The 72,089-nt window shown below is 34.9% G+C and overlaps 1 protein-coding gene across 1 annotated transcript; it reads right to left on the reverse strand.

Annotated features, from left to right (window-relative positions):
• Positions 1-33,692: 33,692 nt before the first annotated feature.
• Positions 33,693-34,466, reverse strand: LOC120090211 (14 kDa proline-rich protein DC2.15-like). Its single transcript, XM_039047754.1, has one exon. It carries the CDS (start codon positions 34,380-34,382, stop codon positions 33,825-33,827), a length of 558 nt encoding a protein of 185 aa, XP_038903682.1. The 5' UTR covers positions 34,383-34,466; the 3' UTR covers positions 33,693-33,824.
• Positions 34,467-72,089: the final 37,623 nt, after the last annotated feature.

Consider the following 72,089-nt stretch of genomic DNA (forward strand, 5'->3'; position numbering starts at 1 on the left):
GCCCTGGGAGAATCTCCTTTGGATGGTGTTTGCATGAGTCAATAACAAGGTGGACGAAGAGAGTGTTTATAGTAAGTGGGTGAAGGGTGTGTGTCAACACGTCCTATGGTCTCCTTCATTGGTTCGCACCGTGAGATCATTCTTGCACTCCCTTGTGGCACTCTGGGAGTGTCCCCCTTCGGATGGGTTTTGTGTATTTGGTCAATATCAAGGTGAACTCCAGAAATGGATAGGGTCACTTTAGTTTTTGCCCCAATTAGAATTTTTCCCTTTAGGTTGGCAACTTGGGGCGAAACTCTAGGGCCTAAAATGGCGGGTAACACTTACGGGAAATTGTTAAATAAGTTAATGATTTCTTGACCAAATCAATGATGGCTAGTCGTTATAGGAGCAAAAGTTTTTCTGGTATTAATAACTGGTTGAGAATGTCTCAAATCAGAGGAGGGATAATTTGACCACCCTTCGGCGGCTTTTGTCCTAAACCATTAGAGCATCATTCTGAAACTAGATGCCACACAGGGTTCATGTTAATTTTGCTAAACTGTATTGGATGTTGTATGTTTTTCAACGAGTATTTGCTTAAAACCTAACGTAGGTCAATGTGTTTTTTTTTTCAGCAACATGTTTGATTTTTCATTAAATTCTCTAGTTTGACCGATTTCATATAGTGGAAAGAGTCCTGTAAAATGTATTTCGTGGATGACCTCCAGTTTGTCTGGTTAAGGAGTGTCCTCAAGTCCCGACCCTTCATGCACTGTAAAGTTTTTGTAATGCATATAAGGTGTGTATGAATGCTAATTCATTGGCTTGATTTCACATTTTGGCTAGCATACCTGATGTTTTGGCCAAAAGGGTTGAGAACATGGTCATTGGACATGAGATCATGGACTCGTTACAAGAATTTTTTGAACGTCAGTTCTTACTTTTTGAGCACAAAGGAATGGATGACAAAACCTGTAGTATCAGTTCTTAGGTTAAACTCCAAGAAGAGAAAGCAAGTGTTGCTCACTCTATTAAAGTTCATAGAAGAGAAGTGTTCTTTGAAATGGAACTTAGAGCTTATTTAGGTTCTAATACTGATCCCACTACTCTCCAAAAGAGAAGGATGTCTAAAGATAGTAAATATGATTTATTTGTCTTGGAGACTGATGATAGGAAATTAGATGTCAATTTACTCGACAATTAAAATCCCTTGGACGCAATATGCGCTGCATGTTCTTAAGGTATGCGTTGATAGTCATGCGTCGATGGTCATGCGTTGGAGTGACTATGCATCAACAAATGTATGCAATGACTATGCGTCCTGTCACAAGTTTTCTTGTACTCACGCCAAGTATAACGCGAACACAAGTTTCTCGGGTGATCTGAGGTCAAACTTAGGGACTTGTAGCAAAATGAATGTGGTAATGTGCATGCAGCGGTTTGAATAAAAGAATGATTGAGGGGTTTCTACACTAACACTACTTCTACTCTTAGCTAATAGACAACGCAATGAGAATATGAATGAGAGGTAGAGACATAACAACTCTTGACATGAAACAAATGGATGGGAAAAATAGATAAAATGCAGAGATGTTTTCATTGAAATACTTAAGCGTGACCGCAAGGGCAACCGTAGTCAACGCAAGCCATGCTGTCATGCCACACACACTTAAGCCTAACTATAGTACGTATGCGGTGGGGATGCATAAGTGTCGAGATGACCGCATACACCCACCATATCCTACTTCCTGGACGCATGTAATATCCTATCCGTAGGGTGCATACGCTGTGTGATAGCAAACAGAGCTTATCTCTAAGTTTCCTATTCTTGTCTATGCGTTCCAATCCGCTCTCTCGAGTCTTAGATTTGGATTTTAGACTACTCTCTCAAGTATGCCTAAATGATGAATGATGCGCTTATAGGACAAGGTAACCGCATGAACTTTGCTGACATAAGATTATTTCTATCTCTAGTGAACAATGACTTACATTGCTTAATGCGACCAACCACTTACCCTCCCAGGCAGTTGGTTGTTGCTGACTTTACTCATAGACAAGCAATGCATTAGCCTATAGACAGGTGTTGCCACAACTTTACACTAAGCAAATAAGGTTTTCTCACATACTCACACAACGCACAACTCTCGGTGGTTTGCTACATGCTTCATATTCTTGATCCACATGACTAAGTATGCGATACTCAAACAATCTCACTAAATGATGCAATGAAAGTTAGAGATGCTAAGTAGAGAAGATGGAAATGGAATCGAAGGAAACATAGAAATGTATTGAAAACAAAATGTATTAATTCCTTAATCATAAAATGTCATACAATACAATATAAGAAAAGATAGGAAAATAAAATGACCAACTAGAAGCAAAAACTTACTTCCAGCGGATGTGCGTCAAGGCTACCGGTGGTGCCATGGATGGGCAGTGGAGCTGACTTTCTCGAGATCTAGCTCCGGTCGAAGGCTCCGGTCGTGACTCGGAATGGAGGAAAAAGGTGAAAAACTCTCAAGGGTCTTCTCACGCATTTGTATGGATCACAAGGATCTGCCCTAGGCGAACCTCAGGGAAAACCTTAGATTCAACCTTGGGCGAAAACCCTGGATAACATGAATTTTCGCTAAACGACTTCTCTATATAGAGCCTGGATCACCAACAGCATTAATGGACTGCTCTGATTTTGACATTCGACACGTTTAGTCCTTTCTGAACCTCTGCTGCCAACGACGTGGTAGGTGAAATGTCAACATCATCTTTTGATTTTCTCGAGGTAGATGCGTTGACGTGTTTATTCCACCAACCTTTCATTGATCCTTTTACCATGCGTTATCGTGTAGTCGCAATCATGTAGTGATCGCATTCACTTAATACCGCAACTCTACACGATGACCGCAATCGATTGGCGAGCGCAACTCCCATGTGATGGACGTATGCGGCTGACTACCGCAACATCCATGCGTTGATCGAATGCGTTCGACTTTGCGATGGAGAGTTTCTCCACATGCGAACGTCTATGCTGTGGTCTGGTTTCTGCGTTTGTGTCCACTTCCTGCGTTAGCTACAAAAATAGAACATTGAACACATAATAACACATAATATTGGGTTAGCCGAGATTCTTAATGCTAAACAACGCAAACTCATTTTCTCATGAATTCCCAACATAATTGCTGCATATTTGTCTTATCAGCCCTCATAATTCTAAGTAAAAGGCCTAAGATGACATGCATTTCTGCATGTCATTAGAGACGTATTTGGTAAAGAATGATGATTCTGCCTGGATCTTTAATTCGGGTGCTACTAATCACGTTAGTTCCTTTTACCAAGGATTTGGCAAACATTGCCACAGGGAGAGATGACTTTTCGAGTCGGTACTAGTGAGGTTGTTTCAGTTTTTGTTGTAGGCAAACTGATGTTATTTTTGGACAAGAAGCTTTATTTGTTATTGGATCATGTTTTCGTAGTTCATCATATCAAGAGGAATTTAATTTCGGTTTCTTGTCTTATTGAACAAGGTTAGACTGTCTCCTTTTTTTAGAGTAAAATGTTTATTTTCAAGAATGGGATGGAGATTGGTTTTGGTTCAATGGAAAGTAACTAATATTTACTTAGGTCGTTAGTCATAAAAGCCTTGTTTAACACTAAAATGTTTAGTATGGCGACAACAGCTAAAAGACCAAAGGTTTCTCCTAACTAAAACGCCCATATTTGGCATCTAAGGTTAGGTCACAGCAACCTCAATGGAATTGAACAGTTGGTGAAATGTGGACTTCTAAAGAGTTTAGAAGAAAACTTCTTGCCGGTGTGTGAATCATGCCTCGAAGGCAAGATGACCAAACGACCTTTTACTGTAAAAGGTTACAGAGCCAAGGAAGCCTTGGAGCTTGTACATTATGACCTGTGTGGTCTGATGAGTGTTAGAGCTCAAGGTGGGTATAAATATTGAATCTCTTTCGTAGATGATTATTCAAGGTACGGGTATCTATACCTAATGCAACGTAAGTCTGAAGCCCTTATCAAGTTCAAGGAGTTGAAGGCTGAAGTTAAAAACTTGTTAGAAAAGAAGATAAAAACACTACGATCTGATCATGGTAGAGAGTATATGGATCTCCAATTCCATAACTAGATGATAGAACATGGAATTACTTCCCAACTCTCAGCCCTAGGTACACCTGAGCAGAATGGTGTATCAGAAAGGAGAAACAGAACCTAGTTGGACATGGTTCGGTCTATGATGACTATGCTCATCTTCCAGACTCGTTTTGGGGTTTTACAGTGAAGATTGCATATTATATTTTGAACAACGTTCCCTCAAAAAGTGTTTCTAAAACACCTTTTGAGCTTTGGAGAGACCGTAAAGGTAGTTTACGCCACTTTAGGATTTGGGGATGTCCAGCCCATGTGCTTGTCACTAACCCAAAGAAGTTGGAATCGCGTTTGAAAGTTTTCCTCTTTGTAGGCTACCCTAGAGAAACGAGGGGTGGACACTTTTATGATCTTAGTGAGAACAAAGTGTTTGTTTCTACAAATGCTATCTACTTGGAAGAAGACCACATCAGGGATCATAACCACGAAGTAAGCTTGTTTTACGTGAGATTTCTATTGAGACTAAGACTACTGAAGGTTCAACAAGAGTTGTTAAACATACTGACAGATCAATAAGAGTTGCTGAGGTCAGTACATCTAGTCAACCATCTTAAGAGTTGAGATTGTTTCGATGAAGTGGAAGGGTTATGAACCCACCGGATCACTATATGGGTTGGACTGAAGTCTAGAACGTCATTTCTAATGATGGGGTCGAGGGTCCATTGTCTTTTAAGCAAGAAATGGAGGATGTTGACAAAGATGAGTGGATTAAGACCATGAACCATGAGATGGGGTCTATGTACTTCAATCAAGTTTGGGAGCTTGTGGATCAGCCTGATGGGGTAAAACTATAGGATGTAAGTGGATCTATAAGCAAAAACGAGGTGTAGATGGAAAGGTGCAAACCTTTAAGGCTAGACTCGTGGCAAAATATTATACCCAGGTCGAGGGAGTGGACTATGAGGAAACTTTCTTACTTGTTGTCATGTTAAAGTCTATCAGGATACTCTTGTCCATAGCCACATTTTATGATTATGAAATATGAAAAATGGACGTCAAGACTGCCTTACTTAATGGTAAACTTGAGGAGACCATCTACATGGCTCAACCAGAGGGGTTCGTAGTTCCAGATCAAGAACAAAGAGTTTGCAAGCTTAATAAGTCCATTTATGGGCTGAAACAAGCGCTTAGATCATAGAACATTAGATTTGACAGTGCGATCAAATCGTTTGGCTTTAATCAGAATGTTGATGATCTTTGTGTCTACAAGAAGATCATCAACATCTCAATAGCGTTCCTTGTATTGTATGTGGATGATATTCTACTCATTGGGAATGGTGTAGGATTTCTGACTGATATTAAAAAGTCGCTAGCCGCCCAGTTTCAAATGAAAGATTTGGGTGAGGCACAGTATGTTCTAGGGATCCAGATCATTCGAGATTGTAATAACAAGAGGTTAACCTTGTCTTAGGCATCGTACATTGATCTTGATGAGGTATAGGATGCGGGATTCCAAGAGGGGTTTATTACCCTTCAGGCATGGAATCGTCTTGTCTAAGGATCAATGTCCTAGGACACCTCAAGAAGTTGAGGAGATGAGATGGATTCCCTATGCTTCAGCTGTTTGGAGCATAATGTAAGCAATGTTGGGTACCAGACCAACATTTGCTATGCAGTAGGGATTGCCAGTCGTTATCAGTCCAATCTAGAATTAGGTCATTGAATGGCGGTCAAGACGATCCTCAACTATCTTCGAAGAACGAGGGACTACATGCTTGTGTATGGAGATAAGGATTTGATCCTTACAGGATACACAAACTCTGACTTTCAGACTAATAGAGATTCTTGTAAATTGACATCGGGGTCAGTGTCACTTTGAATGGAGGGGCTGTAGTATGGCAAAACATCAAGCAAGGATACATCACAGTCTCCACTATGGAAGCTGAGTATGTAGCCGCTTGTGAAACAACTAAGAAAGCTGTTTGGCTGAGGAAATTCCTTACAGATTTGGAAGTTCTTTCAAATATGGATATGTCGATCACTCTTTATTGTGATAACAGCGGGGCTGTAGCAAATTCAAAGAAACCTTGGAGTCATCATCGAGGCAAGCATATAAAACGAAAATATCACCTGATCAGGGAGATTGTGCATCACAGTGATATGATAGTCACGAAGATCGCGTCAGAACACAACATTGCTAATCTGTTTACAAAAGCTCTGATGGCTAAAGTGTTCGAAGGTCATCTGGAGAGTCTGGATCTATGGAACATGCGACATCTTGTCTAGAGCAAGTGGGAGATGATACTGGGGTATAGAGTATGCCCAGTTTATTGTATATTTTACTTGTATTTATCATGTATTGTACATTAATATCCCGAGGTATTAGAACCAGTGGAAGATTGTTGGGATTGGTGTTCTAATTCTCCTGGAGTCTCATAGTTTGTAAACTGTACACATTGTTATGAATAAAATAAGAGTTATTTTATATGACATTTACTCAGATCCAATAAATAAAGGTCCGTGGTTATTGTATGTAAACTTAAACATGTATATGAGATATACAAGTGGATCATGCCTTATGTGATAACCTAAAAAGGTCTGTAATATAAGGATTACGGAGGGATACCTGATCCTGGTGACACTATGGATACGACTCGCTTTGTAGAGGATTGCAAGTATTGTGAACTACTATAGATGGTATATCCTAACCATTCATGTGTAGACATGCGAGCGGGGGTGTCCTATACAAAGAGTTTGTATAAGACCGGACCACGAGATGGTTCGTCTCTTTATATAACGCCGTTGATACTTGAGACTTACATCTTACCTAAACGACCATAGGTGACATGACCTCAATCCTGAGTGTTTTGGGAACTCCTGCCTTTGAGGGTGGTCCTTTGATTAGTACGGGTAAGAGTGGCTAGATTGCCAACTCAACATGCCTACCTTTTTAGGGATTTTTCTGATTTGGGAGCTGGGAACTCAGTTACACAAGATGGAATTCACTCCTTCCCCAAAGTAGAGGTAAGTAGATAGATTGCTCCCTTAAAGACTGACTCCGGGTCTTGAACATAGTGGCCACAACTTCTCTTTGGAAGAGAGGACTCAGTCATAGTAGGACTATGAATTATGTTCATAAGAGGGATCAATGGTACTTAATGAGTTAGATGTAACTACGAGGGCATAATGATTATTGGCCCAGCTATACTTATGAGCGATCTGTGAAGGGTTATCGTGCTGTTGATTGGTTGATATGAACACAAAATATATCTGTAGTAAAAAGCGGTCAATTGCTGGTCTATAATGGAGTGCCTGACAGTTAACGGATGGTGGATCCTGTGACTAATGAGTTTAGTTAGTTATTCACGTACTGTTGGAGCTTAAAACTACAGGTCTATAAGGTCCCCTTGGTAGCTTAATGGATTCAAGTTGAGAATCAATTCTTGGTGTTGATTTTAAATGTTGAAATTGATAAGAGGAAATTCGATTATATATGATATAATCGGTGTGATGTATTAAATACATCAAGTGGAGGATTAATGTAAATGAGATTTACATTAAGTACCATAGAAAAAGGGATATGGTTTATATGTTTCATGAGATGAAATATTAAAACTATAGGCTACAAATATAATATGGTAAGTTGGTTATCATATATATTTATAATAATATTAATTATTAGATAATTATATCTTTTTCTCTAATAACCAGTTGAGTGGATTGTTATTCTTGGAAAGAAACTCACAGTTTGCTGTCATACGAATTGGATTCATTAAACGATAGCTGAAAGAGAGACTAGATGATTGTGGAGTGACACTATACGATAGTTCACTCAGCTGGTCGTAGCTAAACGATCGCATGGCATTTGCTATATGATAGTTTGCCTTCTTGTACACGATTGAGCATTCGTCTATATGATATACTATTCTCATCTCCCACTTGCTCAATTGTTTACATGATTATTATTCTTCTAGTCTCTTCCTCTGACCAAGTCCACACAGAGCCCACACGTCTGGATTCTCACATGAGAATACCAAGGTAGCCATTGTGGTGGTGTCCTCACTCAACTCGACTGAGTTCGAGGTTTTGGAGGTCGTTCATTGGGTTCATGATCTTGAAGATCGTTGAGTTCGTGTCCGCTGTGATTGTGCTGTTTTGCAGTCATTGTGTTTGAGCGTTTGTGTGTTGTTGTCTTGGAGATTGAACGAGCATTCGTGATCGAGGGAGTTTGAAGCATAAGTCTTCAAAGGTATGATATTCTTATCCTTTGATCTTATTGTAAAGCATGCTATAATTTCATATTGTGCATGACCTGTAAGTTTTTGTTTCTTGACTGTAATTGTTAGTGTTCAATTTCGAATGGAATTTGGAACAATCATTCCGCTACTCATGGAAATCCTCATGTTTGATTTCCTTCAGGTGAGTATAGTTCGAATGAGTTCAAGTATTATTGTTCACAACATGGAATTAGACATGAGAAGACATAGCCTGACACACCACAACACAATGGGATTGTTGAGAGGGTGAATAGAACCATTGTGGAGAAGGTGAGAAGTATGCTTAAAATGTCTAATCTTCCTAAGAAATTTTGGGGTGAAGTAATGCAATATGTCGTGTATTTGATTAATTGATCTCATCAATTCCTCTTGGTTTAGACATTCCAGAGAGAGCATAGAAGGAACATGATTCCACTTATTTGCATCTCAAAGTTTTTGGCAGCAAGGCATACATGCATATGCTTAAAGAAAAAAGGTCAAAGCTTGATTTTAAGACTAATCAATATATTTTTGTTGGATATGGAGATGAAGAGTATGGTTATAAGCTCTACGATCCAGAAAAGAAAAAGGTAGTGAGAAGCAGAGATGTAGTATTCTTTGAGCACGAGAAAGGTGCATATATTCTTAGTATAGGGTACACTTCTACTTCAAAGTTGTGTTTTGATACTACTAATGATTCTACTACTCCTCCTTCTATTATTCAGCCGACAAATGAGAATGTTGATGATGTAACATTGGTGAGTTATAATACGGTGGTAATGTACCAGATCATGTTGATGATGATGATCTTGACGAGTTTTCATCTGATGAAGAAATTCATGAGGAAGATGCATATAAGGAAATGATTCATGGAGAAGTTCATAAGGGGAGGGAGTAATCTATTCCCCAAGTGAAAGATACTCAGGCTTGAAAGTCCACCAGAGTGCGTAAACCTTCAACAAGGCAAGCTTAGAGTTCATTCTAATTAGTGAAGATGTAGAGCTAGAAAACTATCAAGAGGTTTTGTCTCATGATGAAAAAGACCAGTGGCTCAATGAAATGAAGAAGGAGATAAATTCCCTAGAAAAGAACCTATGAGCTAATGAAGCCTCCAAAGGGCAACAAAGTATTGAAAAACAGATGGGTTTCAAGTACAAGAAGGATAGTGAGAAGATAGTGAGGTACAAAGCTAGATTAGTGGTTAAGGAATACAAAAAAAAAAGGACATTAACTTTAATGAGATCTTCTCTCTAGTGGTCAAAATGACATCTATCAGAACAGTGTTGGGATTAGCAGCTATTCTTGATCTTGAGATAAAGAAACTTGATGTAAAAACCACTTTTTTACATGGTGACTTGCATAAAGAGATCTACATGGAGCAAATTGAAGGGAAGAAAAAGGGAAAGATAAACTTATTTGCAAGTTGAAGAAGAGTCTTTATGGGCTTAGACAGGCACCAAGGCAGTGGTACAAGAAATTTGATTCGTTTATGATAAGCAATGATTATAAATGAACTACAACTGATTCTTGTGTGTATTTTAAAAAGTTCCATGTAAGCAACTTCATCATTCTTCTTTTATATGTAGATGATATGTTATAGTTGGACAAGATATAGATATGATTCAAAATTTGAAGAAAGATTTCTTAAGACATTTGACATGAAAAATTTGAGTCCTACAAAGCAAATCTTAGGTATAAAGATTGCTCGTGACAGGAAAGTTGGGAAATTGTAGTTATCTCAAGAGAAGTATATTGAATGGGTGTTGGGAGGATTCAATATGAAGCATGCTAAGCCTATCAGTACACCGCCAACAACTCATTTTAAGCTAAGTAAGAGAGCTTGCCCTACGGTAGAGAAAGAGGAAGAAGTTATGTCATCCATTCCTTACTCTTCTGTTGTTGGTTATTTGATGTATATTATGGTGTGTACTAGACCTGGTATTACACATGCAGTTAGTCTAATGAATCGTTTTCTAACTAATCTAGGTATAACTCACTAGGAAGTAGTGAAGTGGATCTTCAGATACTTGCATGGCACCTCCAAATTGAGTTTGTGTTTTGGAGGTGGCAAACCTATGCTTGGAGGTTATACTGATACAGACATGGCAGGTGATCTTGATAACAGAAAGTCTACCTCAAGTTATGATTTACATTTTTAGGGGGAGCCATCTCATAGCAATCCAAACTAAAAAAATGCATAGCATTGACCATAACTGAGGCATATTATATTGCAGTAGTGGAAGCAAGCAAGGAGATGTTATAGCTTAAAATGTTCCTTCAAGAGTTGGGTTGAAGCAAGGTGAGTATGTAATATTTTGTGATAGTTAGAGTGTTATGGATTTGAGCAAGAATCCAATGTATCATTCTCGTACTAACCACATTTATATTAGATATCATTGGCTACGAGATGTAATTGAAGAGAAGAGATTGAATCTTAAGAAAGTTCACACTGATAAGAATAGTGCAGATATATTAACTAAGACAGTTCCTAGAAGCAAGATTAAGCTTTGTACTAAGCTTTCCGGGATGAGGTTCAAGTGATCATGGATGTAATTGAGTCTGCCCCATGTTGGGTTGGAAGGGGAGATTGTTGTAGGCATCCAGCCCACTTGTTGCACAAGTAAGACTTTATTTTAAATCTGTGTTTTGTGAGTCCAATTGGTACTTGCCCCATCTTGAAAGCCCTAGGCTTTCTTTTATGTGATATGAGGATGACATAAGGGAAAAAAGAGTGAAAATGAGGCAGAAAATTGAAGAGAAAGATAGCAGTTCAATTTTTCAATGGCAACCTCCACAAAGTTGTCAATTTCCAAAGTTTGAATCGTTGGATTGTGCTGACATTTGGTCAGCCTATTCAAGACACATAGGGTGCGTTTTGAATGGTTAGATTGTTATTGAGAGCTTTGGTTTGTTTGTAATTCCTAGCAATCAGAATCTGGTTAATTGGGTGATTTTCATTCATTATTTATTTATTTATTTATTGTATCTCTCAAATGTTGATCTTTTATGTATGATAGTATTGATGAGTAGTGAATCTTTGTATGACTGATTTGAGTTATTTTTCGCTCAATTTTATCATAATAAGAGAAGTTGATAAGGGTGGACTTCTCACAAGTTCCATGATTTTTATTCTTCACGTTGAAGGGGCTTTCCATGTATAATTCATGTGTGCACTTTGTTTTTAGTCTTCCATAGTTTTGTTATTTATTTCTATCCATTGTTGGTTGATTGCTTAGCGAATATTTTATGATTTACTTGTGGTGTTTTGGAGAACAATTATTTAGTTGATTATTTTAAATAGATCCTAGTGGGTTGTTGTTATATTGTTTGGGTCCTATCACATTTGACGAACTACTACATATGTGGCAAGAAGCGATGGTTCTGAAATGTAGATGTGTGATGATAGAGTTAAGAAGAATATTCATTAACAATCCCTAAGCAAATATATAAATTATGTGTTCAAGCACTGCACTCGAAATTATAACTTACACTTCTCAGTATACATAGCTACAGTATCCTATCTCTATGATGTATATGATGAGTGTATAATGCAAAAGATGTTACTTATTTCTAAGGAACTTCTCATCTTGTTTTATGAGTTCTAAATTTTGAGTTCTTTCAAACCGAGATTTAATCTACTTATAGTAATCTTTCGAGTTATCCAAGTATTTCATCAGGTGTACATAAAACAAATAAAATGGATGGTTTAAATATTGCTTAGTTCATGTTAACTAGATGCTTCTCAACCCATAAATAAATTAGCTGCTCATAATAAAAATGGAGAAAATGGATAGATGATGAAATGAGTATGTATTCATATCGAAGAAATGAGTCTTTTCAATGTTTAAACAATACAAATACACTTAAGGAATAGGAATAGAGAATCAAGTCATGGTGCACAATTTCTTGTTTCCTCCGACTTTCTCAATGACTGTTTCACTGCAAGTGTTGAAAGATGGAGTTCCTCTTCTACTTCCATGGGAAATGAAGCTCTCATTAAGGTGTTTTTTTTAATTGTTGTAAGAGAAGAATTTTTTACATAGTTTAATTTTTTCTGCTATGAAAATTTGTATTTTGCATGGCGATTTCATAGCTATATATAGGCGTCCAAGGATAGCTTTTCTTCTCTCTCTCATGATTATGCTAATAAAGTGCATTAAATTCCATACCCTGATGTGTCGCCTGCTGCGCGTTAGACGTTCATTGGCTCTGTAGCAAAGCTTTCTTATCAACCACCAACTAAATCTTTGATTTGACCTCCACCGCTCATGTGTCATTACATGTCTCGTCACATGGAGTAATCGACTCGGTTAGCTATGCAATCATGTGTTAGCATTGAGAATTCTCCTTCGGTCGCATCAGCAGATGTTCTTCACTTAAACAAATTGATTTCAAATTTAAAATAGATATATTAGGCATTGAGTATGTGTGATCGCATGCTGCAATTATTTTTATGAATTTCTTAGCAAATTGTGGCATTTTTAGAGTTTTTTCCTAATTTTTTTTAGATAAAAGAGGCAGAATAACTTGTATTTCTACAAGTTATTATTAATCCTTGATGAGCTTGTTTATGTGTGTCCACATACCAGTAATTGATCTAGTCTCATCCCAAATGTTGTTTGAGCTTTTGTAATGGTCTTGATTCTATTAGTCCCTGAGGTTTGAGGGTAGTGTCTATTTGGTCCCTGAAGTTTCAAAAGATATACTTTAGTCTCTGAGGTTTTGAACATTGTTCTAAGAGGTTCCTCAAGACAATTTGACCGTTAGTTGACTAATGAAAAAATGACATGACATGTTGAAGTGTCAAATTTAAATCACGACCTTTTTTAATTATTTTTTTAACAACTTTACTATTACTTTTTTTTCTGCATCCTTTCATCTTCTTCTCAAACTTTTTGCTTCTCCTCTTCTCTAGTGGAATCATCATACTTCTTCATCCTCCTTCTCTTTTCTTTTCTCTTTTTCTTCTCTACGATTGACGTTTCACTACAAGAATTTTGGGCTTTAATGTCGGTTGGAAAAAGTGAAATCGGATGTATAATGTAAGTTTTATTTTTTTTAAAAAAAATGGATCTTTAATGTTGGTTTTAAACTGACATTAAAGACCCACTTAATTTATCTCACTTCTATTTCCCTTTTTTTTTTTCATTTCCCTCTTCACTCTCCCCCTATTTTTTTTTCCTCTCATTCTCACACTTCCCTTTTCAGACCCTCTTCTTTCTCACTTCTCTCTTCCAAACCCTTGCCATTCGTCCATCGATCATGTGTGAAGAGTCTGTCGTGGTCCATCAATCATGGGTACAGATTCGTTCGCCGTGCAGGTCCTGTCTCTTATACACATCTAGATGTGTATAAGAGACAGAATCTGCCACGCGCCACCAGGTCCGTTCTTGGCCCAGATCTGTTTCGTGTTTCATCAGTCGCCCGCGTTTCATCAGTCGCCTAGATCTATTGTGCATCGCCGCACCTAATTGCCCATGTCTCATTCATCGATCGCGTGTCTTTGCCATGTGCATCACCAGGTCCTTTCTTGGCCAGCTGCCGCCAACCCATGTCTGTGCCACCAAGTTCAAGTAGATTGCATTTTATTTTTCTCTTAATTCTTGTTTAAAAAAAATATGAATTGTCTCTCGGTGAAGCTTCTATACAATCTTGAAGCCATCTCTTGTCAGAAGTTTTAATGATTTTTGCCTCAACATTGAGAAACTGAAATAGAAGGGCATCCTGGTTCATGGAAATGCTCTTACGTGTAACCATGTGTTGAAGATCAGTGACTGAACTTGAAAAAAATACAAAGTAACCTTGAATGTAAATATTTTGCGTGGTATTACAAATTCCCTAAATTTATATAGCATGATCTTCAGTTTCTGTGGAAAATTGTGCCAAATGAACCTCTAGCATGTTTCTTTGAGTGGCAATGTTAAGTCTAACAAAGGGGGAAAAATCGAATTATATAAGAAAATACATTAAAAAATAGTTCATATTGTTTTGTTTGCTTTCTTGATTTTCTTCTGCTTTCAAATATATCTTTTATTTTCAAATTTATAAGTTTGGCTATTATATTAAGATGAACCAGGAACTGCAGCTGTTAAAACTGTGGAGCTTGATGCTTCTCTTGGAGGACGTGTAGTGCAACACAGAGAAATTCAAGGCCACGAATCAGAAAAATTCTTGTCATACTTCAAACCTTATATCATACCATTGGAGGTAGGTGTTGCATTTGGATTTAAGAAACCTGAGGAAGAACAATTTGAAACACAGTTGTATGTTTGTAAAGGAAAGCGAGTTGTCCAAATGAAACAGGCACTTAATTTTTCTTTCCAGGAGTTTGTGAATTCAACAGTGTTTCTTCCAGTGACATGGAGTTTTGATGTTTATTTTTGCATTTGGCTATCCAGGTTCCTTTTGTTCGCTCATCACTAAATCATGATGTTGTGTTCATCTTAGACACCAAGGGCAAGATATTTCAATTCGATGGTGCGAATTCTAATATCCAGAAGAGGGCAAAAGATTTGGAAGTGGTCCAATTCTTGAAGGATAAAAATCATGAGGGGAAGTGCGATGTTGAAATTGTTGGTAGGAATAAAAGGTACACTGTTGTTCTAACCCTCTTCTGTTTCAGTCATTCTTTGCCCCTTTCAAAATGAGCCAAGCCATAGTTACAATAGTAGATTTTCTTATATAACTTTTCTTTCTTTTTTGGAAGTTTATAGATTATAAGTATTGTTTTTTAATGTTTGAAGATATCTTGTCTTAGTCTTCTTTTTGTATATGTGTACTGATATTTGCTAACACAGTTGTTATTTTCTCCCTAATACATCCAGGTATTACTTTAAAGCAAGCAAAGGATGGAACAGAGAGTTTAACCTTCTGGTTTGCACTTGGAGGAAAACAAAGTTACAATAGTAAAAAAGTATCTAAGGTTATTGTCAGGGATCCCCACTTGTATGCATTTTCATTCACTAGAGGTGACATGTGTTATCTTTTTAAGTTACAAAAAAATTCTCATTTGGCATTTAACTATTACCATTACTGATTTTTCATTTTGACTGCTTCCATTTTGATGGTTGATCTTCACATTTGTCCTTACAGGAAATTTCCAGGTGAAGATTTGAATTATTGTTAATGAAGAAGTTAAACCAGATGCAGTGTTATGATCTTATATTTATCATGCGTAGGTAGAGGAAATTAATAACTTCTCTCAAGATGATCTATTGACAGAGGATATCTTGATACTTGACACTCAAGCTGAAGTGTTTATATGGATTGGTCAATCTGTTGACCCCAAAGAAAAGAAAAAATGCATGGGAAATTGGTCAAGTAGAAGTTGAGAATTATATTTTGTACACTTCAAAGTTCAATTTTCATTCATGTTGTTTTCGTTTTTTTTGAAAATATGTGGAGATGGCTGCATCTCTAGAGGGATTGTCTCCAAATGTGCCGTTATATAAAGTCTCTGAAGGAAATGAACTATGCTTCTTCACAACATAATTTTTGTGGGATTATACTAAGGCTGTTGTATGTGCTCAAACTATGATTACTCTTTTATTGCCTAATCCTATAAATCTTAAAAACTTTAATAAATTTTATGCTCGGGTAAGTTTTTTAAAAAAAAATAGTAGTTTGAATACTTTAGTGTTGGCCATGAAATTTTGATAAAATGATCACTTCCATTCACTTGTAATTACACACTCCATACACGGTTATGCGAAAGCTAGAGGCCCTATAATCACCGGAAATGAGCACATTAAGATACTTCATATTTAAAAGAATACATTGATATATGAATTATATAAAAGCCCCCCCCCCCCACAAAAAAAAAAAAAAAAAAAACACGGAGAGATAGAGAAGAAAAAATAGGCAATCTCCAGTCATAACAAATAAATTTCAAAGAGTAGAAGCATCTAATACACCCTTTATCTTTTAGGTGCAAAATGAAAATTTGGCATGTGCAGAGAATTCATAAAATGATGTCAATGGAACGATTTATTTGAGTTGTCATATGTGAAAAACACTTTTCTCCCTACAAATGGAAATGAAAGAAAATGTTTATATCATGTGGTTAATCTCCTTATCTTTGGATGGAATGCAGGTTGAAGGGAACTCATTCCAAAAAAAGGTGACTTTAGTCTTTGACATTGGACATATTGTGGAGGTAAATCAACTTTCTCTAACTTCAACTCAAGGAAGATTTTGTTCTTGGTATAAGATCAAGAAGTTTAGATTTTGTTCTTTGGACCATATTGGATTAGAATGTAATACTCATTTATGACTCATGGATACTATTTATTTGTAGTTTAGATTTGATTGAAGGTGCTTGAGTTTGTGGGTTGCACTATGGTAGTTTGTGGGTTATTCATGCTCTATGGTAGTTTTTGTGACAACTTTTGAGATTTGAAGTACATTGTGAGCTAAATTTTCTTATTGTTGTATGTGTTCTTGAATATTCATTTTTTGAGAATTCGGATAGTTCTGTTGAGAACAAGTGGGTGTGAAATATTTTTGGGAGTGTGTTTCTTTGAACAAGTTCAAGGTAAATTTTTGGTTTTATTGTGGTAGTATCGTTATGCTGCCAAAAATTTTCCATCGTCTTCGTATCTCATATCTACGTAACCAAGCTTCTTTTCTTCAAGATCTTGAGAAAGAAGATTCTCTCATTTATTCAACTATTGAGTTTTCTTGTTTTGTAGGTGCAACAAAGGAGTAAAGATTTAGTATCGCAACCACTTTATACTTTTTCTTGGGGAACTCTAGATCCAACACATTCAATACAAGAATTTTTCCTTGAACGTACCATTTATGCACATTCCCAATAAACACGGTTAGCTGTATATAAATTTTGATCACATTTTCACTTTTAATCCTTTGTCTTAAACCTTTATTGTTAGTGATCCTTTGAACAACAGTGGTCAGACAAAGATGCTTATAACCAGACATTGCTGAAGTTGGGGGGTCTGTTCAAGAAGAATTATGAAAGGATCCATACTTACTAAGTGGAGAGGGACAGTAAACTCATAATGTTTGTATTACTTGTAATTTGTGTTTTTAAGGCCTGAATTAGTACAACCTTTTAAATTATATTTTTATAGCAGAATTTGCGGATTAAATATAATAGATTTACAATCCATATATGAATAATATGTCATAGCCACAACATTCGTTGATGATGTGTCATGTTATACTTTTTGACCGAAAAATGGACTTGGCAATGGAATTTAAAAAAAAACGGACAATATTTGATAAAACGGACAGATTCTAGGCTTCAATGTCGGTTTAAAGGGCTTCATTTGATTCTTTGGCTTAAGTTGCGATTGACGTTAAAGGGCTTTAATGTCGGTTTCAAATTTCGTTAAAGGGCTTTAATGTCGGTTGCAACTGACATTAAAGACAGTATTATTAAAGCCACTTAATGTCAGTTTAAAACCGACATTAAAGACAACCGATATTAAAGGGCTTTAATAACACTATCTTTAATATCGGTTGTCAACCGACATTAAAGTTTGAAATTCTTCTAGTATTTTTTGGTGATTTCGAGTCGTTAATTTTCTACACTTAGGAGAATCCTAAGGGCTTAGGTGAGTATTAATTTAGAATTTAGGGCAAGATAAAGAATTTAAGGAATTGGTAAAAGAAAACTTCCACTTGTGGTTTGTACAAATAAAGATTGTTCCATAAAAATGGCACACAAAAGGAAATAAAACAATATTGGATAAAATTGCAACTTACAGAAATGGCTTTGCTCATTGCCCCATTATGTGGTTCCACTTCTAGAATTTCTTCCAAACCTCATCTTCCTCTTCCTTTATCCTTTTCCAGACTTCCAAATTCTTCTCTTTTGTTTGTTCTTTAAATCTTCCATTCATAAAATTTTAGATCCAGTTTGGTAACAATTTTATTTTTTATTTTTATTTTTATTTTTTAAAATCAAGTCTATATCATTCACATTTATCACCATGATTTGCATCCTTCTTAAGTACAATGTATGAATTCTTAGCCAAATTTCATAAACAAAAAGAACTTTTTGAAAGCTACATTTTAGTTCCAAAATTTTGGCTCGATTTTTTAAACCATTGGTGAAAAGTAGATAAAAAAAAAAAAGAAATTTGAAGGTGGAAGTAGTGTCTATAGGCTTAATTTATAAAAATAAAAATGAAAAACAAAATAGTTACCGAACGGAGCCTTAACAATTATACTTCTTAGTTTTAACATTCATGCAATTAACGAGTTGCAACATTTTTGGAGTTAGGACATGATCTTCAAACTTTCACTGAAACACAATTAATGATAGGATTAGAACCTTTGACCCCATTACAGATATACATTTTTTTTTCCATTTTTGGTTGATTTTAAATTGAGTTACTTGATTTTGTGTGTTCAATAATGCAATTTAATTCAAAGAAGCTGCATCTAATGCACACACATAAAGTTCAAGTAATGCCATAGTTTTAGGTTTTGGTGGAGTTAAATTGTATGGGTAGCTATGAGAATCACAAGCCACAATGGACAAAAAGAGAAAAGGAAAGGATGGAGAAAGAGAATGTAGAAGCCACAATAGATCTTCACATTAATAATCACAATACACTCAGTTATAATGGTTGATAACAATTCAAGAGTCAGGGGAGATAGAATGTAGAAGCTTGAAAATCCTTCTGTCGTTTACCAAAAGGTTGCACGATCATGTATACGATGCACCAAGAACTAAACGATAAGTCAATTAAGTAAACGATAGGAGAAAACGTTAAACGATCGTGTAGATAAAAGTTGACTGAAGTTAGACGATCGTATAGATGACAGCTGAGGAGCGAAATGATCATATAGACGATTGAGCGCGGAGCTAAACGATCGTGTACACGATGCGATAAGAACTATACAATCGTGTAAACGATACTTTAGCAAAATCTAAACGATTGTAGAGGTAAGAAAAAAAGATACAGGAATTTAAGTGATTCAGCCAAAGGCCTACGTCCACTGTGAAAACTGGGAGGTTTTCTTTTATTACTCTTCAAAGTACTATAGAACGAATGCCTTACCCTCTCGACTTCTTATTCACTCTTACATTAATCTCACATTCAATTTCGTTTATATATGTGCAGGCGATTTGGTCAACAATGAAGCTCTGGTGGTTACAACACTTAACAGAAAGAGTTTGACAACCGTTCAACTGCCAACTGCACTATTCTACTTCTTGATTTCGAGTCTTTCTGTAACAGTCTCCACCTTTGTAAGCATCCAGAGTTCCTTCCCTCTTTTCTTCACTGAGTTGACTTGAGTTAACCTTTTTCATGTAACTCGAACCTGAGAAGGTCCAAGCATCTGCCGAACAGGATTTTTTTTTCATTCTTGAGAAAAGAGAAGCCCGCAGATCTGGTGCTAATGGCTTCTTCAATCAAGTGATGTTGTTGTAGCCAAACAACAAAAGAAAGCTTGTTTAATGGAACAATTTTGGTTAGCATATCAACTACATTATCAGAGGTATAAATCTTCACTACCTCGACTTCCCCTTTCTCAATCTCTTGTCTGATGAAATGATATTTGATATCAATATGCTTGGTTCTGTTGTGAAACTACTGATTCTTAGATAGGTATATTGTGTCACACCTCGCCCCGAGCCCGCACTCTTGAGCCTGAGGAGAGGTGTGAGGGACCACAGATGCCACCCTTTTGTGATACCTACTGCCCAACTGAACCTCTTTACTATCATCAGTAAACTTTAAGTCAAGGAGATAACAACAACTGATTAAGTAGGACCATTTTATTACAATGATGTAATGTTTATACAACTCCAAGACTTAACTACAAAGTTTACAACAACCACTCGTAAAACCCTCCGAAAGTGTAAGTGTGGCTTGTGGAAGACCTTGACCTTAGCAGCACCTTGGAACTCTTCAATCTCCGCAAGACATAAAACATGGAAAACATGAGCTACAAAGCTCAGTGAGTGGTAGCTTTAAACAAACATAAGTTTGATTTTAGAAATTCATCTTTGGAAAAACAATTCCACAATCAACAATAATCACATAGCAAAATGTAATCTCCCCAGCCTGTCACCTGGACAACCCTGGCATGATTATGTATTTTTCTCGGGTATTCTTCATGAATAACCTGTGATGACCAACATGGACTCAGGCTCAATACCCTATAACCCGTCGACTGTGCACATGTCGACATTTTTTGTTAGCCATGTTTGGGTACATTGACAATCCCAGTCAGATACTCTGAAAATCCCAGCCAAGCGTCCCACCAAGCATGCTAACAATATCTCGGGTATGAATCCCATTTCCTAATGCAAATATACACGCATTGTGATAACAACACAAATAAAATATCCAGACAAACATATTTCCCGATCATATCAATATTTCAAATACAACCTATATATATATTCATATATATATAGAAATCAACCATACAAACGATGGAACAACCACTCACCTTGGTTGGTTAGGAACTTTCCTCTCTGAAATTCCTTAGGTTTCCTTGGTTTCCCTTTTAAACCCTAAATTCCAAATTCAATTATCAACTTAGATTACACATAGTTCCAGAACTTATATTAAGATACTTCCTTCTGTAGACATGTTCTAAATTGTCTCAGGAAGCTTACCCTAAAATATTAGCTCATAACATCTCATGATTTAGCTGGAATCATCAAAACATCAAGACTGGCCCAAGCTTACCTGACAGCTCGACCCTTCTGTCTTTTCCTCATTCCCCAGCCCGATTCCTTGGAGCTTTTTCTCCAGCCCTACCCTGGAAACTAGACTCTCATAGCTTTCAGGTGGCATTAGAATATCTCCAAAGCACGGGTATTCTGGGAGATATCGTCGTCCTAAGTTGATGCTACTTCCAGACTTCACTGTCCGACAGCATCTCCTCCTCTTGGAACTTCATGACCGACGCATGGTTTTGTTACCAACGCATGCGTTCTTTCATCAACGCATAGTTTCCTCACAATCGGCCCTCACACACTCTTCTTAATGTCCTTTGAAGATAATTCGAGTTATGATCTGAAGAGAAGTCTTTGGCCCTATTTATAAGCATCCTAAATCTCTCCAAGGCTGACACCTCCTGCTTGGCCGCATGTCCAGGTGTCCTTTCTTCACTAAGCCAACGCAACTCCTTGCCACATCAAGGTTGAAGTATTAGCTTCTCTTTAAACCAGCGCAACTTAATTGGTTTTCAAGCTCTTTGGTTCATCCACCTCATTTGCTTGAAGCCCAAGATTTCGCCCTAACAAGTCACATGTCCGGATGATTTGGTATCACCATTGGCACATTCCACATCCTTATGGTCGCCAGCCATCTTGGCCGATCGCTCCCTCATATGGCCTATGCGTCCATCCAACCTCAAATGCATCCTCAAATGCGTCCATCCAACCTTAAATGGCACTCCAATTGACACAACTTGGTCATATATGCTAGATGCTCGCAAAGCTCATTCTAACCTCAAATTGCTTGGCTATGCATGTCCTTTTCTCGGTTAGCCATCATCAACCCATGGCTTTCTCATCAATGCATCACTTGAGTCATACTAAACTTAAGATATCGCATCCCTGGCCATATATCCTTCCTCTCCTACATGGCTTACCTTTGGCCTATGCGCTCAACTAGGATTATGACCAACACTCTTCCAACTCATACTTATTTGCCTTGTCCTATGCGCCCATATGCCCTCGGTTGTCCTTGGTACATAGCACATCACCAATGCATAACAACCTTTAGGTCAAGCTAGGTCTCAACTCAACGCCTCATGGTATAGCTTATCATCGCCTAGGCTCTTGCTAATGCATCCCCCATGACCAATGCATGTATGTCCTTGTTTTCCAACATCCTTAGTCTCTTATTCAAGACCAATGCAAACTAACCTCATAAGCCTTATGTATTGCAACCCTTAGCAACACAAAGACATTTCACCTGTGTTCATCATGGCTTGTCGTATCGCCTAGCTCATCTAGTAATGCTGCCGCATAGCACCATCATATAGCACCTGCGCCTATTCCAGTAGCACACCAGCCCTACCACACAGCTCTTGCTCATCGTGTGGTGCTGATGCCCATCGTGTAGTGCATAACGACCATCACCTAACATTGATACCGACCGTGCAGTGCCAACGTCCTATCGCTTAATGCTATCGCCCATCGCATAGCGCTACGTTTAGCACAACTCTCCGCAGTTTCTAGCGTCGCACCGTTCCACACGATCGCCTACCACATCGTTTAGCTTCACCCATTTGCTACACGATCGTCCAATACTCGCCTACACGATCGCCTACCTCATCGTGTAGCGCTGTTCACTTACTAGACGATCGCATACCCCATCGTGTAGCGCTGTTCATTTGCTACACGATAATTTACCTCATCATGTAGCACTGCTCATTTACTACACGATCATCCAGCGCGCGCAACTCCAACGCCCAGCACCCATGTCTGTGTAACTTGAGGTTGCCGCATGCTTTGCTAACCTCTCAAGACATTTGCTGCAGCATGCTTGTCCCCGCATAGCCTTTCCTCTCGGCCACACTTTAGCCTCTTTCAATGCTCAAATAACCTCTCAAATGTTCATGCCAACGCATGGCACAACACCAACGCTTAGCACAAGTCCAACATATTGTCTAATACTTAGCTATTTTTCTAGCTTCCAACGCATGAGTTATACTGAACCAAATTTTCACTAGTTAAGGCTTATTTCAATGCTAATAAACAGTCTATTTCAACACTTAGAATTTTCATTCTCTTTAACACAAGATTTAACTTACACTTAGTTAATTCCCTTAATTACCTACTTAAGTAGGGAAAATGGAAATCCGGGTTTCACATATTGTGCTCTGGTTATCACAATAGATTCTGACTTTTGTTTGTATTATGTCGAAATCGTTTAGTAAACCTTTCAACCACAAACCTTCCTTCACAAGCTCAGACAATGCGATGACTCAGCCTCTGTTGTGGAAAGGGCTACAACAGGCTACAATGTAGCTTTCCAACTGATCAAATTGTTCCCCCATAGGAAAACATAGTCTGATAGGGAACGTCTTCTGTCTAAGTCCCCTACATAGTCTGCATCTACATAACCACAAACTTCATCATTGGATGGCTCATTCTGTCAATATAAGACTTTTGCCTCCTTTGATGAATATTAGTGACCACTTGACTAACTTCTAATGTCTTCTACTAGGATTTTCCATTTACCTACTGACCATACTTGTTGCATAGGATAGGTCTTGTCTTATAGAAGTCATAAGATACATAAGAGATCTCACTACTTGGAATGAGGGACAACCTTCATATTGTTCAAATGCTCTTCATCTGTGCTCTTTGGACTATCGTCAGCTGAAAGCTTGAAATAAGGAGCAAGAGAAGTACCTACTGGCTTAGCATTCTCCATCTTAAAACTCTGTAATATCATTGAATGATAATCAGATTGGCTAACAAACAATCTGCCCTGTTTTCTGTCTCTTTCTATTTTAATGCCTAGGATCCTCATTGACTCCCCTAGGTTTTTCATATCAAATTCTCTCTTAAGAAGCATTTTCACTTGCTTCAATTCTTCTTTGGATCTCCCGACTAACAACATGTCATCTACAAAGAGAAGTAGATAGATCGGTTCCTTGAAACTACAAGTATTTGTGTAAACACACCAATTAAATGAGCTTCTTTTGAACCCCATCTTGGAGATCACCTCATCAAACCTCTCATACCAGCATCTTGGTGACTGTTTTAGGCCATACGTGGACTTGTTCAACAAACACACAAGGTCTTCTTCTCCAGTTTTAATTTAGCCTTGAGGTTGTCTCAGGTAAATTGTCTCATTCAATAGCCCATGTAGAAAGGCTATCTTTACATCCAACTGGTCTAGCTCCAAATCTTTTTGCACACTTAGAGAAATGAGCAACCGGATGGAAGTATCCTTCATGACTGGAGAAAATACCTCATTGTAGTCAATGTCTTCCTTTTGAGCGAACCCCTTAGCAACAAGCCTAGCCTTGAACCTACAATTTTGTACACCTGGAATCTCTTCTTTAATTTTGTAAATCCATTTCCATGAGATAGGTTTGTACCTTTTAGGCAAAGGTACTAATCTCCAAGTTTCATTTTGATTGAGGGACTTCATCTCATCATTCACAATCTCAATCCACTGTCTAGCATCCGGGCTATTTGTTCAAAGCTGGAAGGTTCATTATTACTCAAAGAAATGGCAACACTCAATGCTACACTAGCAAAATCAGACTCTTGGTACCTTGCTGGTGGTACTATTCTTCTCCTCGGTCCATCTATTGCTAATGAATAGTTGTGCAAGTCCCCATATGTCTCAACTTTATCACTTGACACATGCTCAATGGTTTCAGCAGCCCCATCATTTTCTTGTTGGGGTTTGTGCCCTAAAGTCTTGTGTCCTATAGTTTGTAAACAACTTTGTAAGAACATTTGTGATGTATAATATATATGATATTTACCTTACTTCTTGGCTTTGCACATTTAGATGTTTTTTATTTTACCACAAACCAATAAACATAATATCCATGATTGTCTTTATGTAACTTAAGCATGTATGTAGTGACATACAAGTGGATCATGTTTTAAGTGACAACCAAAAGAGTCTGTAGTATATGGATATAGGAGGGAAACCTTATCCTGTAACACTACGAACGCGGCCCGCTTTGTGGAATTGTTACAAATGTTGTGACTTGTCACAAATGGTATGATCCTGATCATTCGTGTAGTGAACATACGAGCGGGAGCGTCCTATACAAAGAGTTTGTATAAGATCTAACCTCGAAGTGGTAATGTCTCGTCATATAACTCCGTTCCTGACTGAGACTTCACTTAACTAGGATGACAATAGGTAACATGACCTCAATCTTGAGTGAGTTGGGAACTCCTGCCATTGAAGATGATTCTTTGATTTGCATGGGTGCGAGTGGCTAGAGCGCTAACTCAAACCTACCACTTTGGGGATTCACCTAATTTGGGAGCTAGGAACTCAGCTTCACAAGATGGAGTTCACTCCTTCCCTAAAGTAGGGGTAAGTAGATAGATTACTCTCTTAAAGACTGATCTCGGGGATTGAACGATGTGGTGCCACATACTTTCTCATGGCTCGATAGGTGTTCACACATAGTAGGACTATGTTGTATTGTTCATTAGAGGGATCAGTGGTATTTAAGGAGGAAGATGTAATTATAGGGGCAAAAACGAAAAATTGGCCTGCTGTAATTATGAGTATCTGTGAAGGGTCATCGTACTGATGATTGGTTATATCCAATGGACATAGAAATATATCTATGGTAAAAATAGTTCAGCTTTCGGTCTTTAGTGGAATGCCTGGAAGTTAACGGATGGTAAATATCGTGATTAAGGAGTTTACTCAGCTATTCACGTACCGTTGGAGCTTCGAGCCATAGGTTCAAAAGGTCCCCTTGGTAGCTTGGATACAAGTTGAGAGTCAGTTTTTGGGTTAGATTGAAATGTTCAAACTGACAAGAGAGAGTTTGAATATGTATGATATAATTGAACTAGTTAATTATATATGATATAATTAACTTTATGTATGAGATACATTAATTTGGAGGAAATTGGATATAAGTATGATTTATATCTAGTGGAGGAAAATTCTATAATTAATATATGATATTAATTTATATGTTATGAATATGATGAGATCACATTCACTGGGCGGTTAAAAGGGAAATGGGACGACGTCTCTTCTGTTTTAATAACGGATGAGTGAGTTGAAAGATCACTTTGAGACGCATCAATTGCTCACGGTGTGTTAAGCATGAGATGCATGGACATTGTGTTAAAGAGTATATCATCGCTTAGAAAATCAATGGCTATACAATAGTGCCTGCACCATCACTTACCTATATGATATTGCTAAGCGATCGCTTACCGATTATACCCTCGCGCGCTATTTACTAAACGATTATTTACCTTTTCTTAAACGATCTTTTAACTTTTCCTAAGCGATCGTTAAGCTCCCGATATTTATAAACGATCGTATAGACGATCACTTAGTTTTTCCTACACGATTGTTTAGATGATCGCTTACCCTTTTCCTACACGATCATTTAGACGATCACTTACCTTTTCCTACACGATCGTATACTTCACCTAAACGATCAAGCATCTTATCTATATGATAGACGAGCTCATTTCTTACTTGCTAGATCGTTGTGTACGATCTCTCTTCCTCCTCCCCTCTACTAAATCCGAACAAAGCCCACACTTTGGATTCTCACTCCAAGAATATTGAGGGCTCTGAGTGGTAGTGTCATCTCCGTTTCCTTCTAATCGTGTGGTGATTGTTTGAGGTAGACGATTGGGTTTTAGATTCGCTGTGAAGAAGAAGTCTTCAACTGGTATGGTCTCTCGATCTTTTTAGCACTAGGAATGCATATTAGTATGTTTGAATATATATATGGTAATTCTATCACAATGAATTGGAAAGATCCGCTTCCGCTCGTAAGTACTCTTGAATAAGAGTTCCTTCATTTCTAACTCTTGATTTTGAGAGGAAGTAGAAGCTCCATTATCATTATGAGGCTCCACCTCAAATCTAGTGCTACTAGCCTTTGTAACTGTAGAAATGGTTGTTCTGACATCATGAACATCTCATTTTCTCTAAAGATCACATCTCTACTATTCACACACCTCTTTTCAACTGGATGCCATGCCTAAAGCCTTTTACTCCTGGTGTAAAGCCTAAGAACATGCACTTCACAGCCCTTGGTTTCAACTTCCCTTGGTTGTGGTCCATGTAGCCTACACAACCAAAAACTTTTAGTTGTTCCAGCTTAGGTGGCTGCTCTGTCCACCTCTCTTCAGGAGTCTTCAGCTTTATAGATTGATGAGGGCATCTGTTAAATGTGTATATGGTGTAGGAGACAACTTCAGCGCAGTATTTTTTAGGCAACAAGGCATTGGACAACTGACATCTTACTTTTTCGAGTACTGTTCTGTTTAATCTTTCAGCTACTCCATTTTATTGAGGTGTGTACCTCACGGTTCTATACCTTACTATGCCATGCTCCATGCAATAAAAATTAAACTCCTCTCCACAAAACTCTAAACTGTTATTAGTTCTCAAATGTTTAATTTGTTTAGAGGTATGCTTCTCAATCAAGGTCTTCCATTCTTTAAATCTACTAAATAATTCATCTTTGGATTTTAAAAAATAAACCCAACTCTTCCTTGAGTAGTCATCTATAAATGAAAGAAAGTACCTTGCTCCATTAAGAGATGGAGAATGAGCTGGCCCTAACAAGTCTGAATGCACATATTCAAGGATTTCCTTTGAAATGTATTGTCCTTTGGGGAATTGTTGTCTTGTTGCTTTGCCCTATATACAATGTTCACAAAATTTAAGGTTATCTCTAACACCTCTTGGTAGTATTCCCTGTTTAGATAGCACTTGCAGCCCCCTCACACTGATATGAGAGAGTCTTTTGTGCCACAACTCATCTTCAGTAGGTTCCTCATCAGTTGCTAACAAAGTCGAGTGTGCCATTTGCACATCCTTGATGACATACAAACCATTTACCTTGGTTGCCACAAAAAACACTTTAGAATCCTTAATAATTTTAAAGGTGCCTCCCATACCTCTATATTCACAGTTGGAACATGCCTCACGTTTCTTATCAATTTGACTGAACCATCCTGCATCTTCAAGGACACAGACTCTATTCCCATAGCTCTGCATGTATTATTGTCTCCCATATAGATCAGCCCACCATCCTACTTCTTATAAGTGAAAAACCATCCCTTGGATGGTGTCATGTGGACTAAGCAACCAGAATTTAACACCCAATCTTGAGTCTCCATAGTTTTCTGGTCTTCACCTTTTTCAGTAACAGCTAAAGCATCTGAATAGACTAGGGAATTTTGTTGGTTCAATTTTCTCTTCAAGGCATAACAGTCCTTTTTCATGTGCCCCATTTTGTGACAAAAATGGCATTTTATCTTGGACTTGTCACAATTGTTCTGTTTGCCCTTCTTATTGTTCTTGTTCTTCTCTTTTGAGAACAAGCCTTCACTTTCTGGTTGATCCTTCTTAGTCATTTGCAATTCAAGCTCTCTGACTCTTACAGCTGATATGATAGCTTATGTGGTAATTCTTTCTCTACCGTATTTCAATGCAATCTTCACATCTTTGAAAGATTCTGGTAGAGAATTCAATAGTATGAATGCCTCATTCTCTTTTCTAATATTATCTCCAATCGATCTGAACTCAGAAGACAGCACTTAAACTCATTAAGATTATCCGTGAGGGACTTTCTTGGATCCATCTTATAAGTGAAGAATCTTTCCCTCAAAAAATCTTTGTTGGGCATATTTTTGTTGAGATATATCTTATTCAACTTATTCCATAGGGCATAGGCAGTAGGCTGGTCGACAATTTTCCTTTAAACTTTGTCTGTGACACTGAAAACAATGGTTCCATATGCATTCGATTCAATAGTCTCTTTGTCTGCCTCAGAGAGTGTTTCAGGGTACCTCGTAGGGTCCATAATGGCCAAAAGAGACTTTTGCTGCCCCAGAACTGCTTTAATCTTTGCTTTCTACAGTTCAAAGTCTGTCTTGCCATCGAATTTCTCAATCTCATATATGGTAGTAGCTATTCTTGGTCTTCAAGGTTGACTATTCTGAATCAAGAATTCAAATCTTAGAGCTGTCTTGAACTATTCACTGATCTCTGATACCACTTGTTGTCTCAGATGACTAGATCTTCACATTAATAATCACAATACACTCAGTTATAATGGTTGATAACAATTCAAGAGTCAGGGGAGATAGAATGTAGAAGCTTGAAAATCTTTATGTCGTTTACCAAAAGGCTGCACGATCGTGTATACGATGCACCAAGAACTAAACGATAGGTCAATTAAGTAAACGATAGGAGGAAATGTTACACGATCGTGTAGATGAAAGTTAAGTGAAGCTAGACAATCGTATAAACAACAGTTGAGGAGCTAAACGATCGTATAGACGATTGAGCGCGGAGCTAAACGATCGTGTACACGATGGGATAGGAACTACATAATCGTGTAAACGATACTTTAGCAAAATCTAAATGATCATAGAGGTAAGAAGAAAAGACACAGGAGCTTAAGTGGTTTGGCCAAAGGCCTAAGTCCACTGTGAAAATTGGGAGGTTCTCTTTTATTACTCTTCAAAGTATTACAGAACGAATGCCTTGCTCTCTCAATTTATTATTCACTCTTACATTGATCTCACATTTAATTTCGTTTATATATGTGCAGGTGATTTGGTCAACGATGAAGCTCTGGTAGTTACAACACTTAACAGAAAGAGGTCAACAACCGTTCAATTGCCGACTGCACTGTTCTACTTCTTGATTTCAAGTATTTCTGTAACAAAGGTTGGAGAAGAAGAAGTTGAAGAGAGTGAAAGAGAAAATATTTGAAAAGAGTTAAAAGAAAAGGCCATGTAATCTAAAATATAATATAAGTTTAATAAAGGGACAGTTGCAAATATAGACATTAGACCCAAAGTATTAGCAGATATAACATAATGTAAAAAAATTACAAATATGACCAAATTTAAATAGTCTATCAGTGATAGACAATATTATTGGTAGGAGTCTATCAGGGATAGACCATATCATTGGTAAGAGTCTATCAATGATAGAAGTCTAATGCTGATAGACTTGGCTATATTTGTAATTTTTTAAAAATAATGTTATACTCTTGGTTATTATTCCTAAAAATGCTACCAATTATAATTATCCTTTAATTAAAGGTATCCACCTCAATTAAAATTTACACATCAACATATCATTCTATTTTTTCATTAGACAACTAACAGACAAATTGACTTGAGGGACCATTTAGAACAATTTTTCAGAAACTCGGGGGGCTAAAGTGTATCTTTTGAAAGTTCAAGAATAAAATAGAAACTAACATCAAACCTCAGGGATCAAAAATGGATTTTGTGCGTTATTTTGGTTGAAGAAAATATCATTTTCGTCCTTATACTTTTGGATATGTTCATTTTTAGTATATGTGCTTTCAAATACTCAAATTTAGATTTTATACTTTCAATAAATCCTAAATTTAGTCTCTAACTTACTGCTAGTTTATTGTTGTTATTTATTTATTTTTATTTTTTATTTTCTATTAGTATTTTCACTCTAAATTTTGGACACAAATTCACTTATTGTATTTTCATTCATGAGAAATTATTAGGGTCATTGTAATGGGTAAGCCTTCTAGGATCAATAATTAAGTGTATAGCAACACTTTAAAAGAATTGGAAATATAGCAAAATCTATCAATGATATACTCTATCGCATATAGACTTTTATTAGCGATAAGATCTATCACTGATTGACTCTGAGATCTGTATCATCTAAATTTTGTCATATTTGAAGATTATTTTGCATTATGCTATGTTTGCTAATATTTTAGGCTTAATTATTTTATTTGTAACTGCCAAAAATTATTATAATTATTTAACCAAATTCAATAATAAAAAAAAAAAAACTTTGAGAGACTAAATTCAACATTTATTGAAAGTACTAGGATTAAAATTAGAGACTTAAAAGTACAAGAGAACTAGTTGAACAAATTCCTAAATATAAGAACAAAAATGGCATTTTAACCAATCTTCTCATTTTTAATTTTAAATATCATACAAGTAATTTTACTGAGCGCTTTTCTCTAACATTTTCTTCTTTGTATGCTTCTCACATAATGTTCATCACTATATATATTTATATATAATCAGTGCTAGCTAGTTTCTCTTTTGACTTTATGGCTTGTCAAAGATTTTGCCAGTTCTTCTCCCTTACATTTGCAAGATCACCTAACCCCCTCTTCAAATGGTTAAATTTTGATACAACAAATTTTCAAAAGATAAGACAAGAGGATGCGAATTTCAACCAACTCCCTTTGATTTACTTTCATGTGAATTTGCAATATTTCTGTATCACCAACTCATACTCACGGGATGAACAGTTCTAAATAATTGTCCATTATTCATAGAACAATTCCCATGGTCCCATTGATTGAACTAAAAGGAAAAAACATATATATCTTGCAAAAGGGTGTCTAACTAAAGCAAGAATCCACAAATAATAATCTGATTCTATTGAATAATCATTTCATTTTTGGTTTTTTGAAAATAGCACTTATTCTCTTACAATTTCTCTACAATAGTCTTCATCTTTCTTAAGACAATATTTGAATTGCGATAGCACCGAAAATGTGCTATCTTGCTCCACTTAATTTGAAATTGTTCTTGGATTTTATGTGTTTATTTGGTAATTTTATAGGTTTCGAGCATTTAAGAGGTAGAGCTAGGCGTTAGTGACGAAAAGAAGATAAAACGAGCCAAAATGGAGCTTAATTGCATCAATCGAAAAAAAAACGCAAAAACTACAAGTTTTGCCCCTGCTTGCACGACGTTGCGACACCCTATGGCCCCATACTCAATGTTGTAAGACAGAATGCCTCAATTTCATGCAAAGTACACAATAGTGCGACGCTCTAATGTAGTGTTGTGGCGTTGCACCCTAGTGCCACGGCACCTGCACGATTATAAATAGAACGTTTTGCCGCCTGGGGTTTGAATCTTCGATCCCAACCAATTTTTATAAGTTTTCTCTCTATTTTTTTTTTCTGATTTTCTGATTCTTGGATGTTCTCGAACAATTGCTCGATGTCTATCTTGAGGATTATGAGCTAAGGTTTCTTAATCAGCTTGGATTTTAGGATTTTTTTTTCTCTATTTTCATGTATTTGTGAGTGTTCGAACCGAACTTAACTGTGTTTGTTAGATTCAATTATGATTTCATTCTATTATGATCATATTATCAAACCATTGAGGACTTCATAGTTATTGTTTTAGATTAACGTTTGATACGTGATATTTTATCTTATGTTTAAGAAGCGATAGGTTAAGTTAGCTTGTGAATCGAATAAGATAGATATTGTTCTAACCAACCTAGGATTGAATCAAACAAATATTTGATTAGGTGCTTGAAAATTAAATATTCCACCTAATGTTTCCTTAGATCTTAATTCAATTAGGACGAATTTTAACTTGTATACTTTTCATCAATTCGATTTGACTAGTTAGTTGATTAGGATGATTAATTAGTTTTCCTAATTAATTTAGTTAGGTGTAAGCAAATAATTCCCATAATGAGAATTCAATGATCAATTACTGAATAGGGAAATGAAGTAATAACCCAAGCTAGGTCTTCCTCATATATTTTCTCAACTTTTACTTTGTTGCATTTATTTTATAGAATTTAGTTTTTTTTTCTTACAACCAACCAATTTCAAACTCCCCCGGTTACCTTGGACTGTAAATCATATGATGAGACATTCTTTGGTTTCTTGTGTTCGACTCATGCTATCACTACTACGAAATTTGGTAGAAATGGTAAATTTATTTAGTCCGGTATTAGGCAATGAATTTTGTTCGATCAAACTATTAGTCAAATTAAAAAGGAAGAAGAAGAGAAGAAGTGCTTAAAAACAGTTTTTTTTTTTTACTTTATAAAACACGAGATGGATTTTGAAAACAATGTTAGAAAATATATGACAACACAAAGAATGTCATGCGTGAAAGTAGTGTTATTAGCTTAATTATTATTACTATTATTTGAAAAATGGAATATTTCATTGAGTTGTAGTTTCTAAACAACTTTGAGATCATATAGACTTAATTCTTAACAAATCAAAAAAAAAAAAAGAACGATTGTCAAACGGATTCTTAATAATGAGATCATTTAGTGTATGATGCTTCCATTTCTCATATGATATGTATGATAGTTTTGTTTTTTTATCATTCATCCACCAACTTTGTCATCCTACCAATTGTTGCATATCGAGTTAATTATGATGAAAATATAAGGTGTTTTGTTTGAGAATGAGTTAAGCAATTGTTCTCAAACTAATTTGAATAGTGAACTTCAAAGTGTTTTGAGCTGAGTTATTCTCTAGATAGTCATTTAACTTATTAATTAAGTATACATTTATTTTCATATAAATAAATAAAAAGGAAAACACCACCAAAGAATGAATAAATCCTGGATTGATTAATGTGATTTTTTTTTCTTTACAATATCGCACACTTGCAGTTAAAAGATTCGTAGTTGGACCTTAAGTCGGGAAGATGGGTCCACATAAAGAGGATAAATTTGATAATGGAGATTAAATTTAAACTTTAAATTCCCTTCAAAAAAGTAGAGATGCTATATGGTTGATACCAATGATAAAAGAAATATATGATTATTTGATCCCATAAAAATAAACCTACACAAATGAATATTTTCAAGAGGATAATATATTTGATTAATTTTCATTGAAGAGAAACTCAAACCACACAGGGACAAACACTAGTAATACAAGGAAAAAACATGCAAGCACATACATTAAGACTTTTATAGCTGCCAAACATGTAAACCAAAGACATGCATAATAAGAGCAGTAAAGAACATTAATCAACATGCAAGCACATACATTACGACTTTTTTAGGGACATTGGAATCCACGAGGAGTGTTTCTGCTGCAAACATTAAGCAACAAGCTAAGATTAATGGGGAGGTTTATGTTGAGGCCTAGAATACTTGCTCTGATTGCAGTGCAAAGACAAATAGCTGCTTCAAGGTCCGCTAGCCCTTGAATTAATGTGCAACATGGAGTAACGGGTGGTGTACCAATAGTTGCATTTACTAGGTTAAGCACTCTAGCACATACACCTATCTTGACGGCATCTCTAGGGCAAGTACCTCCTCCAGTGCCTGGATTATTGCCACCTGAACCCGGACTACCACCAGAACCAGGACTGCCACCGGAGCCGGGGCTTCCACCAGAACCGGGGCTTCCACCAGAGCCAGGACTGCCACCGGAGCCTGGACTACCACCGGAACCAGGACTTCCGCCATAACCGGGTTGACCACCGGAACCGGGGCTTGGCCTTGGCCTTGTTATGGGGTGAGAACATGAGCCACAAGCAGTGACAAGGGAAAAGAAGAGAAGGTTGAGGCAAAAGAACAAAGCAATTGAGGTTGTGGTTTTGGGAGAAGACATGTTTGAAACCCTTGAGATTTTATATCCCTTTGTCTACTTTGAAGAGGTTCTTGAGCTGAGAATGGATAAAGAAATGTGGGGATTGGGAAGGTTTTTATAGTGTTTAAGAAGTGGGTATTGAGCTATTGGGTAAATGGGACAATAATTTGAAATGCTTGAAATAAAAGCCATAAACCCCATTGCCCATTTGGACTTTTAGGCTGGCAGATCAATCATACTAACCTAAAACTTCTTTGGGACATTTGCTAGGAATGAGATTGATTCTAAATTTGGTTAAAAGATATGTCAAACTTAAATTCATTCAATCAATCAAATGATACATTTATCTAATTTAAACATATTCTTGACTAGGAAGTTTATTTACATTTTCCAAATCATTAACTTTTAAAATTTCCATCAGATAGTTAATTTAATTTCTAGTTTATTTTTTTCCACTTCCAAAGGAAAGAACATCTTGTTTAATAATTGTTTTTTGTTTGACTTTTTTGTGAGTACTTTTTGTTTGATTTCTTGTTACCTCGCATTTTTTACTGGGAAAAATCTAAGTCTTATTTGAATTTTTTTTCTTAATAAAATATTCACAAATATTATTTTATATCTAATTTTTGGTTTAAATACCATTAAATTTTGATCCCTATATTTCTAAGTTTACTCAATTTTAGTCTTTATACTTCAAAAAAAAAAAAAAAAAAAATTAAATTTAGTCCTTACCACTTATTTATTGTTGATTTTTTTTTCTTTATTAGCATTTTCACTCCAAATTTTGTTAATATATTCACATAGGATCGATATTTCTTTGCATAAAAATTATTATTATCGTTTAGTGAAATTTCGATTAAAATTAAATTTGTGGGAGTAAATTTAAGATTTATTAAAAGTACATATATGGTCTAAATTTAAACATTAGTACAAAGATAAAAAATTGAACCAACTTTAAAATATAGGAACAAAATAACGTTTTAACTGTAATTTTCAATCTCAGTTTAGCCATATTATACGTAAAAGGAATTATACCATCTATATCTTTTACAATTTAGAAGCTAAAACAAAAACAACTAGACTTCTATGTGTCCAAAATTTGAAATTTTAAAATTTGCAAAATTTCTAAAAAATGAAAACTAAGAGAAACTTGCTCAATTAAACAGTTCTAAAATCACAAAACAAACAACAAACGACTTCTAACGTCTCATGCAATTAACAATACGAAATAAGTCATCAATAAGGACCTTACTTGATCATCAATGAAGCACTTTTGTTATCACCTTTAAAAAAAAAAAAAAAAAGAAAAAAAGAAAAAAAAAAAAAGAAAAAAGAAAAAAGAAAACACCCTAGTCATTTGGTTTACAATTTAGTCAAATCTTTGAGTCCAATAGAGAAAATCTTTGAGTCATTAAGATCTATCCTTGAATTGGAGCTATAAGTTCTAAGATCCATATATTGAGTTAAGTTAAAAATTAAATACCCATTTCATAGAAGATTCCAATTAGAATCTTCAAATAAGGATTTACAAGCTTACGAATCAAGAGAGAAATAGAAAAGGGTCCCATTTGGTTGCAGCTAGCTTCACATGTTTTCAGTCCCTACCAAGGCCTTGGCATAGCCTAATAATTTATGATTAGTTCTACTCTAAAGAAAAAGCCTTATGCATGTCACGGGAGTTTCTTATCCTTATTTTATTTTATTATTGTCTTTTGAATCTCTTTAACCCATTTCCTCTACTTGAACAGCTATTGGTATCAATCTAATTCTTGTCTTTCATTGGATTTTTCATTCCTATAATTTCATCAATGACTTTTTGAAAAAATCAATTTGATTCATCAAGGTTTGGTCGATAACTATTTTGTTCTCTCTTTTTAGTTTTTAAAAGTTATGCTTGTTTTCTTACAACTTTTTTACAACGCTTTTTCATTTTCATAAACACTTTTTTTAAAAAACATATTTCAAAAATTGGCTTGGAATTCTAAAATAATCCTATGTTTGTAAATACTTTGAGCCTAATTGTTATACTTCCAATAGCCTCTAGATTCAATTTAGTGGAAACTATCCATTTTTGGTGGCCGTACTTTGTTTTGGCGTGCTATTATTGGTGATGACGGTTAGATGTCAAAAAGTGCATGTTTTTACCAACTATTTCGTGACTTTTTCTTTAGTAAAGGTGGTTCCTATATGCATGGTATTTCCTCTTAAATGGTTTAAATTTGCTAAAATGATTAAATATAGGCCCTCTAATATTCTAAAGTGTATTTTTACTATTTTGGGTTGATTTTATAAGCTTCTGTCATTGATTTTAATGTTTTGTAGATTTTGCTTCAATGCGACCACATCACCTGAAGTCACTATGACTGCATCAGAAAACCTATTTTTTCAAATTTGTGCCTAGTCATTCTGATTGCTATTTTTCTCAATCAAATTTGTTATTCATTTTGGGTGAACGTTCAAAATATGATTTTATGTCATTCATCAACCAATTTGACCTATAAATAAAAAAATGAGAAGCTTCTCTTTTCAAGCATCCACAATCCATCCACGAAATTCAGCCCTCCTTGGACACAATCTCACCATTCCCAATCAGAAAGCTTCAAGAAAGTTCCTTTAAAATATGAGAGCTCTAGGTCATTCTTGTTGGGGTTGATACCCTGAATCTCGTAGGGTCCTGTAGTTTGTAATTATATTGTACAACAATTTTATTTATTTAATAAAATATGAGATAATTTTATTTGACGTTTAGTATCATTAAATCCACAAACTAATAAACTAACATCCAAGGTTATCATGTGTAGCTTAAACATGTATGTAAAAACATACATGTGGATCATGTTTAAGTAATAACCTAAATGGTCTGTAGCAGATGGATAAGGCTGGATAGCTTATTGTGGTGATACTACGAATACGACGCACTTTGTAGATTTGTAATTGTTGTAAAGTGCTACAAATGATCTCATCCTGATCATTCATGTGGAGACATGTGAGCGGGGGCATTCTATACAAAGAAGTTTGTATAAGACCGGACCACGAAATGACTAGTCTCATTATATAACGCCGTTCATAATAGAGACTTACATTTCACCAGGATGACCATTGGTGACATGACTTGAAGAGTGAGTTGTGAACTCTTGCCTATGAAGATGATCCTTTGATTTATAGGTTGCCGACTTAATAAGTCTACCATTTTGGGTATTCGTCTGATTGAGGGGTTGGGAACACAACTACACAAGACAAAATTCACTATCTCCCCGACGTCGAGGTAAGTAGATAAATTTCTCCCTTAAGGGTTAATTCTGGGACTTGAACAATGTGGCGCCACTGTTGGGGTTGATGCCATAAACTCTCGTTAGGTCCTGTAGTTTGTAAATACTGTATTGAACAAACGCTTATGATGTAATAATATATGATATTTTCTTCATTGTTGTCTATGAAACATTGGATGTTTTAATTGCTTTACCGCAAACTAATAAACTAAGATCCCTGGTTTTCGTTGTAACTTAAGCATGTACGTGGAGACATACAGGTGGATCATGCCTTAAGTGATAACCAAAATGTGGAGACATGCGATCGGGGGGATCCTATACAAAAGAGTTTGTATAAGATTGGCTACGAAGTGTTATAGTCTCGTTATATAACGTCATTCATGACAGAGACTTCACTTCACTAGGATGACCAAGGTAGTATGACCTTAATACTGAGTGAGTTGGGAACTCCTGCCTTTGAGGGCAGTCCTTTGATTTGCATGGATGCGAGTGGCCAAATTTTCGACTCAAACCTACCACTTTGGAGATTCGTTAGATTTGGGAAATCAGCTACACAAGATGAAATTCACTCCTTCCCCGAAGCAGGGGTAAGTAAATAGATTGTGTTGGGATAAATTTAGGAATGGATTTTGTTTTATTTTATTTAATTATTAAGGACGGATGGGTTTGAACATGAAATCATGCGTTAGACATAACTGATGCATTTGATCCCATGCGTCTGAGGTCATGCATCGGAATGATGATGCGTTAATCTTAGCATGCAATGACCACGTATTCCTATCACAAGTTTTCTTATGCTTGCGCCAAGTATAACACAAACGCAAGTTTCTCGGGTGATCCGAGGTCAAACACGGGGACTTGTCACTCAATAATATTTGTGAAGTGATGCGTTTAGGGCGAGGAATAAAAAAATAAAGCAAAGAAAATTTAAATGACTTATACACTACTTCTGCTCCTAGCTAAACAGCTTGAGCACTAGGAGGTTTACAATAAGAATAGGTAGAAACACAACAACCAATAATGCATAGTGATCTTAAATCGTCCGAGTTATCCCAGCTCGTTGCACTAACGCATCACACCTCTCGATGGTTAGCCGCATGACTATATCTCTATAGTGCATGGTTGCGTTGAGCATAAGATTGTGCTTATCTCTAGAAACAATGCGAACCTTGCTTAGTGCGTTCCATCTCTTACCTTTTCAGGCAGTTAGATGCGGCTACTTAACTTATAGACAAGCAATGCAACATCCCATAGACAAGCGTTGCTACAGCCTTTTACCAAGCAAAGAGGATTTACTCACTATACTCGCACAATGCACACCTCTCGATGGGTTGCTTCATGTGTCCTATCTCTAGGCTAGCATTCGATTGACTTTGATAAATAAACGCTGAAGAAAAACTATGATAAAGATGAAGATGATGAAGAAGACGATAATAAAGGAGTTAAGATTTGCATTGATCACAAAATATCTTAATATCTCAAGCTAAAATGTAATACAATACAGAGATTAGAAGGGAGATGAAGAACTCTGCGTCAAGGCTGCCGGTGGGCCATGGTCGAATGGTGGAATGTCTCTCTCGAGCTCTATCTTCGGCGAAGGCTCCGGTCGTCACTCGGTCTGGTCTATGGAGGTGAAGAACTCTCATTGAAAATCTCGTTCAAGCTCTCATCTGTGATCACAACTTCTGCTTGAGGCAGAAGCTCGGATGGTGTAAAATGAAGGTCCCAAGGGCTATTTATAGAGTTTGGACGCCGACAGCTATCATGATGACGGTATGGCTCACTGCTACTTTTGTGCGCGTATGGGCATTTCACATCGCCTTATCTTGTTGATATTCCCAAGGTATGCGTCCGAGCTTAATTTAGTTGAAGTCATCAACGCGTTCTACCCATCTTGCGATCTTCTATTATGGCTATCACTTCGTGGCCACAATCTCCATTTGGTCACCGCAATTCCCATGCGTTGGACGCATGCGATTATCACAACTTCCATGTGTTGGACGCATGTTATTACCGCCTGCGATCGCTTAGCTCATGCGTTTGTCTTTATGATCGTCTGGCTTCAGCGCATGCGTTTGTCTGCGATGGCTTATTTTAAATGCATGCATTTGATTCCTGCGATAGTTACAAAAATAGACATTTTTGCATGGAGTAACGCATAATATTAGGGTCAGTGAGGATTTAGGTGCTAATTGACGCAAAACTCAATTTTTCGTAAATTCTAAATATTATCACCTCATTTTATACTTCTTAGCCCTCATGATTCTAAATAAAAGGCTTATAAAAACTGGTATTTTTGCCAGTTATCACCCCGCCAAACATAGAATCATGTTTGTCCTCAAGCATGCGTTATACTTAAGAAATTCTTAATTCACCTTCCGACGTCTCTTTGTGATGACCATCTTCTCAGAATATAATTTACTCGTGCCTCTAACTACGGACGCAGTGCTCTCCTCTACTTTGGTTGTTTCTCCAAAGAGATCTTTTCTAAGTTAAATTTGATAAGCCTTTGCACAAAAACTTTTTATTCATTCTCCGCAACTTTGCGTTGAGCTCATGAGAATGCGTTCGTTCAAAATAATTCAAGCTTATGCGTTTACTTATTCGAATGCGGCGTTGAACCTGATTACGCTCTTCGTTTTGGCTTACCCCCACGTGTGTCATGCGGGCATCCAACTTCGGTTTCGTTCCATGTTCAACTCAACTCATGTCTTGCATAAGTTGGCTTGCGCCAGACAGAGAAATTGCGCTTATGCGTTGATCCTGGCGACTTATCTTCGTTTTGGCCTGCCCCCATGGGTGTCATGCGGACATCCAACTACGGGTAAGTGCCTTTCACAACTCAACTCTTGTCAACATGGGTTTCCACATTGCGTTGGCAGTGGAGTTGTTATTTTCAAAAGTTCTCTCTCTTTCTTTTTTTTTTTAAAGGAAATGACCGCAATGTTATGAACGCAATTCTCCGAGACTGCTGTCACCCCCCAAACTTAGAGGGTGGCAGCATTCTCACTGCAAGCTAAAAGCAAACTCAACAGGAATATGATAACAAATGCTTGAGCAAAGGTTTGCACATAATAAAACTATAGACTTTCACAATTTGAAGAGGCTATTAAAAGTAAGAGGTGCCTTGCGATACTAATTAGGGGATGCGGTGAATTATTTGTACCCTTATAGATGCATCGCAAAGAACCGCAGTCAAACAAGGAGAATTTTAAAAGGATAATGCATAAAAGATAACAAGAAAAGAACCTTAAGTAGAAGAATGCATGCGACAATGCGTTGGAGTTCATGCGATTGAAGCCATGTGTTGAAGGATGTGGAGGATTCTTCTGTTGTAACTGTGTACCGAGAAGAGTTATTATCGCACCTACAAAGAGCAAACGCACCACAACCAAGGAAGCAGCCGCATATCCAAAATAACAATAAATAAAAATAATATACTAAACTAAGAAAGCAATGTAAAAGATAGAGTAGAAGACGTCCCTGGAGAAATTGGAGTGTTGTCACGGGAACTTTTCACTCAATAATATTTTTGAAGTGATGCGTTTAGGGCGAGGAATAAAAAAATAAAGTGAAGAAAGTTTAAATGACTTATACACTGCTCATACTCCTAGCTAAACAGATTGAGCACTAGGAGGTTTACAATGAGAATAGGTAGAAACACAACAACCAATAACGCATAGTGATGTTTACTATCTTAAATCACCCAAGTAATCCCAGCTTGTTGCACTAACGCATCATACCTCTCGGTGGTCAGCCGCATGACTATATCTCTATAGTGCATGGTTGCATTGAGCATACGATGTATTCTTAACGCAGTGATGCATTAGAGATGTGCAATAGAACGCACGACACTCCTCTATTGACGTTCAAGTTTTCCTAAATCAGACCCAAGTATAAATCCAATTTAGGTTCCTGGTAAGTATAGGGTCGAACTCAAGAATTCAGATTAAGCTAACGCAGATCTTGCGTTGTAGCTGTTGTAGGGATTTCCAAAATGTATGGAGAAATGTGTTATTTACACTAAGGTATTGTGTGTGTGCAAGTAGATATAAAAGGGTTGAGTAGAGAATGATGGGTCCTATGAAAATGGATTTTAATGCAAGTGGTATGCATTGATCTAAGTTGAATGCACACGAACTAGAATGTGATGTGAATGAGATGGCTTGCTTATCTTTATTTATGCGTTAGACTCTTATTCAACACTTCTCAATGTGAATAACATACAAAACCTATCTCTAGGATGCATGTGTCAAACACAGAATGCAATAAAACACAAGTAAATCTATCTCTAGATGTACTACGCATTCTAACTTGATGTTGGCTTATTTATTTTCTCGAATTGTCTAAATTAAAGATGCTCTTACCAATTAATCAAGTTGGCTTAAGCGTTTGAAATAAAATTTTGCATGAAGTATTGATGCATCCAACATAAACAAGAAATAAACAATAGCAAAGTGCGATGGATCAAATATATGAATTTATAAAGAAGCAGATTGTCTTTACAAAAGCAACACTTAATCAGATGAAATGATGAAAGCGATAAATGAAATGAAAGGAAATGAGTCAAGCCGCAGAGTACAATCTCTTGTATCTATTTGGCTCAATTATAGTTGTGTACAATCACTTGTATAAGAATTGGACGAAGTGTCTCTCTCAAGCTCGGCTTCCTCCACTCCTTGATCGGCGGTGGTTGTGGTTCTCTTCCCTTCTGCTCTTCTTGGCACCACAGCACAACTCTAAAGAACTAAAACTACGACTAAGCTAATATTGAGAGTAAGAACTTGAAATTTTTCTGAACTTCAAACTCTGGAGGGATTTCTTCTATTTATAGGCGTTGGTCATCTCCAGCTTGATGATGGACAGCATTAAAGTCCATGCCCTGGTCAGCCGCCTGACACTCAGAAGCTTTTTAGACGCCGCCTGCTGCAAGTGCCCATGCTTGCAAGTGGTGATTTGACACAAACAGCCTGAATCAGTGAATCTTCCTTGCGTTGAATCCCTCCGACGCATGGCCCATGTGGAACTTTGCTTGTGACACTTCGTAATCATGCAATATAATGCATTAGTGCCGCAATATTTTGGTAATAAACATTCTTTTGCATGAGTTTGCTAATGTTTGAGTAATTCCATGCGTTTCTTCTAAAAATGAGGAGAATTTATCATTAAAAACCTTAGTTGTTCCAACTTAAGAGCCAAAATAACTTGTATTTCTATAAGTTATCAGCTCCCAAGCGATTTTTGTGTAGTTTTTCATGTAATTTCAAACTTTTTTGTACTTTTACTTAGGGTGTCAAAATTCGGACGAATTTTGCTATTTATTGAATTTTACTTTTGATGTATGATTAAACTTTATATGTTGCATGTCTCAATAAGCATGTCATACATTTTTTTAATATCGGTGTTATATTATATGCTAGCATACTTATTATTTTAGTTAGTATTAATATTAGAGTTATATTAATTAATGAAAAGACATGAGCATGCATCATATTTAAATATAATAATTATATTTAAAGTTTAGGTTAATTCATAAAGTATGTACATGCATGATTATACAATATAATTTGCATGATTATAATATAAGTGTTATATTATATGTTTTAATGTTTGATTAAAAGCATATCTTACTATATAGTTATTCATTAACATTAGTATAGGAGTTATATTATGTATGCTAATAAATGTGATATACATGAGATATTTTTTTAATTTGTTTATAATTATTATATTCAATTTATAATACCACGAGATGCATATGTTTTGGTAGCATGCTAATCTCATGCGATTAGGATAAGGTTAATTAATTTGGTCTTAAATGGTTTAAAATTTGTTTTAATTAATCTCCAAATATTTTATTCTTTTAATAGGATTAAAATGAGAAAAATAAAAGATTAGATCTATAAAACATTCTCCTATAAAGGACCTTTGTCTAAGGAATGTTCTGTCTAGGATTGGAGTATTTATATTGACGGAATGGAACACCCTTACTTGGGAAACCGACTTGAAAGGTGCATTAGTCAAATATTTTATAAGCATGTAATAGATTATTAGAATTTAATTAAAGTATTTAATAATTAATAATCATATATCTTTAAACTAACCAATATAAGATTTATATTAGGCAAATTTAACAAAACTTAGACAAATTGTTTCAGCTTAATTTACCTAAGTAACGAACCCTCAATTTAAAATACTTAGTGGGAGAAAAAGAAATATATGCTATGTCATTTTTCTCTCACACTATCATGATTATTGCTCGGCCTCTTGGCACCATGGGAACGTCTCCTTTGGAAGGTATGTATGGATCAATATTAAGATAAATGGAGAACGTATTTATAGTAAGTAGGAGAAGGACGTGTATCAACATATCCTACGGTCTCCTTAATTGGTGGACAATGTGAGGCTTCATGCTCGACCTCGTGTCGCCCCAGGCGTGGCCTCCTTTAGGAAGACATTGTGCGTGGAATCAATATCAGGGTAAATTCTAAAAATGGATAAGGTTGCTAAATTTTTTGCACCAATATTGTCATTCCCTCAGGTAGGATTGTTGGGGACCAACAGTTTATAGATGTTGAATAATATAACTAAAAGAGTTTAATTAAATATTCAAGTACCATTAGAGCTTCAAGCTACAGGTGCATAAGGTCCCCTCTATAGCTCAATAGGGATTAAATGAAAATCAATTTTGGATTAATTTGAATTGTTCAAATTAATTGAGGGAATTAATTATATGTGATATAATTAATTTAATTTGATTATATATGATATAATTGCTATAATGTATTTGATATATTATAATATACGTTTATTTGAGAGGAAATATTTGAATATGATTCAAATATTAATTATATGAATTGCATTAATATAATTAAATTTAGTATAAATAGGATTTATATTAAATATCGTGCATTAATGAGAGAATGAAGATTATAGGTTATATTGTATTTGATACAATACTAAACTATAGGATGTATGTGATATTTGATATAACATATAGTTTAATATACATTATTTGATAAAGTGGTTATCATATAAATATATAAAAAAAATGTTTTATTAAAATAATTTGTCTTTTATTTATTTTAAATTTTGAAAAATTATTTTGGGAAGGAGTTGGAACTCCCTCCCCTTTTTTTTTCTCTTTACTACGTGAAAGTGGGAGAGTGCAGATGGTTACCATCATTTTCTTCCCCATTTGAGTTTGACAGAGAACAATCTCTGCAAGAATTTCTATGAGAAAAGTTCTCAAGCTCTCACTCTCCTTCCTCTCAAAATAAAACTCTATCATTCTCTTCCAAGATATTAAGAACTCACAATTCCTTGGATTCTCATCTTAGAGAATACAGTGGAAGCTTTCAAGGTGGTGTCGAAATTAGGGTTTCGAGTTCGTGACCTTTTCGAGAAAAAGAATCATACATAAAAATAGGATCTTCAAGGGTTAGTATTCTTAATCTGTTTATCCCTTTTCTCTTTTATTCATAAAGAGCATGTTGTAAAAATTTTTATTTTGATGCATTATAATTCTGTATGATTCTGTAAATTTATAATGTTTTGTAAAAATTGGGATTTGGGTCCGATCCCCGCTTCTACTCACGAACCTGAACCAGTTTCTTCAATTGGTATCAAAACCAGATTTTTTGTCCAAATTTTTCTAATTTTTCAAAATGAGTTTTATAGTTTCTTGGTGGGATTTTAGCCTATATATTATGAATGTGTGGAATGATTGTTTACAATATTAGATAATTTCAGGATTGGATGTAGTCATTATAGCTTTTAATTTTACAAATTTGATTTGTAAGGGCCCATGTTTTGGACATAATTCATGTTATAGAGTATGTATTTAAAGTTTATTGAGTCGTTCGTGACAATTCCAATCGAATTCTAGAGAAGACTGTGTCAAAATCGGAGGAGTTTTGAAGAAGATCGTAATTGTACAGTGCATTCTTGATAGCACAAAAAATGTGCTATCTTCCTCCGTTTAATTCGGGATCTTTAAGCTATTTAATGTGTTTAAATTGATGGTTTTGTAGGATGCGAGTTTATAAGAGGTTGATTGAAGCCTTCAGGATAAAAAGACGTTAAAATGGCAAAGATAAGAGCTAAATTGCACAAATGAAGAAAGTAGGCCAAAAATTGCTTATTTTGCCCAGTCGAAGTGTTGCCATGCTCGAATTAAGTGTTGTGCGACGTTGAAAGATAGTAGCCAACCATTCCATGAAGAACAGGGCAACGTTGCAACGTTACAAACATAAAGGCGGACGTCCAGACACAGGGCAATGTTGCAATGCTGCGACAACCGCTATAAATACATCGTCAGGCCGAGCTTAGGTCACACACACCGAAGCATACAACCATCATTCTATTTTTACTCAATTTTTCCCTCTCCTCTGACTTGATTATTGGTTTTTTTCTTGCCCTTTTTAGCACCATAGAACTTGAGGATTAAATTTAGAAGATGATTTGTGGCTAAAGGGTAGGTATTTAGCTTGGGTTTCGTAGTTTATTTCCATTTTGTTTTGTTCTCGAGACTCGGTTTTTAATTCTATTGAGATTACTTTGTTTTTTATGAGAACTTATCTTGAATTGATTATACAATCTGTCTTGCATGGGATAATCTTACAAATTGGCTATGTTTGCATGATTGATTGCTTTGATTGGCCCTAATGTGTAATCTTAGGTAGTAATCACCTAGAAGTAAGGATTGACAAAGTTTGTGATGTTAAATTGGGATTCCATTTAATAAACATTACTTTAAAATCTAAATAATTCTCGCTCAAATAAGTGATTAGGTAATGGAAATCTATTGTTTGGCTTAGCATTGCCCTTAATCTTAATGCTTGTTGATTTATAGATTAGTAAAGGATTATCGCTTATCTTTAATTCAACTTGATTTTATAGACTACCAGTTAAGATTCTATACAAGTTGGCTATGTTTCATGTGGAAAATCTCATATTAACTGTATGAGTTCATGGCTCGGCTGGTTCCTGTCCAGTTCGTTTGGCTCGAGCGATTCTTAGCCGATTTGGGTGCTGGGCGGTCCAGTTCGTGTGGTTCAAGACCCGGTTCGCATGTTTTGAACTGATTGACCAATACTTTTGTAATAGATAGATATTTTGATGAATTAAATTAATATAAATTTTATATTAATTTAATTAATTGTTTAAGAGTCCAATCTCGATCCAATAGTTATTTTTTGAAATATGCATTGATGTATGATTTATTTTAATATTATATATGCCATAATGTATGTCATATAGTGAAAATCCCACCATAGGTTATGCATTATTCATGAATCATTATTTACATTATAAATGTTATAATGTATATAGTTGCAGGATTTAATTTTTATAGTATGCTCATGCATCATATATTATAAGTGTTATAGTATATGTTTACATGCATTAATTGAAGGAACTCTTATACAAGAGTACCTCTAAGCGGAAGCAAATCTTTCCAATTCATCGTGACAGAATTTCCACATATACATTCACACATGCAGATATGCATTCAAACTACTAAATTATCGGCATGCTTAGAGATAAAGAAATAGAAGAACAAGTAAATTTACTAGTTGAAGACTCTCTTCGCAGCAAATCTTACTTTCGCTGGAACGGCAAGCTATCGTACAGCAACACCCAATCGTCTACCACGAACAGTCTCCACACGAACAGATTAAAAAAAGGGACGACACCACCACTTGAAACCCTCAGTATTCTTGGAGTGAGAATCCAAAGAGTGGGCTCTGTTCAGATTTGGTAGAGGGGAGGAGGAAAAGAGATCGTATACAACGATCAAGCAAGTGGGAGAAAGACTCATCTATCATATAGACAAAATGCTTGATTGTTTAGGTGAAGTATAAAATCGTGTAGGAAAAACTAAGCGATCGTCTATACGATCGTTTAGTAAAGCTTGGACACTAAACAATTGTTTAGTAAAAGATAAGCGATCATTCAGTAAGTAGCGTGTGCGAGTGTATGCTATCGTTCAGTAAGTAGCACTATCGTATATGCTTTGATTTATTAAGTGATGACCCTCTCAAAACACTATGTGATCAAATACTTAACACACCGTGAGCTATTTAAGCGTCTCAAAATGCTTCTTCATCTTACTCATCAGTTATGGAAATAGAAGAGACACCGACCAATTATCCTATAACTGTCCAATTAATAAATAATAAATATAATCACATTATATTCATAACCTATGGATTAATATCATATATTAATCATAGTATTATTCCTCCACTAGATATAAATCATATTTATATCCAATTTCCTCCAAATTTGTGTATCTCATACAAAAAGTCAATTATATCATATATAATTAACTAGTTCAATTATATATAATCGAACTCCCTCTTGTCAATTTGAACATTTCAAACTGACCCAAAAACTGATTCTCAACTTGTATCCAAGCTACCAAGGGGACCTTATGAACCTATGGCTTGAAGCTCCAACGGTACGTGAATAACTGACTAAACTCTTTAGCCACGATATCCACCATCCGTTAACTGCCAGACATTCCACTAAAGACCGACAGCTAAACTCTTCTTATCATAGATATATTTCTATGTCCATCGGATATAACCAATCATCAGTAAGACGATCCTTCACAGATGCTCGTAAGTACAGCTAGCCCAATTTATCGTTTTGCCCCTATAGTTACATCTTACTCCTTAAGTACCACCAATCCCTCTAATGAACAATATAACATAGTCCTACTATGTGTGAACACCTCTCGAGCCATGAGAAGGTGTGTGGTGCCACATTGTTCAAGCCCCGGGATCAACACTTAAGGGAGCAATTTATCTACTTACCCCTACTTCGGGGAAGGAGTGAACTTCATCTTGTGTAGCTGAGTTCCCAGCTCCCAAATCAAACGAATCTCTAAAGTGGTAGGTTTGAGTCGGTGTTCTGGCCACTCGAACTCAAGAAAATCAAACGACCGCTCTCAATGGCAGGAGTTCCCAACTCACTCAGGATTGAGGTCATCTTACCTATGGTCATCTTAGTGAAGTGAAGTCTCTGTCATGAAGGGGGTTATATGATGAGACATTAACACTTTGTGGTCAGGTCTTATACAAAATCTTTGTATAGGATGCCCCCACTCGCACGTCCACATATGAATGATCAGGATCAGACCATCTGTGACAAGTCACAACACTGGTAACTATTCCACAAAGTGGGCCGCATCTACTACAGACCATTTTGACTATCACTTAAGACATAATCCACTTATATGTCACCACATACATGCTTAAGTTACATCAAGAAAACTAAGGATTTTAAGTTTATTGGTTCGTGGTAAAGAAAATAAAACATCCAAATGTGCAAAATCAAGAAGTGAAGTAAATATCATATATTATACATCACAATGTTCGTGCAAACTGTTTACAAACTACATGACACGAGACTTTAGGGTATCAACCCCAACATTAATAATATAGTCATGCATCATTTATATTATAAGTGTTATAATATATAATTTATGTATGGATGGATGGATGTTATTAATTATTTCATTAACTTATTGCCTAAGTATTATATATGGTTAGTAATGAAATGGAATTGCATGAAGCATGAAACTACCTTAGTTAATTTATAGTTGTTATAATTTACTAAGCATGTCAATGGGTGCAATTGTATGATTTCAATTTATTTCATTTATTTTAAAGTTATAATTAAATGAATTTAGAAATTAAATTCAATAATTCATAATTGCGTGCAAACCTTAGATTAAAATGATTATTTTATTAGTTTTAAAATATGATTCGCATAACGCTAAGTTCACTTTTCTAATAAGATTAGAAACTAAGTTTAATTTTTTAATCAGTTTAATAGGATTAAATTGATTTATAATTAAAAGATTAAATTTGTAACAAATGTATCTATAAGGGACCTTTTGTCTAACGCTAGTTCTGTTGGCTGGGGTATTTAAGTTGACGGAAACGTAAGACTCCTACCTTGGAACTTACCTGAAAAGGTGAATTAGATAGATTTGTTATAAGCATGCAATGGTTGATTGAAGTTTATTAGTGTTTAGTAAACATTAATCAAAGTTGTGCTGAATGACCATATTTCCTACACACTTGGCATGTAGGTTTGTTGCTACGCCCTTGGCCATGGCCGCGACCACCATTGTTGGTATTGAGCAAGAAGCGGGCAGGCATAGGTAGCCGACAGCAGCAATCGACCATCTTGAGCAGCAAGAGAAAGCAGGACCAACTACTATCAAGGAAAAGAAAGCGGGAGTAGCAAGCAGACGCAGGAGGGACAAACCTCATTTTGATTTCATCATTGGTAGAGATGGAGCACNGAGTAGCAAGCAGACGCAGGAGGGACAAACCTCATTTTGATTTCATCATTGGTAGAGATGGAGCACAGACAAATGAAGGAAGGAACCATGGAAAGAAGGGGCACCACAATCAAGAAATTCATTCTTCTTACGCTAACTCATGCGTATTAAGGCTACTTCCTCCTCCATGTTGACTATTGAAGTTCATTTGACTGTTATGCTCATATTGACTACCCATTTGTTTTGAATCGTTTGAGTTTTTGTTTTGAGTCATATTTATTGAAGCAGTGGGAATGATATTACCTAGATTTCTCTATGAGTTTTGGTATTCTAGACGTTTTTTGAATATAAGGAGCTCCAATTGCATATTGAGCCACGAGATATCAAGCTTTCCTTGAATCACTGCAATAACAGGGTTGTACACATCTTCCAAGCCTAAGAAGATCTGAGAAATCAAGGAATGTCGAAGAACGGAATTGTCAGCTTGACGCATGTTGCCAGCATTAGTTTTCATTATGCGTAAATAATCCTCCATTTTTTAGTTACCTTTTCTAGTGGTTTGAAAGATGTGAGGAAGAAAATCTTCTTTTGTCCTTGACTGGACGCCAGACAGATCTTGTGTTGCTTCCCACAGATCTTTTGCGTTGTTGAACCCCATCAATTTAACTTCTACTTCAGGCGTCATCGAGATGTATAACTAACGAAGTAGCAATAGATCTGTTGTAATCCACTGCTCAAACTGTGGGTTACAATCCTTGACAAAGCAAAGCTTGGTGACACACCTCCAGCTTCTTCCGTCGTGCCTTAACTCTGAGATGACCCAGTTCTCCTATTGGTGTTGAGATGAAATTTGAGGGATAGGGTTTTTCACCTATGAGATGCCCTTCCAGCTTATAGCTCTTCAGAATTCGTAGGGCTAGGGTTTTCCATAGTAGATAATTGCCTCTGTCGAGTTTTATGGTGGTAATTTGATTCAGCAGCTAATTTAATGGAGGGTAGCTGAAGCTGGTGGATGAAGAACCTGAGAAAGCGGTGTGTGCCATAATAAGCTTTGATACCAAAATAAGGTTTGAAGATCTTTTAGAGTTTTAGGAGAAATGTTCTTAGATTATCTATATATTTCAGCAATGGTGAAGGGTGCAATTTATACAAGAAAATCTCGTAATTTTGGAACAAAAGAATAAAGAAAATTAAAATACAACATTAATATAACAATACAAATGTACACAGATCATTAGATAAAATAATATTCATTCTAACCAAAAGCTAACAGACCAGGCTTCTAGGGATGTGTTAGAAAAAAAACGTGGAGGAAAAATATGAAAAATGAGAGATATATTTTCCATTCAACTAAGCGTGCCTTTATATAGGCTTACAAACATAACCATAGGAATGCCAATGGTTTAAAGCTATAAATGTCATCAAATGCTCATAATTCACATAACTCTTAGGAGTTAAAAACTCATTATTAGTTACAAAAAACCAAAAGTCACATAACCCAAAAGTCACACTAAATGCCACAAATAAAGTTTAATAATGATAAACTTTTCAACATCCCCCATTAAACTTGATTTGTTACACCAAGTAAACTTCTCATTTTGATAAAAGTCTTCAACTTAAGGGGCTTTGTGAAAATGCCTGCTGCTTGGTCTTGTGATTTGATATATTTGAGTTCCACTTCTTTCTTCATAATGCAATCCCGAATGTAGTGAAATCAGGTATCAATGTGTTTGCTCCTCCCATGAAATACCAGATTTTTGGCTAAGGCAATGGCCGATTTGTTGTCAACAAAAATCTCCATTGAACCTTCCATTTGAAACTTCAACTCCTTCACTAAGTTTCTTAGCCAAATTTCATGACATACACATGAAGTTGTTGTGACGTATTCTTCCTCGCATGTTGATAATGTGACTATGGGTTGCTTTTTTGACATCCATGTGAACACCGTTTCACCAATAAAAAAACACAAATCTCGTAGTGCTCTTTCGATCCTCAAAATCACTACTCCAATCACTATCACAATAACCAATAATATCAAAATTTCTAGAAGAGACATAGGAAAGACCATACCCAATCATCCCTTTGATGTAGTGAAGTATCCTTTTTGCCTTTTTGCAATGTGTTGCTGTCGGTTTCTTCATAAATCGACTAATAATTCCAACCGAATAAAGAATATCCGGTCTTGTACATGTCAAGTATCTCAAACTTCCAACCAAGCTTTTGAAATATGTAGAATTTACCTTCTCTCCTCCATCTTGCTTGGTGATTTTGACTCCACATTCTATCGGTGTTCCAACTGGATTAGCATCATTTATATTGAACTTATTGAACACTTCTTTAGCATAGTCCACTTGGGATATAAAAATCCCATCTTCACCTTGTTTGACCTCGATCCCAAGATAGTAACTCATGAGACCAATGTCTGTCATTTCAAACTCCTTTGCCATCTCTCTTTTGAAATCATCAAACATGCTAGAATTGTTTCCGGTAAATACTAAATCATCAACATATAAACAAATGATTAGTATGCTTTAACCTTGCATTTTGATGTAGAGGGCATGCTCATAAGGACACTTCATGTACTTCTTCTCTTGAAAGTACTTGTCAATCTTCGAATTCCATGCTCTTGGTGCTTGCTTTAAACCATAAAATGCCTTATTCAATCGAAGCACTTTATCTTCTTTACCCTTGACTTCATAACCCAATAGTTGTTCCACATAGACCTCTTCCTCAAGCATTCCATTCAAGAATGTCGATTTTACATCCATTTGATGTATCTTCCAATGATTATGGGCTGCCAAAGCAATAATCAGACGAATAGTTTCAAGGTAAACAATAGGGGAAAATACATCATCATAGTCGATGCCATGTCGTTGGCTATACCCTTTCACCACTAGTCTCGCCTTGTGCCTCTCAACATCACCATTGACTTTTCTCTTTGTCTTGTATACCCACTTCACTCCGATCAGTTTGTGCCCTTTTGGAAGCTTGGTCAACTCCCATGTGTCATTTTTCTCTATCGCTCGAATTTTTTCATCCATTGCATTCTTTCATTTCTTGCTTGCAATGGCTTCTTGGAAACTACTAGGCTCATAATCACCAAAAAGACAATAGAGAATTATGTCATTTTGATTTTCATTTACCTCATTAAGTTCCCGTAGGCTTCAAGTTCCTCTTAGGCCAATTTTGTTCTCCGAATCGCTGGATGAACCTTCAGATGATGATCGATCGGTCGAATGAGGTGGCACTGGAATGGGCAAACCTTCACCCATTTCATCCCTGGTCGGCTCATTTTCGTCGTCTTCTTCAAAATATCGAAAGAAATCATATTCCTCCTCTTGTATATTCCAATCTCAAGAGGCTTTCTCATTAAAAACAACATCACGACTAATCATTACCTTCCCATTCAAAGGATTGTAAAGACTATAACCCTTTGAACTTGCATCATAGCCAATGAAGATGAGTTTCTCGCTTCGATCATCGAGCTTGGTCCTTTTTTCTTCCGACACATGAACATATGCAATACTCCAAAACACCTTGAAGTGACCAATCCCGGGCTTTCTTCTATTCCATGCTTCTTGAGGCGTCTTGTCAAGCATACTTTTCGTTGGTACTCGTTTTGTCAAATAAACCACACAAGCTACAGCCTCCGCCCAAAATTTCCTCGGCATCTTCTTTGTCTTTAGCATGCTTCTTGCCATGTTCAAGATTGTCCAATTCTTCCTCTCCACCACGCCATTTTGTTACGGTGTCCTTGGGACTGTTAACGAATGTTGGATGCCTTTTTCATCACAAAATTGTTTAAACTCATTTGATGTGAATTCACCACCTCAATCGGTTCTCATGGCCTTGATTGTAAGGTTTCTTTCATTCTCCACACGTGCCTTAAATCTCTTGAAGATTTCAAATACTTCTGATTTTTCCTTCAAAAAGTACACCCATGTTTTTCTAGAAAAATCATCAATAAAGAAAAAGAAATGTTTACTTTTACCATGAGACTCTGGTTTGATCATTCTACATACATCGGCATGGATGAGTTCTAAAGGCTTCTTTGCTCTTGTCATAGACTCCTTCGGAAAACTACTTCGATGATGTTTGCCAAACAAACACCCTTCACACACTTGGTTTGGCTTGTGAATGTGTGGTAAAACTTGCACCATCTTCTTCTTCGACAAATTTTCTAGACTTCCAAAATTGAGGTGCCATAATCGTAGATACCATAGCCAAGAGAGATCTTCATAATATGTCTTCAAGCATTTTGGAACATCATTGCATATATCCAAATGAAACATTCGGTTTTTGGTCATAGAGACTTTAACAATAAGTCTCTCATGATTATCCCTTAAATACAAACAATTGTTTTTCATTTGAACTTCAAAACCTTTCTCTAACAATTGTCCTACACTCAATATATTATTTTTTATATTAGGAATGTAATAAACATTTGTGATATATTGATTTTCTCCATTTTTTAACCGAATGAGAATTTTACCTATTCCTTTGATGGCGGCCAAAGAATTGTCTCCAAAGGCAATATTACCTTTCTCCATCTCGTTCAACTCTACAAACATCTCGCGTTTTCCACACATATAATTCGAGGCTCTTGTGTCAAGATACCACATACTATCTTGACTCTCTTCTTCTCCCTTTGAAACCATAAATAAGGTTTCATTCTCCTCTACATAATTGGATTGCCCTTGATGTGCTTTTGATGTGCTAGCAGTTGATCGGTCCTGATGCTTTCGATTTGACTCTGTTTGAGATGAGTAACACTCATTCGCATAATGTCCATATTTGTTACAATTATAACATTTTACCTGAGATTTATCTCTCCTGGACCTTCCACCACGTCTTCCACGACCTCGACCTCCTCTTCCTTTTGAGGATTCAAATGAGTTTTGAGAAACATCGGTGTTGGCTTCACCTCTTCCACCATGGCCTCAACCACCACGACCTCTTCCACGTCCACGACTATTCTCCTCCTTGATTTTGAGTTGGAGAAGTTGTTCAACGGTCTCTGTTTGCTCCATCCTCCTTTTCTTTTTCTCGTCATAGGCTTGTAACGAGCCTATCAATTGTTCAATTGTCATGTTCTCGAGATCCTGTATCGATTGGAGCTTCGTAGAATCTTCTCTATGACACGAACATCGGTGATTTCTTCACCATTCCGTCTCAATTGGTTGACGACAGCCATTACTTTTGTGTGATATTCCGCTATCACCTCCGCCTTCTTCATTTGTAAAGATTCAAACTCACCACGTAAGGTTTGCAACCGTACCTTTTTCACATGATCGGCTCCTCTATGAGTCGATTGGAGCTTGTCCCATGCCGCCTTTGACGTCTCTGCATTGGCGATGGTCTCAAACGTATCTTCGTTCACCGATTGATACAAGATATAAAGAGCCTTCTTGTCTTTCTTTCTTGTCTCCTTTAACACATCTCTTTTCGTTTGATCGGCCCCAGCTTCTGCCTCTTGGAAACAGTTCTCCACGATCTCCCACACGTCTTGTGCTCCTAGTAACACTTTTATCTTAATGCTCCAATTGTCATAGTTGAGCTTGGTAAGCATTGGTAGTTGAAGTAAACCTATCCCATCGTTGGCCATTTTTCTCTCAATATTTTCTACTAGCTCTAATATCACTATGTTAGAAAAAAAACATGGAGGACGAATATAAAAAATGAGAGATATATTTTCCATTCAACTAAGCATGCCTTTATATAGGCTTACAAACATAACCATAGGAATGCCAATGGTTTAAAGCTATAAATGTCATCAAATGCTCATAACTCACATAACTCCTATAACTCAAAAATCACTATTGGTAAACTAAAAGTCACAAAACCCAAAAGTCACACTAAGTGCCACAAATAAAGTTTAATAATGATAAACTTTTCAACAGGATGATGACTTGGCCAATCTGTTTGATGATTCATTGACACCTCAGCGAATGTTGGCTGCTTTCTGTACTGGCCGTGTGATATTTCCCCCTAATGATATTTACCACATTAAAAATTCTTGATATAACCCGTGGCACAAAACAAAGGGAATATCAGAAATTAACTCGGGCTCATCATCACAAAAATCATCAAAAGTCCTCTGAGTGAAGGCACAACATTATTGTGTCCTTGCCTCACAATTCGTTATAACGTCAATATAATTTAATACTTTGGTGTCACTTGGAATTGGTGGAAGTTGAGCAATGACAAGGGGAAAGAAAAGAATGTCGTGATAGAAGAAGAAGAAGAGAGTAAATGAACACCTAAAGAATTTTGGGCTTTAATGTCGGTTTTAAACGGACATTAAATGGCTTTAATATCGGTTGACAACCGATATTAGAGATAGTGTTATTAAAGCTCTTTAATGTTGGTTTCCTTTAATGTCGATTTTAAACCGACATCACAATCTTCAATGTTGGTGGCAACCGACATTAAAGCTCTTCAATGAAATTTCCAATCGACATTAAAGGGCTTCAATGTCGGTTGCAACTGACATTGAAGCCCTTTAATGTCGATTGCAACTGAAGACCAAGAATCAAATGAAACCCTCTAAACTCACATTGAAGCCCAGAATCTGTCTGTTTTATCAATTATTGTCCCTTTTTTTTAAATTTCGTTGCCGAATCTATTTTTTCAGTCAAGAAGTTAAAAACGACATTATATATCTCGTGTTGGGTTAGGAAATATCCGTCATTGTTTTTCATTAAAAAGTATAAAACAATTTGCATAGCAAGCCATCAATATTTGTCTTCCACCTATGGATATCCACAAACAAGAATCAATATTTCCAATCCATTACATATACTCATCAAAATATGAAAGAAACACAATAATCACCAACATTTGCATAACAATAACAGACTTTCATAGAATATTTACACCAAGCCATCATTTCTCTCATTCATAAATATCAATTAATACTAATTCCATGAATACTTAACACTAAATATCCTATGAACACAAAAATATTATACATAAATCTTCCAATAAAAAGATCATGGTTAGATAAGTTCGCATTCATTCTAAGATAGTATTTACATTCTATTGAGACAAAAAAACAAGAATTACATTCTTACACAAATCAGCCAATAAAACATGCCCATTGGGTTCGAATTACGTCAATCTCTCCTTGGGTATATGTATTTTTTTGTATTGAACTACAAAGAGGAAAAAAAAGATAAATTCAACATAAGTTTACGTCCATTTATTAAATTAAAGCTGGTATATAAAAAATAAATAATTTATGTACGAGGCTAGTAATAGGAGTAGTAGGATTATCCACTATTTCGTGTTTATACTTTTGCACATATTACCTGCATCCTACAGAATCTAATTGATGGGGGTATTGCATATAAAGAAGTTGAAAATAATTATTCTTATGTTCGAATGAACATAAATTGTTAAAAAAAATGAATGCAAATTTACCTTTACAGGTTTCCATTTTGGAGAAGACCGATGGTGTTCGAGATTGTGCTTGGCTTGCCATGTTTTCAATCCATGTTTTCAATCCATTAAATAGTTTGAAAACATTAGTTAAATATAAATACTTCAATTAAGAGCTAAGAAATTTCAATTACACTTGCATGTTTATAACTCCATGAAAATCCTCTTGAACCTTACTTCGAAGAGAGTCCAAAACATAAACACAATTTTCTTGTAGATCGATTAGAATCAATATCCAATAATAACTATAATAAGCAACAATTTTGAAATATTAGTATGTGTATAATGCAAATTAAAAATAACTTAAGAACTTGTATTTACTTACCCTGTGTTATATGAAATAAGGACTAATTGGTCTAAATTAGCCAATTCTAGTTGATTGGCTAAATTTATGGATCGAATATCTTAAGACTTCACGTGTGGCAATATTCTTGCCCGATCAATTATAAAAAAACTTCTTCGTAATATCACGACCACATTCATCCCAAAGATACCTAAACAAAGTAAAATTTATTATTTAAACATGAAACAAAGTATACATGAGTGAATCTAGATGAGCAATACTTACGCAATGTATGTCAAAATATACATGTAGCCTATTTCAACCATATTTGCAATATTGGATCAGATCATCGTGGCCTAAATAAATAAATTTATCTCTTCCAAATATATGCTCGTCCAAAGTGATACGAATCATGTCTACATCGTTTATGTTATGCATGACATGTCCGTTCAAGAGTTTGATGGTACCAATGGCGTCAGTATATTTAGAGGACTGGCTGAAGCTCTTAATTGTTGAATGGTCCAACCATAACCAAAATTACAAAAATTCAAATTAGGAAAAATAATAAAGATCCAAACTCATATACTGAAAAAGAGACATACTTTTCTCTCGTCAACCATAACTACAAGTTCACGAGGCCATTTTACGAAGTTGCCCATTGCTTGATTTAAGGACTCTATTTTATCCTTCACAGGAATTGGTACAGGCAAATATTCTCCAAGGACAATGTCAATAAGAACTTCAACAGTTAAGCATGACACATCATCATCAAATGTTGTGGCTACTGCAACAATATTATCTACAGTTCCTAAAGCCAAGTGACATGGTGTCCCCTTAACAAATTTAAAAGAAGTTATGTCATGCATGGTTAAGCATGTACAATATGATTAAAATTTAAAAGTCACAACAAATAAATTACCTCCTTCTTTAGGAATCTTCTCAGTATCTTCTTCTTCAGATGCACTTAGTGCAACACTTCCAACAGATGATTTGGACTGATGAGATTGTCTGTTGTGAGTTCTTTCTCTTGACACTTTACCATGTCGAACATTTTTTTCACTAGAGTCTCCTTCAATTTCTTAGCTCATTGAGGACTTCGGTTTTACTAATTTGAAATATTGGGAATGGGAAACAAAATCACCCATTCCTCTAACACGTCCCCAATGTTCCTCTATACCCAATGCTTGGGTCAAAACATCTTCACCTTCATAGACTTCAGCCAGTTTATCCTGTAAAACATATTACAATTTTCACATAATATCTATATCATCACAAGTTCCAAACATTATATATATGTCATCTTAAACTTTGCACAATATAAACTTACAATCCGATTGGCACATTCTCGAGTAGCATTATCAAAGTATTCGTTATCTTTTCCTTTTCTTACTTCTTTCCATAAAGTCACCCGATAAGAAGGATCATTCGATAGGTTCTACATGAACATACATATTTAATTAGCATAAACATATTAGAATAAAAGATTTAATTTAAGTCGAAAAACTTACTAATTCTTGAGCAAGATTCGCATAACCCTTCCAAGAAATGTGATGATTATATACACATTTCGCACGTCGTTCTTTTTGAAGACGACTGATTTCCTGTACAACAAATCTAGTTGAAGTTACCTATCAAAATAATGATAATGTTGACATTTAATTTATTTTGAATGACTTACATCCCATTCTGCACTTAATCGTTCATTTACAAACAATGTCCACTGATCTTGCTCTATATGAGAATATTGTTGCGGAGGAAATTGCAAGACCGAGGGTTCATCCTTAAATGGAAGTATGAACTTTTGAGTCAATGTTGTCTTGAAAGTCCAAAACTTCCTAGATGGAGATATGAGTATACAATGTTTGGACTTAGAGTCCACATCGAACGACATCTGCACAATGAAAAAAGTAGCTAAACATTAAACTAATAAACTACTATGCACATGAATAAAAATTTTAGAAAACATACAGCTACATAATCAAAAAGTTTGTCTTTTAAATGGTTTGGAACTTTTTTTCAAAAATTATACGTTATAAGTATTTGTTGTCGAACACAAACTCCTATATAACTTTGCATCTTCTTTGCCCCAAATCCATTCGGTTGTCCATGTTCATTATAATCAATGGTCAATCGTTGCCCAGATGTTCTTATTTCTACCAATTCAGACATTGTAGTTGGGCCACGTGGAATACTTATTCTGTTATGTTTTTGTGGGATCATATTTCTATCATCCTCGATGCTACTTGTTGAATTTTCCATGTCAATCTATAAATATATATATATATAAATATATAATATATATATATAAGATATATATATATTACTCAACGACAAAAAACATATAATCGTAATATTTAAATACATATAACCATAGTAAATGACATACCATGTTTAATATATTATACCTATCTACCCTCACAATCACTTCTAATGTATGTGGATGTTGTATCATCGATCTCAATAGATGTATCAACATCGGGCATTCTTTCCATACCTCCATAACCACACTCTTGTAGCATATCTCATATTTCATCTTCATAAAAATCATCCTCAATTGTTCATTGTGGAGATGTTAAAACAATTGACCAACCCGAATTTGCGGGGTCTTTTACATAGAACACTTGTTTTGCTTGGGAGGCTAAAATAAATGGGTCTGATTTATGTCCAATACGATTGAGGTCCACAATAGTAAACCAAACTCGTCTATTTTGACTCCAGTTCTATTCTCAACCTAATTACATTTGAATAAAATAAATGATAATCCATGATAGTCAAGCTTCCATATTTCTTGTATTACACCAAAAAGGTCATCATATCTGACATGAGGGGACTTTTGTCCTTAACACTAGAGACTTGCATTGTGATAGCCGTTATACTAACTCCACTATTTTGAACCCTCCTAACATATATAGATGATGGCGGGGTAGAAACTTGCGATGCCCGAGATATGCCATCTTCTTCACTTTTGGTAAATAAGTGGATGAAGTTTTCTCTCTACAAATTGGACATGCATGATATCCTTTATCCGTACAACCACACAAGTTACCATACGCAGGAAAATCATTAATAGTCCATAATAAAATAGCTTTAAGAATGAAACGTTGGTCTTCATATGCATCGTAACATTCTACCCCATCTTTCCAAAGTTTTTTCAAGTCATCTACTAACGGAGCTAAATAAACATCTATGTCATTTTCCGGTTGTTTAGGACCACATATTAGTGCAGTCAACATAAAAAATTTTCGCTTCATGCACAACCGTGGAGGTAGATTGTACGTCACTAACATCATTGAACACTTGAAGCTAACAATTCGAGGTTAGTCATGGTATCCTCTACCCTTTTAGACTCATTTTGTATATAAATTTCAAAATCAACTCTTAAAATTTCTTGCTTTTGAATTTTATTATTTAGAGTATCATTACATAGACATTTTAAACTAGCTAATTGGTTTTGTGAACTGTATAGTTGTGTCTTTTCATTTGGCTACAAGAGTTTAGTTATTTTTTTCATTGATTTTCTTCACGATTTTGTTATGGAGACATATATTTTGATTTCTTTTTCAAAGTTGTAGGGGTGATTGTCTAATTCCAATATTGTTTCCCTACGTCCTATTCTGTTGTTTTCTAAAATTTTCCTTATGTTCTTCATTTACTAATTTTAAAATGGAAAAGAATATTTGATTTCTTCCATCATGCAAAACAATCAACATGCCAAATTTACCATGTCAGCAAATTTGTAGCCAATGATTTAAGGCCATTTTGGAATGTTTATACCCTGCTTTTAAGAAATCCCTCTCCTTATTTATTTCTTGATCAATAAAATCAAGTCATCAAGGCATTGATTGACGTTGAGTTCATTCTTTTATAAAGCCTTGTTATTTTGCTTTTCATTACAATTACGAATATGCTGTCATTTTGTATACTAACAATAGATCTTGTGTTATTTGATGGGTATATAGTTGGAGAACTTGTAAAGAAATGATATGAAAATAAAGAACTATGAGAATTATTTTTTTTTTATTGAGGTTTGATTTATTAAATGCTTACCATGCCATTAAAAAGGTTTTATTTGTGGACCTTTTCTTTCGTTATGTATGTCTCTACTTAGCTTTACTATCTTTCGGTTGGTGTGAAATTGTTGTAATTGTTTCTACGTTGATTTACTGTTTGCTCCCTTTTCTTGGGTGTTTGTATCGTTTCTTCCTTTCTTTAGGAGTTTGTATCATTGAACTTTTTTCTATTCTTTACAAGTAAATAAAAGATTTGTTCTTTCTTTCTCTAGTTTTTACATTTGGGTTACGACAGAGGTGGTTTCAAACTACTCCAATCATAAAAATGGAATGCATATGTGCTGATAATAAATGCCATGATGATGCATAAGTACCAAAAACTAAAGTTTTTTCTCACTGAGATTTTCCTTTCTTATAATGTTTTTCTCTGTTGTTGGCTATCTTTCTTTTTAGGATTATGATTAACATCTTAAAATTATTTTTGGGATGTTGACAAACTATTACTACAGTAGAAATCAATGACATAACTTATAAAGAGATAGTTTGAGTATGTTCATTTTCTTGCCATCGTCACTATATTGTGTATGGAAGGAAATTATTTCAATAATTGTAATATGTTTATTATTTTTTTGATGAATATTGTACAAATGTAGTTTTAAGTGAAATTTATTTGAAATGATTTGAATTACTTTGTAATATTAATGTGTATAAAATGCAATGGCTTTTATGGATATTAGTTTGGCTTTAGTGTTGTCTATTGATCCTTTACAAAATTGTTTCCAAGATGGCATATATTTCCTTGACATTTATACTGATTGAAGATTTGTTCTCATTTGTTCAAGGTTTGAAGGAGCTATTCATATTTCCAAATATCAATAAAGATATAATGAGCTCTTGCAAAAGGTAAGATGTTATTTTTGTTCTTGTTTATGCAAGATTTGGAGGAATTTCAAATATCAATAAAGAAGTAATTGAAGATTTTGATATAGAGATTTTGAAAAAGGAGAAGATGATTTTGCAAAATAAATAGTTTTTGTTCTATTTTATTTTATCTTTCGAAGTTAGTTTGCAAGCTAGGTTCTTTTTTATTCTCCAAAACCTAATAAATTATGCATTTTTTTTTAAATTCAATTGTGCTCAATGAAACACTAGCAAACCAAGAACGGAGCTTGCTAGGTCAACTAATGAAATATAAAAAAAAAATGTTTCGAAAGAGGTCTAGTTGATCTTATTTCCTCCATTTTTTTGTTCAATATTTTGTTAACCTGTAACTTTTGTCTTATTTATACTTACTAAGTCTTAGAAAAAGTTGTTATGAGTGTTATATGTTAACCTGGGAGGTGTTTTCATTATCATGTCATTGCCATTTGACAGTCAGCCAACTATTTGTTCTCATTTGTGGATAGGAAATAACTGGAGCAGTTCTGCTGATTAAGATCTCAAGACCCTTTTCATATACGACTGAAATACTTGAATGGTTCACATTTTCTGATAATGTATTAGCTTCATTTTTCTTTAATTAATTTTTGTTTTCTTGACTAATCTCTTGATTTTCCTACCAATTCTCTCCTTTACAAACTCATATTGTTTGGGTTGTTAAAGATATGCTCATTGATTTGTATATCAGTAGTATGCATGGTAGGGTAGTTATTAATTTTATCTGACGGGTAAGTATTTATTGTCTATTGATTGAGTTGGTGGTAATAATAATGTTTGATAATATGTAGTCATAGCTTTGAGTTTTTAATTAGTGGGAAATCCTCGACTTTTGTTAATGATATAAAAATCTATTCTTAGGTTACAGGTTTTTTTTTTTTTTTTTTTTTGCGTGATTCCAAATTTTTGTTGTTGGGATATATTCAAAGTTTCTAGAGTATCAAAAGTCTCCACCTCTTTCTGAAGTGAGTAATTTTTCTTTGATGCTCACCATGAGTGGTGATGTAGATTGCTTCATCTATTCTTATTCTTGTAATGTTCAACTAGAACTTATTTCTTTCTTTGTCGCCAAATTCAAATTTATTGAATGAATAGGCTAATGCATTTGTTAGATATGCTACTTTTATTGAGTCTTCTAGTCATGGGGCTCTGAATTTGGTGCTTTCTTGATTACCGTCATTCAAACAAAAATCTTATTGAATTGACTAAGTAATGTTTAAGATGATGAGGCTCCTCCATGTTAAAGTTAGATAACATGCAGCGGAAGTATCAAGGATCCATAAGCATTCAAATTCACTAATTTTGACAGAAATTAAAACATTCTCTTTTAAAAAGAGGGTTTTAAGATCATACCTTTGAAGAACTCTTCAAAAACTTGATCAGCCGACAGTAGTCTTCACCAAAGTTCACCGTGAACCACCTCAAGATCTTCCCCACTATCCTCTTGAAGCTTTAGACCGAGTTATGAGACTCAAGAACAGCTTGAAACAATGAAGAATAGTAAAAAAACTCACAGCAGCTCATTTTGAAGAACTCTTTCTTCTCACTGAAATTTTCTCTCAAAATTTATGTGTTATACATACCTTTAATTCACTTCAATCCTCTTTATTTATTACAGATGAACATGCAAAGAAGAGAAATGCATGACTTGTAGCTCATGCTTGGAGTATTAATGAAGAGAAGAAAATGGATTTTGTGTGAGCATGAAGAAGATGATATTGGAAAATCAACATTTTTCATTTTGTAGCATGCAATACGATTTTCCAATTTTCTTTTAAAATAAAAAATAGATTTCAAAACCATTTTGATTTATAAAATTGAAAGTTGATTTTCTAAAATTAATTCCATAAATTAATTAAAAATATTAATTAATTTAATAGCAAAAATTAAATTATTTTTTTGCACAATAATCATCTTCATATATATATTCTCCTATTCCGTTTAATTTGAATGTTTCAAATTAATTTCTCAAGTTACTCTAAAGCTTAACCATTTACGAGCTAATAGGGGGGGATCTCGCGGACCTATAGATCATGGGCTCCAACGATTCGAGATTAATCGGCTAAACTCATTAGTCCGATCTAACCCCCATTCATTAACTAATGAGACCTTCACTATAGCCCATAGTTGAACTCTCCTCACTGTAGATATATTATGTCCACTTAATAACCATAATCAGTAAATCGATCCTTCACAAGTTGTTCGTAATCACGGCTAGGTCAAAATTACCGTTTTACCCTTGCGAATACATCTTGCTCCTTAAGTTCCTACTGACCCTCTAATGAACAATTCTGATTCATAATCTCTATGAATCAAATCTTTTCTCTATCATGAGAAGGCGGGGCCCTAATTGTTCATGACCTAGAATCAGTACCTAAGAGAACAACCTATCTGCTAACCCTAAATAGGGTAGGAGTGAATTCTATCTTGCAAGGCTATGTCCCCAGCTATTCATCTGGTCTTATCCCCAAAATGGGAAGCTTATTGAGCAGTGTTGTTAGACTACTCTCACCGTTTGTAGATCAAAGGATAATCCCGAACAAACAGGAGTTCATAGCTAGTTTCCGATTAAGATCGAGTTAACCTAGGTTATATGATAAATGAAATAGTCAGTTTTAACAGTAAACGGTCGTTATAAAGAAAAGTGACGCTTTTCGTGGTCCAGTCTATATGTAAACTCATTTCATAGGATGTCCCCACTCACATGTCTCAACATGAACGATTTATGGATCACATCGTTTGTAGCACTTTACAACTTCTTGTAACAACTATAGAGTGGGCCGCATCCAACAGTATTACCTGGATGAGACACCCAATTTCATCCATATACTTATTAGACCATTTAGACATCCAATAGTGTAACAATGCACAGTACGTTTGCGAAGGCATCTTATTATGATAACATAGAATTTACAATCATTTTGTGAATTTGCACTAACATAACTTGTGGCCATTTTGTGAATTGACAATAACATAGAATTAGTGGCCATTTTGTAAATTTGAACTTATAGTGCATACGTAGGGACATTAAGTATAATATTGGTTGGTCTTTTTGTGAGTATAGTGGTTGATGGTCATTCTGTAAATATGGACAATATATTGCCAAGTTATATGCATTGCGAACCATTTCAATTTTTAAAGCTTTACAAATATTTTACATGTATATTCAATATATAAATATAAATGCTCTCTTTATTCTCACTCTAACTATCGCTATGCAAGCTAGTTTTTTTTTTTTTTTTTTTTTTTTCCGGGTTGTGGTCACTGTGAACCATTTGGATTTAAGAGCTTGCTACATTCGAATACAATGAAGTCAATGTACATGTAAGTTGTCTTTAAATGTTAATTTAGATAGAAAAATATTATATATATAATATCATCTCAATGTTTTATGTCTTAGGAATTAGATAAGCAAAAAATAGGACTAACCATTGGTATGAAATCAAGAAGACCTTGTACTGCAACACAAACATTTGAATGACCATAATTTGATTGCACCTTGGTGAAAACATCATACAGATTCATAGTCATTCAGTATGGACTTAACATAACTAGGTAGCTCGGACAAGGAGGCCGAGGAAGAGGATTCTCATTAAACAAAGAGCATAAGAAGAAAGATTATAGATGATACAGATCATGTCGTCAAGTTTGGTATAGAGAGAAAGATTAGGAAAACTTCTCCTTTTTCTAACCCATTTCACCACAACAATAGGGATTCTTCATCTGTTACTACTTCAATTCCATCCCCACATGTTAATGAAATTGTTCATCTTCAATCTAAAAGGCCGTAAATTAACCCATTAGATTCCCTTGCTACTCATACTAGATCCACAGTTCATAAATTACCCACTGAAAAGGTTCAAGATCGATTGGAGGAAAATGTTGTTGAAGTTTATACAAAGGAATTGGGCACCAAAAAGACAAAAGGTCGGACCAAAATGTAAACAATAGCGGTGGAGCCAGAAATGAAATTAGATGTAAGATACAGTGAATATGGACAACCTATTGGATAAACATCGGTTGGGTTGTCCTCATTTTTGGGTTCACTTGTCAGAGAAGTGGTGTCGGCGACTGTTGAAACTTGGAAGAAACTTTCAATGAGATAAAAAGAAGTATTGTGGCATTCTATCCAAGTATAATAAATAATTATATATTTATATAATGAATATAATTCAAACTTTCTTACATATCACTACGTGAATGTTTTTATTCTTTAGACAAGATATAATGTTGATGGAGAATGACAGAAGAAATATTTGTTTCAAAAGATGGGTGAGCTGTGGAGAGCAAGCAAATCTCGCCTAGTGAGTAAAATTGGACAAACTTCAAATGATGATGAGCTAATTAAACTAAAGGCAGATAACATTTCTTCAATACATGGTTGGAATGACTTTATAAAAATAAAACAAATGCAAAATTTAAAAGTATGTGATATAATTGTTGGGTAAATTTATTTATTTGATTCAAGGTATGAAAACAGCTTTTAGTCTTTATACCTCTGTTCGATACTTTGTTTGAGTATGATTTAGGCAAAAAGTAAGAAATTTAAGGAGATAAAAAAAAAAAAAAAAAGCAACTTCCACACACATGTAGTCATAGAGGCTATGCTCGACTAACCGAAGATTTGGTAAAAAATTTACGTAATGCTAAATACATTATATAATTAGCACTAGAGATAATATATAACTAAATATTTTTTTCTATGTACAAAAATTATTCTTCTTCAACTCCAATTACTCGAGTAGATGTTTGGACAAAAGCACATGTGAAGAAATATGGAAAACCCATTAACTCTCAAGTGGCCAAAACTGTGGTTATATTATTTTTTGTATTTTTTCTTAATTTTTTTATAGATCTTAAGTCATATAAATCTTTCTTGTGGGCTTTTGGTATTTGCTGCAAATTGAGTTATATCTATAGTTTTTTTTTTTTTTTTTTTTTTTTTTTTTTTTTGTAATCTTGGCATTTTATGCTTGAGTTATATCTGCAGTTTTTTATTTTTGTGAATTTATGTTCGTCATAAGGCATCCCCCCTCCCCCCCTTCTCTTAAAATGAACTTTTTTTTATGTTCAATGCTTAGTTGGTTTTGTTTGGGTTATCTCTTGTTGGCTTGTTGGCATTTGAGTAGGGATTTAGTTGAAGTAGGAGTTTTTAATGTTATGAATTCATGTAGGTCATAAGGCATCTCCCCCCTGCCACCCCCTCTCCGCCCTCTCTCTCTTAATTGAACTTTTTTTTTTTTAAATGTTCAATGCTTTATTGGGTTTTTTTTTTTTTTTTTTTTTTTTTTTTTTTTTTTTTTGTTTAAGTGATCTCTTGTTGATTTCTTGGCATTTGAGTAATGATTTACTTCAAGTAGAAGTTTCTAAATGTTGGGAATTTATGTTGGTTATAAGCCACTCCCCCTCCCCCCCCCCCTAATGGCTCATTGGCTTTTTGGCATTTGAACGATTTCATGCAATTTTTTCCTCAGAGCGTATTGAAAAAAATCGTGTGGGAACGTCTTGTTCAAGTAGTATAATTGATGATGAAATTAGTAAAGTTTTCAGTCCCGATCATGGGCATGTACAAGGATTAGGATTTGGTGTAACTAGATCGAAGTTGTCTACATCAACTCAGAATGATAAGACTATTGCATCTCTTGAAAGAAAATGTAACAACCTAACAACAAATGTAGATGAACTGAAAAGTGTAGTAGCTTCCTTAATAAGGGACAAGGTAAATTTGTCTTAACTTTCTTTATCTATTGAAATTATATTTTATATAACATTTTGAATATGTTGTTTGTATACGAAAAATAAAGGAATAAAATTCTAATAATTCTATTAGAGTATGAACATTGGCAAATAATCCAGCTCAAACCCCAAAATTCCCCATTCATGACTTTTTCTACTCATTTACTATTCAAAATTATTATTGTTTGAAAATTTTCTAACCATATCATTGGTGAAAAAGAGTGTTACTACCAACATTCCTCATAAGTGTTTGTTGCTAGATTGGGTCGGTTCAGGAGAAGTCATTGCTGAAGGTAGATGGTCTTCCAATGATTCATCAATCCTTGTCCATCACATACCTCTTGGCCCAAATGCAGTTCGTGTATGGGTTGATATAGTAAAAATACCAAATTCCTTCTTATGGAGGCCTACGTCTGACATTATTGTTATTGGCGATGTTGTTGGCATGATTGTTGCATGGCCAATGGAGAAAGTCAAACTATGTAAGAAAATTTGGCATCTACTTTGTGAATTAAGTGTTTATTTAGTTCATTAGCTAATCTATTGTTATAGATAGATCATGATGATTTGTCAAAGCTATTTTTGTTTTATTTTTTTTATTAGGTGATTGATTCAATGACAAACATCAGAGCGACATATGTTGTGTGGGAGAATTTTCATATCGCTATAATCTAAACATCTTTTTTGATTGTATCAATATTTTGGGATTATATATGTAGTCATTTTATTTGGATTAAGAATTTACAAATTGTTCTATTAGGTCAGAACTTCGTTAGAACATACTTTCGATGACTATATCAAACCTTTTTTTTAATGAATGTAGTGTTTTATTTCTTTTGTATACTATAAATTTGACGATTTTGGTTATAATTATTATTGTAGATTTGGATGAAATGTGAATTACATCTTTCTTCGTCAAGACAATAATATGGGCATGCGACTTCTAAAAATATATGTTTATAATTAATTCTACAATAATATTTGGGTACAAGTTATAAAATCTAAACAACTGTTATTAACAAATGCTATTAGAGATCAATTATAGCATTGCCTTTATTTTCACAAAAAATGTTATAGAAAGTTCAATAACATTAAAATTCGTGATTGAAGATATGGTATAATTTATTGCTTTTTTCCATTACAATGAAAAAATGCTAATAAAAATAAGGTACTTTCAATAGCATCGCTATAGAATGTCCTTTATAGCATTTTTTATTGCTATAAAAACTTTTGATGGTATTTTTTTTAATACAATAAACGATTCAATAACATTGAGTTAAAGCTATCATATGTCGACTTTCAATAGCGATATTAATAGCTGCACAAAAACGTTATGGAAAGTCGAGGACTTTTAATAACATCGACTACGACAAAATTTATAAAATGTTATGAAGACTCTTTGATAGCGTTTCTACAATATGATTAAAAATGTCATTGAAACATTTTGATTGTGTTTTCTATAATGTGGAAAACACGCTATTAAAACGTTTCAGTGACGTTTTTTTTAGCGTTGAATAAATGCTATTGAAATTTTTTTATAGCGATTTTATAACACTATAAAAAAGGCTATCAAAACGTTCTAATAGCGTTCTTTTTACGTTATGAAAAGTTTTTATAGCATCATATATCGGCTATGAAAATCGTATTTTTATAGCATTTTTTATAGCATTGAAAAAACACTATGAAAAGTCATGGACTTTCAATAACATGGACTATAAGAGCATTTCGAAAACGCTATGGAAAATCAACAATAACGTTTTTTTAATGCTATTATAAGTGAAATTTCTTGTACTGAATTGTAACGAATATCAGTTTTATTGATAATAACTAAGTGTATAATAATATTTTTTAAAAATTCCAAATATAGCAAAATCTATCAATTATATGGTCAATCACTGATAGACTTCTACCAATGATATTGTCTATTACTGATAGACTTCTACTAGTGTTATGGTCTATTATTGATAAACTATCTAAAATTTGCGATATATGCACTTTTTTTTTGCAATGTGCTATATTTGCTAATACTTTACCCTTGATTGCTATATTTACAATTGCCCTTTTTAATTATCCCTAACTTCTTGGGTTGTGTCAAATAAACTCATTGTTAATTAACTTAGGCCATGTTGGTAATGATCATTTGATTTTTGGTTCTTAGATTTTTAAATTAACCTTATAAACATCCTTTCCACCCTAAGGTTTCTTTGCTTTGCTATCTGCTTTTCAACAACATTTTCATGATATTTGAAATATTGGCAGATAGTTGATCATACAACATAAAGAAACCTATAGGTGAATGTAGAAGTAGTGTTTAAGCTCAACTTTCAAAAAAAAAAAAAAAAAAAAAAAAAAAAAAAAAAAAAAAACCTCAAATGATAATTTACTGTACTAAATCAACATTATTTAAGTAATCGAATTAACAATACAATAAAATTATTTTTTTAAAGAAAACATGAATACCACGAATAAAAAAATGTATTATTTAACTCTATTAATATGTCGTATTAGAAAATTTTGAATTCCATTGCAAATTCATTTGGCATTGTGATGAGTATCTTAACTATATTTTAACGATCATGAAGTCTTTCTATCTTTCCAATATAAGATCATCAACATGCGGAATGTATGCACTCATATGTTTGCCCTTTAGGTTTTGCTTCTTGGTAGATAACAAGATAAAGTATACTAATTAACAAAAGCTTTTGCATCTTTGAACATTTAATTCATTGCTATTTATTAGTAGGTTTTTTTTTTTTTTGTGAATGGTTGAGATGAGTACGAATACTTAAAGCCATGGATCTCTCTTTTAGAAGTCAACTGTTTGAAGGATCATTTAACATATTTAATCTATATCTATCTATCTTTATACTATTTAAAAAGGGTTATAGAGGAGAAATTTTTTATTTTTCCTTTGATGATGATTAGAGAGTTATCTTAAAAAATTTCATATTTACTAAATCATTAAATAAATTTTCCCAAACTTTGAGCATCTCTAGTAAAAAAATTTTAAAAATATATATGACACTATTTTTGGCAATTAGAAAGATCACATTTTATAGTTATTTTTCTTAGCATCACATATAAAAGAATTATTTTTGGCAAATTAAAAAGATCACATTTATCCCCCTTTTTTTTAGCATCATGAGTAAAAGAGCAAAACATTAAAAAACGAAAACCAAAATTTATCTCTATTTCAAAATTTATACATGTAAAAATTCAAAATTTGATACTATTTTTGGAAAATTAAAAAAATATCACATTTTATTCCTTTTTTTTTTAGCATCACATATTAAGGAGAAAAAGAAGAATCAAAATTTATCTTATAATCTATCTATATCTCATGCTATATAAAGTTAATATAAACGTAAAATCAAATTATGATTTGAAATCTTTTTTTAAAAAAAATAAATAGGGTAATTCAACCTTTTTTTTTTCTATAATGTATATCATCTCCCTTTTCTTTCTCTCTCTCTCTTTCTTTCTTTTTTTTTTTTCCAGTTTTGATAACTCTCTCCCAACTTTTTTTCTTCCATTCATATATTTTTTTAGACATTTTGTTGCAGTATTCATGTTTTTTTTTATATAAAATTTCTTTTTCTTTTTTTTTTTGTTTGTTTAAATGTAGCAACTTTTCTTTTCACTCTTCTTTAAGAAGATTTTAATTATTATGTTTCAAGTATCTCTTCTACATCTAAAGAAATTTTACCTCTCTCTGGCTTCTTTTTAATGTATGTCTACGTCTAAAATATTAAAAAG

This window comes from Benincasa hispida, chromosome 11 (genome assembly GCF_009727055.1).
Source record: "Benincasa hispida cultivar B227 chromosome 11, ASM972705v1, whole genome shotgun sequence".
Lineage (NCBI taxonomy): Eukaryota > Viridiplantae > Streptophyta > Magnoliopsida > Cucurbitales > Cucurbitaceae > Benincasa > Benincasa hispida.

Coding starts and splice junctions, on each gene's coding strand:
- LOC120090211 (XM_039047754.1), bottom strand. CDS start 34,382: ATGTCTTCTCCCAAAACCACAACCTCAATTGCTTTGTTCTTTTGCCTC.